This window comes from Hemiscyllium ocellatum, chromosome 48 (assembly GCF_020745735.1).
Source record: "Hemiscyllium ocellatum isolate sHemOce1 chromosome 48, sHemOce1.pat.X.cur, whole genome shotgun sequence".
Taxonomy (NCBI): domain Eukaryota; kingdom Metazoa; phylum Chordata; class Chondrichthyes; order Orectolobiformes; family Hemiscylliidae; genus Hemiscyllium; species Hemiscyllium ocellatum.
This window is the reverse complement of record NC_083448.1, coordinates 7212353-7271643: the sequence shown is the minus strand read 5'-3', so window position 1 is coordinate 7271643 and position 59291 is coordinate 7212353. Positions and strand designations below refer to the sequence as shown.

The window sequence follows — 59291 nt, the reverse complement described above, 5'->3', positions numbered from 1 at the left end:
CCCCCTCCCCCCCCCCTCTCTCTCTCCCTCCCTCCGTCACACGGGTCTGCGAACAGAGCTTTGAAGGACATGTTCAATTCTAATTCACACCAGGAGCTCTCCCCAGAGTTTCGGGTTCATGATTCTATCCCTTTCCTTGAAGTGAGATTGCAGAGGGATGGGCGTGATTAAAAACTGGGGCAAAATCGTGACACTGGGATTGAGGTGGCTTCAAAGTTACGAGGGAAGGGTGTCCTGACCCTGAAGGGAGTTCAAGAATGGTCCCAGCAGCGAAAACATAGGAGGAACGTTTGAGGGTTCTGGGTCGACACTCAATGGAGTTTAGGAAGATGAGGGGGGTGGGGAGGGGAATTAATGACAACATACTGAATGACAGAGTAGACATTGGGAAGATGTTTCCATTGGTCGGAGAGACTAGGATCCAACAGCACATCCTCAGAGTAAAGGGAAGACTTTTTATAACAGAGATAAAGAGAAACTGCTTCAGCTAGAGGGTGGGGAATGTGTGGAATTCACTGCTACAGAACGCTGTGGGAGCCAGGTCATTGAGATAGAGATAGATAGGTTCCTGTTTGCTGAGGGGCTGGATAGTTTAAGGGAGAATGGGGTTGATCGAGAATCGATGGGCGGAATGGCCTAATTTCTGCTCCTTTATGCCTTCCCTGGACAGAGTAGCTGGGGCAAAGATGTTCCCATTGGTCAGAAGTTTGAGAATAGGAAGACATTGCTTTGAATGATTGGCACATGAAGCAGTGGCGACAGGAGGCAGAAATACTGTGACTGAGGGAGTCCCTCGGGTGTGCAACAGGCTGGCCCCAAAGAGGGGGGGTCGGGCTCTGTCGACCGCGGCTTTGAAGAACAGAATTGGTTCAATGTCAGGGGAAAAAAAAACCCCTTGGGCACGGGTGATCAGGACAAGGTCGGGGAGTAACACGAGGCCAACTGTTCCTTCGGAAAGCCAGCACGGACACCGTGGGCTGAAGGGTCGCCTGAGCGAGCATCATTCTGTGACGTTGCTGACACCACAGTCTCAGCGGGAGGTCGCAAGTGAAATAGGATGGCATCTCACTTGATATAATCACGTAAAAGAGCACAATAAGCAGGAGAAGCAAGAGGCCATTCGGCCCCACAAGCTCACTCCAACCTTCTGGAAGACCTGCCCCAGGACTTAGCCTCACATCTCCCCGATATGTGAAACTCTACTGACCTTCCCGAATCACCTGATTTTCTCTCTCTCGGTCAGCTTTCTCATTAGCTGCTAACACTTCCTTAAAGAATTCCCAATCCTTTTGCTGGAAGGTACGCTTTCGTTTTTCCCCTCCATCCCTCTGTTAACCGTGAGTTGTTCGTCCATCTCACCCAGCCCTGAGATTGGGACTTGCTGCCCATTCGGGGCGATGGGTCCTGGCTCGAATGTCCACTTGGGTTGGGCATTTACTTTCAATAAATTGTCCTGGTCCAGAAATGTCAAAGACACCAACCAGCATCCAAGTTCAGTTGGGAACGGGAAAAGCCAAGGGAGTGTTGGCCTTTATTTCGAATGGAATGTAATATGAAAGTGGGCAGGTTTTGCTGATCGACACAAGGCATTAGGTCTACCACAGTTATAGAGTCTTAGAGATGTACACCATGGAAACAGACCTTTTGGTCTGACCCCTCCATGCCGACCAGAAATCTAGTCCCATTTGCCAGCACTTGGCCCCATATCCCTCCAAACCCTTCCTATTCATGTCCCTATCAGATGCCTTTTAAATGTTGCAATTGTACCAGCCTCCACCTCATCCTCTGGCAGCTCATTCCATACACGTACCACCCTCTGTGTGAAGATGTTGCCCCTTCAGTCTCTTTTATATCTTTCCCCTCACCTCTGCCCTCTAGTTCTGTACTCCTCCACTCCAGGGAAAAGACCTTGTCTGTTTCCCCTATCCATGCCCCTCATAAATTTATGAACCTCTATAAGGTCACCCCCTCAGCCTCTGACACTCCAGGGAAAACAGCCCCAGCCTGCTCGGCCTCTCCCTGGAGCTCAAACCCTCCAACCCTGGCAACATCCTTGTAAATCTTTCCTGAACCCTTTCAAGTTTCACAACATCTTTCCGATAGGAAGGAGACCAGAATTGCATGCAATATTCCAACAGTGGTCTAACCAATGTCCTGTACAGCCGCAACATGACGTCCAAACTCCTGTACTCAATACTCTGACCAATAAAGGAAAGCATACCAAGTGCCTTCTTCACTATCCTATCTACCTGCGACTCCACTTTCAAGGAGCTATGAACCTGCACTCCAAGGTCTCCTTGTTCAGCAACACTCCCCAGGACCTTAAGTAGACCCTTCGGTCCATCCTGTCCATGCCGACCAGATATCCGAACACAATCTAGTCCCACCTGCTAACACCCGGCCCATATCCCTCCAAACCCTTCCTATTCATATACCCATCCAAATGCCTCTTAAATGTTGCAATTGTACCAGCCTCCACCACATCCTCTGGCAGCTCATTCCACACACGTACCACCCTCTGTGTGAAAGTGTTGCCCCTTAGGTCTCTTTTATATCTTTCCCCTCTCACCCTAAATCTATGCCCTCTAGCTCTGGGCTCCCCAACCCCAGGGAAAAGACTTTGTGTATTTATCCTATCCATGCCCCTCATAATTTTGTAAACACCGATAAGGTCACCCCTCAGCCTCTGACGCTCCAAGGAAAACAGCCCCAGCCTGTTCAGCTTCTCCCTATAGCTCAGATCCTCCATGATGGGATAGTGTTGGTGGGGGGTGAGGTTAGATTAGTTCACAGGTCGGAACAACATCAAGAGCCGAAGGGCCTGTTCTGCGCTGTATTGTTCTCTGTTCTATCCTGTCCCCTCTGTTACGAGACCTCCCCCCTCCAAACCAGGGGAAACATCCTCCCTCCATCTCATCTGTCCATCTCTGCTGGAACTTTATGCATTTCAATCAAATCCCCTCTCGTCCCTCCATCCTTGTGTGCGTGGGACATTCCTGCCAACCTCAGTGCCAGCTGACTGAACCTCCCTCTGCCCTCTCTCCATGGCAACTTTATCTGTTTTCAGGCGATTCATAATCTTGCAACAAATATCAGGAATTTGGTCAGATCAGAAGCTTTCATTTCAATCAAAATGATGATTACCGTCTCGTTTCTCTCTCCTAGCATGAAAACAGTTTGTAATGCACCACTGACAGATGCAGTCCGATTGATCCCTGGTCTAAGATTGACAAACTGACAGGAAAAGTCCTCAGTGAGTGGCTTTTGCGCTGTCTTATCTCCTTAAAGACGGAAGACATTTTACACGGGACAGGTACTGTTGTTGCATGACTGAATAAAGGAGGCGATGAGGGAAGGAGCCCCCTGAAAACCATTTAGTAACTCCTGAAAATTAAAAATTCGCCTTCCCCCACCAACGACCTTGCCAGAAAACCGCAAAGAATAAAATAAAACTGTTTTGACCTCTGTTCGGGGGTAGTGACCAAGGTGGAAAATCACAGGCTCAGTGACGGCACGGTGGCTCAGTGGTTAGCACTGCTGCCTCACAGCGCCAGGGACCCCGGTTCAATTCCCCCCTCGGGCAACTGACTGTGTGGAGTTTGCACGTTCTCCCTGTGTCTGTGTGGGTTTCCTCCCACGGTCCAAAGATATGCAGGAAATATGGGAAATTGTAGTGTTAGGTGCATTAGTCAGGGGTGAATGTAGGGGAATGGGTCTGGGTGGGTTGCTCTTCGGGGAGAGTCGGTGTGGACTTGTTGGGCCGAAGGGCCTGTTTCCACACCATAGGGAATCGAATCTAAAAACAGTAAGTGCTGGATAAACTCAGCAGGGTCTGTTCCCATCAGTGGACAACGTTAATGTCTTGACTGCGGCACACAGTCACAGACCACAAGACAGGGAGGGAGAGCTTTGCAGGAGAGTGAGAAAAATCACAAAGGAACCATTTTAACAGCGGGCGATTGTGTCACTCTGAGAAAGCGAGGCCTGCAAATGCAGGTGGTCAGGGCTGAAGAGTGGGGTGCTGGAAAAGCATCTGAGGAGCAGGAGAGTCGACGTTTCGGGCATCATCCCTTCATCAGGAATGTTGGGGGGGCTTATGCCCAAAACGGCAACTCTCCTGCTCCTCGGATGCTGCCTGACCAGTTGTGCTTTTCCAGCCCCACACTCTCTCCGACTCTGATGATGACACCGTGACATTTCTGCTGACCTCAAACCGCCTCCTGCACGTTATGCAACATCAGTGATGCTGTTTCATTCCATTGTGCAAGTTCAACACAGCGCGGGAAGTTGTCGAAACACACCTCAGTTTCTCTCACAATTTCCCTGCTCTGGTTTCTGATGGGTGCAAGAACAATATGAGAGAAGTTGGAGGAAGGTTAGACTTGCCTCAGTCAGATCTGCCATCCAGTGAGACCCTGGCTTCACCCTCCAGCAGCATTCCCAAATCCTTCCATTCCAAACATCGGTCACTCTCAGTTTTAAGAGACCACAAGGGATCACCTCTGGACAGACTGAACTTTTAATTCTAACTTCTAAAGTAAACATGAGACAGCCGAAACATGACCTGGACGTTGAAGTAACTCCCCAAAGGCTGGTATCCCATCACCAAGTCACCCTTTATTAACACAAAGAGAGTCCTTCATATTGATCCAGGTCTCAGAGCGAGCAGGACCTCTGACCCTCTTGTTTCTAGCTGTCAGCCAGGGCTCCCTGATTGGACCCGGTTAACGGTCCCAATCAGGGAACTCACCTTGTTACAATCACTGCAGGGGCCAAACATAATATTTCCAAATTTGTGTTGGGAGGGATATGGAAAGTGGCTTCGGGAGGTTTCGGAAAGGCTTAGCGAATGGGCAAGAACATGGTGGATGTGGGAGATCTGAGAGGTTATCCACTCTGATAAGAGGAAGAGATGTGCTGAGTATTTCCACAAACTTGGGAGGTTGGGCAGTGTGCACATACAAAGGGACTTAAAGTGTCGGAGAGTTATAGAACTGTACAGCACGGAAACAGACCCTTCCATCCAACTCTTCCAAGCCGACCAGATATCCTACATTAATCTAGCCCCATTTGCCAGCACTTGGCCCGTATTGTTTTTTTTTCCTGTTCTCGTCCCCATCCCGATGCCTCTTAACACAGGAGTTGGGAGGTCATATTGCGGCTGTACAGGACATCGTTTAGGCCGCTGTTGGAATATTGCGTGCAATTCTGGTCTCCTTCCTATTGGAAAGATGTTGTGAAACTTGAAAGGCTTCAGAAAAGATTTACAAGGATGCTGCCAGGGTTGGAGGATCTGAGCTACAGGGAGAGGCTAAACAGGCTGGGGCTGTTTTCCCTGGAGCGTCGGAGGCTGAGGGGTGACCTTATAGAGATTTACAAAATTATGAAGGGGCATGGATAGGGTAAATAGACAAAGTCTTTTCCCAGGGGTGGGGGAGTCCCAAATTAGAGGGCATAGGTTTAGGGTGAGAGGGACAAGATATAAAAGAGACCTAAGGGGCAACTTTTTCACGCAGAGGGTGGTACGTGTATGGAATGAGCTGCCAGAGGAAGTGGTGGGGGCTGATACAGTTGCAACATTTAAGAGGCATTTGGATGGGTATATGAATAGGAAGAGTTTAGAGGGAGCTGGCAGGTGGGACTAGATTGGGTTGGGATATCTGGTCGGCATGGATGGGTTGGACTGAAGGGTCTGTTTCCGTGCTGTACATCTCTATGACAACAAAGCTTGAAGTTGCAGGGAATGTACTAGCATGGATGGAGGACTGGTTAACCAATAGAAAGCGGAGAATTAGGATAAATGGTTGGAGATCAGCAGTGAGCAGGGAGCTACAGGGGTCAACTTTGGGCCCATAATTATTCATGGCGTGTATCTAAATGATTTGGAAAAGGAGACTGTGTGTAACATCTCCCAGTTTGCCTGATGACACTAAATTGAGTGGAAAAGCACACGATGTGGAAGATCTACAGAGAGATTTAGATGAGTTAAGTGAGGAGGGGAGGGTCTGTCAGATGGAGAACAATCTTGGTCAATGTGACATTACCCACTTTGGAAGGAAAAAATAGTATTGGAATATTGGCTTCCATTGCTAGAGGGATTGAATTTAAGAGCTACAATTGGACAAGGCGTTGGTGAGGCCACACCTGGAGTATTGTGTGCAGTTCTGGTCACCTTACTTGAGGAAGGAGTGGTGGTTTACCAGGTTGATTTCGGAGATGAGGGGGGTTGAGCCGCCTGTACTCGCTAGAATTTAGAAAAATGAGAGGGGATCTAATGGAAACGTATAAAATTAGGAAAGGAATAGATAAGATCGAGAAGGGCAAGTTATATCCACTAGGACGAGGGGACATGGGCTCAAGATGAGGGAGAGTAGATTTGGGACAGAGACGAGGAGGAATTGCTTTTCCCAGAGAGTCGTAAATCTATGGAATTCTCTGCCCAAGGAAGCAGGAGAGGCACTTTCATTAAATATATTCAGGATACAGTTGGATTGGTATTGCGTGGTCAGGGAATTAAGGGTGATGGAGATAATGCAGGTCAGAGGAGCTGAGACAACAGATAGATCAGCCCTAATCTGAATGGAAGAGCAGATTCAATGGGGCCAAATGGCCTCCTCCTGCTCTATTACTGTGATACGATGCAACATCCCTCAGCTACTGACACTCCAGGGATAACAGGTCCAGCCAGTTCAGCTCAAACCCTCCAACCCAGTAAATCTTTTCTGAACCCTGTCAAGTTTCACAACACCTTTCCGATAGGAAGGAGACCACAATTGCACGCAATATTCCAAAAGTGGCCTAACCAATGTCCTGTACAGCCGCAACATGACCTCCCAACTCCTGAACTCAGTACTCTGACCAATAAAGGAAAGCATAGCAAACGCCTTCTTCACTATCCTACCTCCCTGTGACTCTACTTTCAAGGAGCTATGAACCTGCACTCAAGGTCTCTGTTCAGCAACACTCTCTAAGACTTTATCATTAAGTGTATAAGTCCTGCTCTTGTCTGCCTTATCAAAATGTAGCACTTCACATTTATCGAAATTAACCTCGACCCCAAAGGGCTGTGAATGCTCAGTTTTTTGAGCATGTTTCAGGTCGACGTGAATTGATTTCTGATCACTTTTGGTGTAACAGGGTTATGGCGATGGGGTGGGCCATCAGCTGAACAGCAGGAAGAGCTCAATGGGCTGAGTGGCCCTCTTCCTGTTCCTTTCTGGGAGTGTTGTAGGGGCTGGAGGGGATTACAGAGAAAGGGAGGGGAGTTTCTGAGCAAGGGAGGGGAAGATTTGAAAAAAAAAAGAATTGTAAACCCTCATTGAGTCTCAGCTTCCATCGTTTCAATGATTCTCCTGCGCTTTTGTCCTGTCTTGGTGCCAAGATTTTGAGGCAGACAGGGGAATGGACATGGAGGATCTCCTTGCATCTCGCGAAAACCGTGAGTCTACGTCATGCACAAACGTCCTTTGCTTTCCCTCATTCTTGCGGCTATCTCTATCCTTGTAACTTCTGCATCACATCCAGCGTCTTCTGCTGATAATTTTTTTTCTGAAACGCACAGGTCTGTCAACATTTCGAAAGGCGACACCTTCCACTTCAATTGTCATTCTCATTTTCTTCCCCACTCCCGAAGTGTTGCTTCCAAATATCAAATTAACTCCCCCGCCCTCTGACTCCCCAAACTCTGTCCCCCACCACTGACGAGTCACAAGCACGGGATGGAATACTCCCCACTTGCCCTGGATGGGGTGAGGTAGCTCCGACAACACTCGAGAAGCTCGACACCATCCAGGGTCAAAGCAGCCCCCTGCTCGATTGTCCCCACACCCACAAACCCCCCCACTCCCTCCACCCCCCGACGCTCAGCAGCAGCAGTGTGTACCCTCTACACTGCAGCAACTCCCCAAAGGCTCCTCAGACAGCACCTTCCAAACCTTGAACGCTCCTGAAGAAGGGCTGACATTCGAAACGTTGATTCTCCTGCTCCTCAGATGCTGCCTGCCCTGCTGTGCCTTTCCAGCACCACTCTCATCGAGACTCTGATCTCCAGCACTCACTTTCTCAAACCTTGAACGATGCACTATGACAGGCCACTCGAGCCTGTTCCAGCATTGTGCAAGATGGCAGCTCGTCTGAACTTGCGAGTCTTGCCTCTCCCCACCACTGACCCTCACTAATAAATAAGCAGTACGGTGGGTCAGAGCACCAGGGACACGGGGTTGAATCCACCCTTGGGTGACTGTCTGCGCGGCACATTCTGCCCATGTCTGTGTGGGTTTCCCCCCCGCACAGTCCAGAAGGTGTGTGCAGGGTAAAATAAATTGGCCATGGGGAAATTGCACTACGGTGTTTGGGGATTAGCCACGGGAAATGCAGGGTGAGTGGGGTATAGGGTCTTCAGAGGTGCTCTTCAGAGAGTTGGCACGAACCCGACGGGCCGAATGGCCGGCTTCCGCGATGCAGGGATTCTGTGGCAGAGTGGGGGAAGCGACGTCGACTTCCAAACTGCCGGGGACGTGAATGAATGGGAGCGCGGGCGGACAGGCAGCCCCCAAATACATCGTCAACCAGAGCACAGCAGACGCTGTGCGAGGGAGGGAAGTGGATGAGGCAACTGGAAAGCCGGCAGAGCGCTGACCTTTTGAACCGGGCAGCTGAGTCAATGGTGCTGGGCGGAGAGGACTATTGCCACAGTACAGGAAGTATAGTGTCGACAGCTGGCATGGAAACTGCTCCCATTTCCAAAGAAACAAACGTAGGGGTGTGGTGTGCAGGGGAGAGCTTTCCACAGATTGAGCAAACCGTTTGTGTCACTGGCAGCTTCGCAGAAGTCTTTCTTCAGTCAGCCCTGCTCCCTTCGCCGGAGATCCGGGAGGAGGTGTGGGGAGACCGAGAACAGCCCTTATCTTGATGGGACGTGACAACACTCATGGGAGATGGTGTAACTCACGGTGACGTAACTGAATACAGTGCATGACTGAGACATGAGTGAAGGAGAGGACAACAATATGAGCATATTGAAGGGGCCGGGGGAGAGAGAGATATTCTCAGACGTTGCTTTAGAGAGCTGCATTTGGCTACCCGTTGAGTGGAGTTGAAAGTCAAGGAGGGCTACAATCTAACTCCTGAAGTCCAACTGTAAACCGTTGCAGGGAAAATCACCGTCCTTGGGGGTCAGAGTTGGGGGCTCAGCGACTGAGTTTACTGGACAAAGAAATCCTGGAGCTCCGGGGACAGAAAGACACCAACAGGGCAGAGGTCAGCTCTGAGTCTTCTCTTGACCCGGAGCACATGCCTTGACACCTTTATATAATAGGTCAGTCATGAGCTTATCGTCTGTATAACATGGTTTGTTTATTGAAAGTGTTGCAGAATTGTTGATAGTTTCGATGCAGTCATTGCCAGTTCCATGGCAGCTTTTGTTAATTTCAGCGCGGTCCTTGTCAGTTTCAATGCGTTAGTAATGGCTGCTAATCGCTCTTCCTGGAAGGGACAATTCCTGCAACCCTGGCCATTATCACTTCGTATTGAGTCCGGATCAAGCTGTTAACATTTCTATCAAAGGTGTTGGCTGGACCCAGACACTTAGGTGGACAGTGTACGTTCCTCATGTGCATTCTCTCCCCCACCGCCTGAAACTAATCAATGAGGTTGTGAGTGCATTGTGCTGGCATCCTGGTGGCCCCAGGCAGTGTCTGTGTTTGCTCTGCTTTCTCTCTCCAACCGGCGGCCATCTTGTGTGTCAAGTGGGCAACTGTTGGCTCAGCGGCCATCTTAGGTGCCTGGTGTCACCCTGCCCTGTGCCATCTCCCACTTCAAAACCTACATTGTGCTTCCTACAAGGTCAATATATCCTTCCTGAGTGTGGTGCCCAGATCTGCTCCCAGTGCTTCTAGGTGCATTCGAATTAGGATTGCGAGCATCCATAGAGTCCCTGCTTGTACTCTCGCCCTCTCAACTGGCTGACTTGATTATTTTTGTACCTGTTTATGACACTTCAAGATCCTGTGCAGCTGAACCCTCAGTCTCTTTGGACATTTTCAATATCAGCTAGGGCCGTTTTTGTCAACGGAGCATAGGAGGGTGAGGAGTAGCCCGTACGCAGATTTACAAAATCATGAGGGGCATTGATAAGTTGGATGGCAGGTGTCTTTTCCCTTTGATGGGGGGCGTCACGATTCGGGGGGATACTTTTAAGAGAAGAAAAGTTTTTAAAAAGACATGAGGCGCATTTTTTTTGCGTGTTACCCCCGCTCCGCCCCCCCACCTCCCATCGTAATCCTTGGTGTCCCGTCTCCACAAAGTCTTCCCTGAACCGACTTGAGCCCCCCCCACCTCCTCACACAGCCCAGAGTGTGGAGGGATGGACACCCCTCTGCCACAAACCAATTGCCGGGGAGGGGGGGAAACACTTCCCTTTGACCCCACCGATGTCTGTCCAAATCGTCTCCTTCATCCAATCCTGGATGCAGATTCAATCCTGTGGCTTCCGCCCTCTGCGACTTGACCTGACAGGGTCATCCCAAACGTTGGTTGCTTTCGAGCCCAGCGGTTCCCTGGGTGGGCCAACACCCCTTCGGGCCTGTCTCCCAACGGAGCTGCAAACTCCACCCAGGCAGTCGCCCCAGGGCGGAATCGAACCCAGGTAACCTGGCGCTGTGGGGGCAGCAGTGCTAACCCCTGAGCCGCCCTGCCGCCCCAACGCTCAGAGACTTTGAGCCCGACCCTTCTGAGGAAGGGTCACCCCACCCAAAACATGAGCTCGGATGCTGCTCGACCTGCTGAGATTCTGGATTCATTTCTGATTTGCCCGAGACAAGTTTTTTGACAGCGATTGGGAGAGAGTCCCTTGTTGCTCTGCTGTTCAGTGTCAGATATTCTGTCCTCAATTTGCCTGTCAGACGGGATTAAATTTAATCCAACATTTGTTCGGCCTGTTTACACCAGGATTTAGATCGAATCGGTGACCGTGACCTATTTGCGTGCTCTCACATTTAGCAAGCTTCCAAACAGCTCCTGTCGTGACAATTCCACAGAGTCTTCCAGAGGTTTTCTGCTGGCTCAGATGAGTTAGAAAACAGCACGATTCCTTCACTGGCTCAGAGCCACCCCCATTGGTTGGTCAAAGCAGAACGGGCACAGGAAAGGCTGAAATGAGGCCAGAACTGTCTGTGGTGCTGGGTGTGTGTGTGGGGGAAACAGAGTTCACGTTTCAAGATTCTGATTGCCCCTCGGAGCTGGGCTGAAGTAGACAGGCCACAGCTTTGAGGAGGGGGTGTAGGAGGGAACGACAGACAGGAGATACCGAGCGACGGAGACCAGAGAGTGGAGGTTGGGGAAAGTCAATGGCAAAAGGTGCAGTCAGCCGCAGGGACGCTTGTCTGAAAGGGGGAGGAACAAGCCGCTCAGCAAAGGAAACAGACTGAGGGTAGAGATCACACCCCACTCGCGTGAAAATCCGTGTCGAGTCTGAGAGGCGGCTGAGTGAAGGATGATGGAGCTGGCCAATGTCGCTGGGATACTGCAGCAGGCTGACGACAGAGGCATGTCAGTGTGAGAGCAAGGCAGAGACTTCAGACCACAGGCCAAGGAGAGGTCAGAATGGGACAAAACAAGGGAAAGCTCCCTTCAAAGGGGCTCGCGGCCTATCTTTCTCTCACTCAGCTCTGTTTCACCCAAGCCCCAGAGCAGGCAAAGCCTGTCCACGCAGGGGTCAGGAAGTGACAGTGGATTTGAACCATCCCTCGCCAAACATGGACTTCAATGTAGGTCTGCAAAAGCAGTCAAAAAAGGAGCCCTCTCTCTCTCTCTCTGAGGGCAAAACTAACTGTGGAATTCTCAACGTTACCCTCCCCTCCTGCTGACTCTCCACAAACCCAGGTCAGCGGGTCAGACAATCCCTTGTTCAAACAGCAACGCTGCTGAAAGGTGGGGAAATGACCAGTCGAGGTGTGGAAATTATTGACTGGTCCATGAAGCAGCAGCAGCAACGGTATTGATTTGAACTCTGCAGCAAGGTTCGAGTGGAGGCCAGGCGCTGCGATTGGCTGCAAGGTGGTCAGCAGAGCTCAGGCGTTTGGCATTGACAGCTCGGGCTGACCCCCCCACCCCCACCGAGTGGCCCTGAACTCTGACCGAGAGAGGAGGCTTCGTGGTCAGCTGCAGCGCGCCCCAGAGCAGCAGCAGACTGCCGTGAAGAAAAAGGCTGACTTGGACTCACCACTCCTTCACATTCCCCAAGACGGCAGACAATTTAGTGCTCCCAGTCTGAAATATCCCGCACAATGGTGCATGAGGTCTAGCTTCACCCACCCACCCACCCTCTCCTCATGAAGAGACTCCCCCCGCAAGCCGCCATCTCATTCTGAGACTGTTCCCCCACACCCCCACCCCTCAAACTCCAGCCAGGGGTAAACAATTCCTCTCAGTCCACCGCTCCCACCTTTCACTCTGGCGAACATCAAACCCAACTCACCCGGCCTCTCCACGATGACTAAACCCGCGCCCCGCCTCCCGGACACCAGGCATGAGAATCTTTGCTGCTTCCACTTCACGGGCCTGAAAGGGACAAACCTGAAACCTCACGTGGAACACTGCTCAATAAGGAGACAGGACTCCAACTGCAGTCTCACCAAAGCCCCGCACAACTGTCGCGAGACATTTTCATCCATGTGCTCTCGGCATTTTGCAGCAAAGGCCAGCCCTGATTCCGATTTATGACTGCCACATGTCCCGAGCTACAGTGAAAAGTTTTGTTTTGCGTGCAGATCACACTCGACAAAGAAGTGCACGAGGGGAACTGAACCGAGTGAGGAAGACAATGTTACTGCTGCAGAAAAACAGCGCGCTCAACATTCAAGGTAAAATTTGAGGGGTCCTTTCAGAAAGCCTGTCACTCGGCTTCTGAATTGCTCACTCTATCTTTGCTCCTTGCTCGCTCACACCCAAGTCCCTCCCAACACGGTCTTTTATACGTTCCAAAAACGTCCTCACACTTCCCCGTCGGAGACTTGGCACTTTACTGTCTCCTCGCCGAATCTCGGAGAAAGCGAGGGCTGCAGATGCTGAGGATCAGAGTCGAGAGAGTGGTGCTGGAAAAGCACAGCCGGTCAGGCAGCATCCGAGGAGCAGGAGAATCGACGGTGATGAAGAGCTTTTGCCTGAAACATGGACTTTCCTGCTTCTTGGATGCCGCCTGACCGGCTGTGCTTTTCCAGCACCACTCTCTCGACTCTCACGGAATCTGTCACGATCACTTTACAGTGTCCTGATGACTTACATATCGATCAAGCTTTGTTCCATCTACAATCCATTACTCTCAGCTTCAGTATCAAGAGCTAAGGGCCTCTCGCACTGCTGTCCACTAGTTCCAGCCTGCCAATGTGAAAGGACCCCATTTATGCCTCCTACTGGTTTCCTGTCCATGAACCAAAGCTGTATCCATGTTCATACCTCACTCCCCAACTGTCAGCTTGCACATTACTCCATTACAGAGTCTCACAGCACAGAAACACACCCTTCGGAGCACGTTAATCACGATCCCAAACTGAACTAGTCCCACCTGCCTGCTCCTGGCCCACATCCCTCCGAACATTCCTCATTCGCAGACTTATCCAAACGTCTATTCCATGTTCCAACTGTACCCACATCCAGCAGCTCCTCAGCCAGTCGATTCACACGTGAGCTAAATAAGTCGTGCCCCCTTGTCTTGTTAAAATCACTCTCCTCTTCCCTTCAAAATATGCCCCTTAGTCTTGAAATCCCCCACCCGAGGAAAAAGACACCCACGACTCATCATATTGATGCCCCCTCACGATTTCATTAACTCGACCAAGTCACCTCACAACCCCCGCTGCTCGAGTGAAACAGACCCCAGCTGAACCAGCCTCTCCTTGTAACTCAAACCCTTATGCGTGGCACCTTATCAAATCCAAAGATACGCTGGGTCCCCCTCCCTTTTATCTGCCCTGCTTAGGGATAACACCCACAAGCTGTGACACAATCTCCCCGATCACATTATGACTTCCCAGATGAAGAGCCGAAATTTCCTCCACAACAAATCGATTCGTTCACGTCGTTACTGGGAACGAAGTGTGCTGTTATTTTAACCAGCCTGGCCAAAACAGAGTGAACGTGGTTGATTCTGAAACCGATGGCTGGCACAGTTGGCTCACTGGTGAGCACTGCTGCCTCACAGCACCAGGGTCCCAGGTTCGATTCCAGCCTCGGGGATGACTCTCTGAGTGCCGTTTGCATGTTCTCTGCGTGGGGTTCCCTCTGGGTGCTCCAGTTTCCTCCCACAGTCCAAAGACCTGCAGGTCAGGGTGAATTGGCCGTGCTTAAATTGCCCGTAGTGTTAGATGCACTAGTCAGAGGGAAATGGGTCTGGGGTGGGTTATTCTCTGGAGTGTGGACTTGTTGGGCCAAAGGGCCTGTTTCCACACTGTCGGGGAATCTAATCTCAATCTACATCCCTCAGTTCAAGGGGCAGCTCTCAAGTCAGGACAACTGGCCCACAGCACCCCTTCCTCCTTCCTTCCATTGCGTTGTCACACTGACCAATTCCCAAACTTATTATTCTGGAATCTGGGGAATGCTGGAAAAAGGCAACCAAACCCGTCTGCAATTAGCTCTTTGACCCAGGTTAAGACTGAGGTCATCTGATTTGTGGAATTTCAGTCTCGCAGCTGATTATTGTAACCTCGATTTCCTCACTCCTTTTTAGCAGGAGAGGATGATGTTCCAGTTCTGGTCTGTCCCTTTGCGAATCACTCCGAAAGCTGGTCAGAAAAGTGACAATTAACTTTTATTAGCTTCTGCTGTAATAAACCCGACGCACTCACTAACAGGACACGTGAGTTTTGGGACCACATGGGGGTTCACAAATCCTGGACGTGCACACAGATGACAGATTCTGAAAAGGAATTTTCAAAAAAATCATTAGCTTCTCCTGTTTTTTTTACCGAGTGTAAACCACCTTGTCCATTCCTGTTGCTCTCAATTTAGATTTAGTTTCCCTGTGGTATGGAAACAGGCCCTTCGGCCCAACTCGTCCATACCGCCCCTCCGAAGAGTAATCCACCCAGTCCCATTTCCCTCTGACTAATGCACCGAACACCACGGGCAATTTAGCACGGCCAATCCACCCGAACCTGCACATCTCTAGACTGTGGGAGGAAACCCACGCAGACACGGGGAGAATGTGCAAACACCACACACACACACACACACACACAGTCACCTGAGGCTGGACTCCAAACTGGGACCCTGGTGCTGTGAGGCAGCAGTGCTCACCATTTAGCATGTTCTCCCCATCTCAACCCTGTACCCACCAAACCGTGGCATCTCACAGCAATACAAACAAGAAATTCGACCCACGGTTAATCAACGAGGAAGTCACGGAAGGCAGCCAGAACTTAAAGAAACTGGTGGGGTCCTGGAGAATGGGAGCGTATTGGAGTTGGGAGGTCATGTTGTGGCTGTACTGGACATTGGTTCGACCACTACTGGAATACTGCGTACAATTCTGATCTCCCTGCTAGAGGAAGGATGTTGTGAAACTTGAAAAGGGTGCAGGAAAGATTTACAAGGATGTTGCCAGGGTTGGAGGGTTTGAGTTACAGGGAGAGGCTGAACAGGCTGGGGCTGTTTTCCCTGGAGCGTCGGAGGCTGAGGGGTGACCTTATAGAGGTTAACAAAATTATGAGGGACATGGATAGGATAAATAGGCAACGTCTTTTCCCTGGGGTGGGTGAGTCCAGAACTAGAGGGCGTAGATTGAAGGTGAGAGGGGAAAGATATAAAAGAGACCTCAGAGGCTCGAAGGAGGAACTGAGAGCCGTCGGCCACCCTCAGCATTTCAAATCCATCTGATTTTACCTTTCCTCAGCTCTGGTTAGATGAGCTGGACTGCTCCACTGGCCACAAGGGGAGCGATGGTCTTGTATCTCATTAAGTGTTGGGTGCCTTCCTCTAGATCAACAGTGTACTCCCTGTGGGGATGCAAGCAAAGAAATGTACAGAGGGGCTCGGAGACGACAGGGCGCCACGACACGACCTCTCGACGCGGGGGACTTTCCCTTTCACAGCTTGAAACCCGAGGGTCAAACCTGTTCATCTCCAGCGACTTCAGCCCCCACCCGTCTCATCCCCACACTCCCGCACATCTTGGGTCAGGGTCAGGAGCGGGGAGACACTGGTGCAGCGGGAACGCCTCACCAGAGGCCTGGCTGTGCGGTCTGGGGACATTGACTGAGTGGGAACCGTGAGCTCCCCTCCCAGCGACAGCGACCGAGAAACTGCTGCCAATTGTTCTCAGAATTGCCCCACCTCACGGCAGTCCTTTTGAGAAGGAAATCTGCCGTCCTCACGTGGTCTGGCCTCGAACTATTCAATTCCAAGAGACAGGCAACAAAAGCCCACGCTGGCTGAGGTGCAAAGGACAGACCCATCCTTGCTCTCCAGTTTCTGCTCGGAATCATTGAATCCCTACAGTGTGGAAACAGGCCCTTCGGCCCAACAAGTCCACACCGACCCTCCGAACATGAACCTACCCAGGCCCATTCCCTTTATTATCCTACATTTACCCCTGACTAATGGACCTAACCTACACATCCCTGAGCACTATGGGGTAATTTAGCACGGCCAATCCACCCTAACCTGCACATCCCTGAGCACTATGGGGTAATTTAGCACGGCCAATCCACCCTAACCTGCACATCCCTGAGCACTATGGGGTAATTTAGCACGGCCAATCCACCCTAACCTGCACATCCCTGAGCACTATGGGTAATTGAGTACGGCCAATCCACCCTAACCCGCACATCTCTGAGCACTATGGGTAATTTAGCATGGCCAATCCACCCGAACCTGCACATCCCTGAGCACTATGGGTAATTTAGCATGGCCAATCCACCCTAACCTGCACATCCCTGAGCACTATGGGTAATTTAGCATGGCCAATCCACCCTAACCTGCACATCCCTGAACACTATGGGTAATTTAGCATGGCCAATCCACCCTAACCTGCACATCCCTGAGCACAATGGGTAATTTAGCATGGCCAATCCACCCTAACCTGTACATCCCTGAACACTATGGATAATTTAGCATGGCCAATCCACCCTAACCTTCACATCCCTGAGCACTATGGGTAATTTAGCATGGCCAATCCACCCTAACCTGCACATCTATGGACTGTGGGAGGAAACCGGAACACCCAGAGGAAACCCACGCAGACACGGGGAGAACTGTGCAAACTCCACACAGACAGTCGCCCGAGGCTGGAATCGAACCCAGGTCCCTGGCGCTGTGAGGCACCGTGCTAACCACTGAGCCACCAGGTGACACCGGGTGAGTGGACAGCAACAGCCCCAGGGATGAATCTCCACACCCCGCCCCCCACCCTCGGTCTGATTCACCGACAGGCTGGGCCAGGAGCATACTGCGCCTTTGATTGGTGTGACATGGTGCATTCTGGGAGGACGGGCAAGACAAGGGAGTGCAGGATGGACAGCTGGACTGCAGCAGAGGGGATCGGAGCGGGCTGGATGCAGATGGCCACAGGTCATTGCAGGACTGGTGGTGGACAAGATGCTTGCCTTTGTTGGTTGAGCTGTTAAAACGATCGAGCAGGGGCTGTACATCACGTTAGGGAGGCCGCTTGGTGCAGTGCTGGGCCACGACAACATCGGATAACTGCATCAGACCGGAGATTCACCAGGGTGTAGCCTGGACTGGGAACAACTCAGTGATGGAGAGAGACTAGGACGGTTCTCCTCAGAACTGAAGGGTTTGCCTGATCAGGGTGTCCAAAGTGACAAAGGGTATACAGAGACGGAGGGGGGGGGGGTTGGAGAATGCATTTAACCTTTGTGGAAGAGTAAATGAGCAAGGACTGTAGGTTGGTGGCAGGAGGTTTAGTGGGGCTTTTTCTTCATCCGGACGGGAATCCAGAACCCCCCATCCTGGGGAGGGTGGGAGAGTCAAGAAAGTGTCAGAACGTGGAAGGAATATTTCGAGGTCAACTCGATAGGTCCCAAGGCTGTGGGCCAGGTGCCGGGAAATGGGATGAGGAGGAATGGAGGTTTAATGAGCGGTGCAGTGGATCGTTTCTGCGCTGTCTGACACGATGGGACCGTGCTGCCCGGCACTGAGCAACCACCGTCCAGCTGGTATGGAGGGTGTCTCGGGCAGAGAAAGAGCAGGAGGGCACAACCAACACCACTCGCCCTACCTCTGGTCCTCAGTCTCCGGTTCCACCAGGATGTTTTCCTGCCTCTCCTTGACCCGCAGAAAGACAAAGGAATCCAGGTTGGGCCTGGGAACTAAGGAGAGAGACACCGTCGGATGATAAAGTCGCCGTGGGGGGACTCAAAAACCTCGCCGCGCTTTCCGTTCTTCGCAACGTTAACCCAACGGGGTGGGAAGTGAAGCCTTCAGCGTCAACACGAGAAAAGGCCATCAATCCTGGCTGAACTGGGGCCCTCAACTGCACAACCATCCCACAGGGGACCAGAATCCCACCCAAGGACACAGAGTGACCCACAACCCTCTGGGGGGGGAAGAGAACTCCTCAGGTTCAAAGGTCTCCGAGCAAGGACCTCTCTCCTCAGCTCGGTCCCACTCAACGATCCGCCCGTTGATCCCGGGACTGTGCTCCCCGCCCCGTCCTCGATTTCCCCAGCACCCCCTGCCCCCGGATGAACACCCAACCTCTCAGTGTTCACCCACACACGCAGTCCCTTCACCAGCTTGTCCATTTCGATGAGATCTCCACCTCAACCCCAGTGATGACTGGCTCCGACTTACTCAACCTCAACCCCTCTGGTCTTGAGGACCGACTCGGTCCAATCTCCGCTGGATCACCCCTTCCCACAGCTGGGATACGCTTCCTGACATCCGGACAGCTAAAGCTTCAATAGCTTCTCCTACACAGCGCTCACCGCCGGGAGACGGGAGAGGCGTGGGAAGAGAAGCTGTCTTCCCTCGTTCGAAGAGGGATGCTATGGATTCAGGGACTGGCCAGAGGAACACACTCACCGGCTTTGGAGATGTCCAACGCCTGCAGGTTGGGAGGCATGTGTTTCAGGGCCAAGCCCTTCAGGTAGGTCTCGCAGTTGGCCGCGTACCTGTGGAGCAGATCAGTTCAGTGAGGAAGGAGCAGCCTTCAAGACTCCCGTCCGCCCTCCTGCTCCTCTATCTGCAGCCCAGTGCTGGGACATGGTTTGCTACCAGCAGCCTGACTGTCTCCGAGTGTGATCCCCGACACAGCGACTTCCTTCCCTCTCCCCGCACGTTCAATCATTCCCTTCTCCGGATAAGTATCCCCTTCTGAAAGCAGATGTCGTTCCGCACCTCCCCTCTTTGTTGCTTTTCTGTTCAACTTCAGCGACAGGCTCAAAAACCTGACCACCGAAGCCCTCTCCAACTCGCAGCTCCCGGTTTCGGTCACCTCGGCGATTTCCTGATGAGGCACCCCAGCGAAGAGGGCCACCATTTTCCAAATAAAAAAGGCAGTTCCTCCCCAGAGGAACCTCGGGCAGTCACATGGATTTGGAGCAATTCGGAAACGAGAACAAACATGGATGCTCCCGTCCCGTGGCAGGAAGCAGGGAGAAGTCGGCACGTTCAGCCCAGAGTGGGAACGACTACGGATTTTCCCATCGACACGTGCTGACCCAGAATGGGAAGGAGCAGGGATTTTCGTGCAGAAAGTAGGGAGCAATCAGCACGTTCTGACTGCTCAGTGGCCACAGTTATGAAGGCGTGTACTGTACCTTTAAGAGAGAGTGAATGCTCTTCTGAACTGAGAGCTGAGAAGTACCTGTGTGACATGACTGGATGGCGGTCCCAGAGTGGACTGGAAAACTGAAAACATGTCGCATTTGGCTGAGAAATGGATACCCGAGCTTCGGTTGCTGTTTTGACAACAATTCCAACCAAACCAGTCGGTTTAAAATATGTCCCAGGATACTAAAACCCAATCGAGTTTGAATTTATCGTTTTGCCCACAGCGAACCAATGAGATGATCCGATGTCGGGGATATGAAAATGCGGACATTGTGAAAACTGGAGCGAGAGCAAATGCCGTTCAGACAGGGAGAGCCAACATCTTGTTCCCCAACAAATTAGGAAACACTGTCTCTCAAAGGTACCTTTTCATATGAAACAAATTGCAGTAAAAAAAAAGACGACGACCCAGGGAGATCTTCAGTTGGAAGAGGGAAGACTCAGAAAACGACAGCAGTTGTGTGGTTTTGAAAGATGATGTAATTTGAATAAGTGTTTTACTGGAACAGCAAATTGTCAGAGAGTTGGAGGCGTGTAATAAGCAGTAAAGAGAAAGGGGCAGCTTAGAGTTGTGATTCGTTGTTTAATGTTAACTTTTAGGGTGAAAAAATAAATTGATGTTGTTGTCTTTAAATAGTGGAATTTGGGTGTTCTCTGTCACTCACATTTTAACAGATTACAGGGCGAGGTGAGCTTTTCTGGATGTTTGGGGTGAGGGAACAGAGATTCACCAGTGTGTCATCACACCACAGACTGGAGAAAACAAACCCCTGGTGAAACTCCAGAGAAGGCCAGATACCTTGTTCGAGCTGGGGTCGAAAGGACTGAGATTGAGTTCATTGCTGACCATTGCTCCTGCACCCAACCCCAAACCGATCAACCTCAGTGTCGATCGCTCCAACCCAAGATCCCACAGCTGTCGGCCTGTCCTTTCGTCCCATCTCTCTCTTGCTCTCCACGCACTCACTCTTTGGCAAAGGTGTATTCTTGTGGGGACAAATAGCCAGGCTCTGCCTCAAGACGGGATTTCTCCTTCTCCAGGATGTGAGGGAAAAACTTCTCGATCTGAGAATTACAAGAATGGGAAAAAAACACCCAGCTTACTTCCTCTGAACGTTTTAAAAATAAGAAGCAAACTTTCAGGCAAACGATCCAGGTCCGAATCGAGGGACAGTGGTGTTGGTCCTGGATCGCAATCTGGTGAATCCTCCGGAAGTTTAACTGCAATCCCACACAGCGGTGGGGAGGATTCATAACTTTATCAGAAGTGGAACGCAGGTCCCTTTCGGCTGTGGTAAAAACAGGTCCTCTCTTGTGCATCAGGGAGGCCATCTTGACCTGGTCTGGCCGAGCTGTGACTCCAGATCCACTTCAATCTGGTCAGCTCTCCAGGGCTGTCTGAAATAGCCAAGTGAGCTGCTCTAGTGTGCCCAACTGCTGCACTGTGTGGGGGCCCCTCCACACAAACACACACACACACACACACATACACACACACACACACACACACAGACACACATACACGCGCACACACACTCACAGACACATATACATACACACACACACATACACACACACACACACACAGGCACACACACACACTCACAGACACACATACACACACACACACAGGCACACACATATACACACACACACACACACACACTCACAGACACACACACACACTCAGACACACACACACACATACATACACACTCACAGACACACACACACTCACAGACACACACACACACACACATATACACACACACACTCTCAGACACACACACACACACAGGCACACACATATACACACACACACTCTCAGACACACACACACACACACACATACATACACACACACAGGCACACACATATACACACACACATATACACACACGCACACACATACATACACACACACAGACACACATACACACGCAGATACACACCAATACACACACACACTCACAGACGCACACACACACACTCACAGACACACATACACACACACACACACGCAGATACACACACATACACACACTCACAGACACACACACACACACACATACACAGGCACTCACATAGACACACACACACATACACAGGCACTCACAGACACAGACACACACACACACACAGACACACTCACAGACACACACTCACAGACACACATACACACACACTCACAGACTCACATACACACACACATATACACACACACAGACACACATATATACACACGCAGATACACACCAATACACACACACACACACGCACACACATGCACTCACTGACACACATACATACACATGCAGATACACACTCACAGACACACATACATACATTCACACACACACAAACACACTCACACACACAGATTCGCATACACACTCACAGGCACACACAAACACTCAGACACACACACACTGGCACACACAATCACAGACACACACACACTCACAGACACACACATATACACACACACTCACAGACACACATACATAGATACACACGCACTCAATGACACACACTCACAGACACACAAACATACACACGCAGATACACACTCACAGACACACACACACATAGATTCACATATACACTCACAGGCACACACATACACTCACACACACACTGACACACATACTCACAGATACACACATACAGACCCACACACAAACGAAACAACAAACACCATTCACCCTTTCACATAGATGCTCAAGTGTACAGCAGAAGTTCTGATGAAGGGCTTTTGCCCAAAACCTCGATTTTCCTGCTCCTTGGATGCTGCCTGGCCTGCTGTGCTTTTCCAGCCCCACTCTGATCTAGACTCTGGTTTCCAGCATCTGCGGTCCTCACGTTTGCCCACTGTTCGGTGGGCACACTAACCCCCAGCATATCCAGTCACGTCCCCCAGCACGCACCTCAACAAAGGCAAAATGGTGGCCTTAACGGATTGTGCACGGACTCACTGAGCTTGCTCCCTCACAGCTGGAGGAATGACTCCTGGGTACCTTCTGCAGGCGTGACCGCAGGTAACTGCTCAGGACGTAGCGAATCCTCTCGGTCTCCATTCGGTGGATGGTGACTTTCAGATCGCCCTTCCTTGCTCGCTGCAGGTTCTGTTCCTGTGAAGAGGATTGAAAAGGGTGAACCATCAGACCCTCAGTTTAAGGCACATCAAGGTCAGTTTGAGCCTTCCCCACCTCCCCCCCACCCCAACTTCGGATGGATCAGTTGGCCAACGGCGGCCAAAAATGCGCCGAGCTCAACACTTGGCACCACCGCCTCACAGCACCAGCGACCCAGGTTCGATTCCAGCCTCTGGCAACTGACTGTGTGGAGTTTGCACGTTCTCCCCGTGTCTGCGTGGGTTTCCTCCGGGTGCTCCGGTTTCCTCCCACAGTCCAAAGATGTGCGGGTCAGGGTGAATTGGCCAGGCTAAATTGCCTGCAGTGTTAGTCAGGGGTGACTATCGGGGAATGGGTCTGGGTGGGATGCTCTTTGGAGGGTCGGTGTGAACTTGTTGGGCTGAAGGGCCAGTTTCCACACTGCAGGGAATCTAATCTCAACTTGGGCCAAGGGCACTGTTCTGCGGATCTCCACAGTCTGGATATCCTGTGGACACAGTCCCAGTCTGTCCTGTTCATCCAGCTGAACATAGTCAAATGACTGCAAGGTCCATCGAGGTTCACACAACCCTGAGTAATGCTTTACCCTGCATTGCGTTACCCTCCCCACCTCCTCTGACTTTTTCAATGCGTCCGTGAATTTTTTGAAACGTGGATCCTGGTCAACACTCTCACAAGGGTGGGATTTCCTTCCCCCCCGCTGCGTGTTTTGCGTTCCACGTCTCAGCGTTGTTCCAGTCCTCCGGCGTACATCCACTGCCAGACACAACCAGCACACAATGCTGCCATTCAGCCCACTCATTGATCCTGCCTCTGTGGGAGAAGCTCTTCAGTTGAGTCTCACGCCACCCTCTTCCCCTAAAGCCCTGCAGATCGCTCCTTCTCCGTTTCGGAAGGAACGCAAGGCAAAAACCTGGGAACGACAGACCTGCGAGTCGGACTTCGGGGGTGTTGGAGGTGATTCTGAAGGTTAGGAGTTGGACAGGCAAGAAGTGATTTGGGACAGTCAGTATGGTTTTGCGCGAGGGAAATGGTGTCTCGCTAACTTGAGTTTGTTGAGGCAGGAACTGAGGAGATTGAAGAGGGCAGAGCAGTAGATGTTGTTTGTTTGGACTTTGGTCAAGCCTTTGACAAGGTTCCACGTGGTACACTCATTGGTCAAGTTAGATCACATGGGCTTCAGGGTGAGCCTGCCAATTGGATCCAGAGTTGGCTTGACAGGAGGAGACAGAAGGTGGTGGCGGAGGCTTAGAGCAAAGAAAATTTACAGGCCAGGAACAGGCCTTTCGGCCCTCCAAGCCTGAGCCAAACCAAACATATTGTCTCAACCTGTTGGTCAATTCCTAAGCTTCTTTATCCCACTGCTCCCCACCTACTCATACATCTGTCCAGACGCGTCTTAAATGAATCTCCCGTTCAAAGTTTGGGAGAAGATTTGTAGCTCGGGTGATCATTGTTGTGGTTCTGTTCGCCGAGCTGGGAATTTGTGTTGCAGACGTTTCGTCCCCTGTCTAGGTGACATCCTCAGTGCGAGGAAGCCTCCTGTGAAGCGCTTCTGTGATATTTCCTCCGGCATTTATAGTGATTTGTACCTGCCGCTTCTGCTAGTCAGTTCCAGCTGTCCGCTGCAGTGGCCGGTACATTGGGTCCAGGTCGATGTGCTTATTGATGGAATCTGTGGATGAGTGCCAATCCTCGAGGAATTGCCTGGCTGTTCTCTGTTTGGCTTGTCCGATAATAGTAGTGCTGTCCCAGTCGAAAGTGGCAGATTCAAACCACTACAAATGCCGGAGGAAAGATCACAGAAGCGCTTCACAGGAGGCTCCTAAGCACTGAGGATGTCACCTAGACAGGGGACGAAACGTCTGCAACACGAATCTACCATGCCTGCCTCTCCCACCTCTGCTGGCAACACGTTCCAGACACCCACCACCCTCTGTGTGAAGTACTTACCGCGTGTATCCCCCTTAAACTTCCCACCTCTCACCTTGAAAGCGTGACCTCTCATTATTGAATCCTTCACCCTGGGAAAAAGCTTGTCTCTATCCACCTTGTCTATACCCTTGATAATGTTGTAAACCTCAATCAGGTCCCCCCTCAATCTCCTTTCTTTGAATGAAAACAAACCTAAACTACTCAACCTCTCTTCATAGCTAGCACCTTCCATACCAGGCAACGTCCTCGTAAACCCTCTCTGTACCCTCTCCAAAGCGTCCACATCCTTTTGGTAATGTGGCGACCAGAACCGTACACAATATTCTAAATGCGGCCGAACCAGTGTCTTGTACAATTTGAACATGACTTGCCAGCTCTTATACTCAATACCCCGTCCAATGAAGACAAACATACTATATGCCTTCTTGACCACACTATCCACCTGTGCAGCAACCTTCAGGGTACAATGGACCTGCACTCCCAGATCTCTCTGCCCATCAACTTTTCCCAAGGTTTTTCCATTCATTGTATAATTTGCTCTAGAATTAGACTTGCCAAAATGCATCACCTCACATTTGTCTGGATTGAAAGCCGTCTGCCACTCTTCCGCCCAACTCTCCAGTCTATCTATATTCTCCTGGATTCTCTGACAGTCCCTTATGCTTTCTGCTACTCCACCAATCTTCGTGTCATCTGCAAACTTGCTGATCATACCGACAGTGCCCTCTTCCAGATCATTTGTGTACATTACAAACAACAGTGGCCCCAGCACTGACCCCTGTGGAACACCCACTGGTCACCTTTCTCCATTTCGAGCAACTCCCTTCAACTACTATTCTCTGTCTCCTGTTGTTCAACCAGTTCTTTATCCACCGAGCTAGAACACCCTGCACACCATGTGACTCCACTTTCTCCATTAGTCTACCATGGGGAACCTTATCAAATGCCTTACTGAAGTCCATGTATATGACATCAACAGCTCTTCCTTCATCTAGCAACTTGGTATCTTCCTCGAAGAACTCTATCAAGTTAAGAAGGCACGATCTCCCCGGCACAAAACCATGTTGCCCATCAACGATAAGCTCATTCCTTTCCAAATATGAATAGATCCTTGTTTCCATCCTGGAGGTCTATGACTAGTGGTGCCATGTGGGGAATCAGTACTGAGTCCACTTTTGCTTCTCATTTTTGTGAATGAGTTACGAGAAGGCATGTAAACTAAGTTGGCAGATGACACCAAGAGTGGACAGCGCAGGCTATCCAAGATTGTAAAGAGATCCTGATCTGGGTCAAAGGGCTGAAGAGTGGCAGATGGAGTTACATTTGGATAAATGCGAGATATTGCGTCTTTGGGCAGGATTTGGACAATTAATAGGGCCATGGGTAGTGTTGTAGAACAGTTACCTCGGGGTTCAGGTACATTATTCTTTGAAGCTTGTGTCACGTGTTGATAAAGTGATGAAAAAGAGGTTTACACCAAGAATTGGTGGTATATTGGAAAGTGAAGACGGTTATCTCAGCTTACAATTAGGGCAGGACTTACATAATTAAATGTCGGGCCTTGGGCACTGCTGTAGAACAGAGAGACCTAGGGGTTCAGGTACATCATTGTGGGTGGCACGGTGGTTAGCACTGCTGCCTCACAGCGCCAGAGACCTGGGTTGAATTCCCACCTCAGGCAACTGTCTGTGTGGAGTTTGCACATTCTCCCCCGGGTCTGTGTGGGTTTACTCCCACAGTCCAAAAATGTGCAGGTTAGGTGAATTGGCCATGCTAAATTGCCCGTAGTGTTAGATAAAGGGGTAAATATAGGGGAATGGGTCTGGGTACATTGCTGTTTGGAGGGTTGGTGTGGACTTGTTGGGTGGAAGGGCCTGTTTCCACACTGTCAGTAATCTAATCTAATCATTCGCACGCTTGCCTTCACCACTCAGTCCTTTGAGTATTGGGACGTCATGTTGAGGTTGTACAGGACATTGGTGAGGCCTCGTCTGGAGCACTGTGTCCAGTTCGGGTCACCCTAGGAAGGATATTATTAAGTGAGAGAGGGGCTCAGAAACGATTTACCAGCATGTTGCCGGGAAAAGAGGGTTTGGGTTATCATGAAAGGCTGGATACGCTGGGACTTCTTTCACTGGTTGAGGGGTGAGCTGTGAGTGCAAAGTTGCGACGACTGTGAACCAGCTTGTCCTCAAAGTGATTGGAACAAGGTCAGCTCGGTGGATCTTTTCGAAGATGAGCTGGCTGACGGGTTTAAACAGGAGCGTTCGGGATTCTGCACAATCTCAGAGCCAGCTCTGAGTTAGCTGGATCAGTATCATGTACCTATGCACATGTTAATAAAGGGTGACTGGGTGACAGGATACTGGCCTTCTTGAATTTCAGTGTGCAACCCAGGATATTGGAGAGACCCTCTTGCTCCCCTTTGCTTTCGCCATGACAGCATCTTAGCCAGTCAGAGTTGACATGCCAACTCATCAACTCCCTTTTCTCCCCATCAAATAAATCATTCCGACTGTTCGAAATGCGCCTTTCTGGCATTTGCCCTGATGACTCGGGAAACTCGACTAAAATCAAGTTCCGCACTGCCAGGTGAATGGTCGGACAGCAGATCCTTATCAGTACATCGGGCAGGGAAATCCGGGGCAGGCTGAGTCTGTCAACCGCAAACTCTACGGTGCATTGAACAAGTGCTCAGCCCCAACAAAAGGTCCAAAACCGTTACCATGTGATCCAGCTGTTCCATTACACACTCCACAATCTCGGCTTTGTGTTCGAGAAGGTCAGGGGAAAATTTCTCGTTCAGCCACGCCTGTATAGAGAGATGAGAGACAGCCACAGTTAGTAACGATAAGAGGAGGAGACCGAATTCCAAACTGAATATCAAGCAAAACCCGCACTGCAGACAGCTGTGACGTGACAGTTTTACAATGCAGGGACATCAATTTGATTTACTATTGTCACAGGGACTAACTGACAACGATAAATATTGTTTTATGTGCGAACCAGACAAATCATTCCTCACATATGTACATCAAGGTAACAGAATATAGTCCATGACCATCTTCCCAAGGGCGCTGCAAAGTCAAAGTGCACGAAGAAACCTCACCATCCAACCCTGGGATCAACGTGGGACATACAATTAAGTCTAGGAATTCCTGAGATGAAACTGACAGAGAAAGCTCTCGGAAAGCCCTGTATAACAGGGAGAGACAGGTCTCACCAGCAAGAAACAGCCAGAACAGGGGAGCAGCAACGAGACCGCACACCCGCTTTCCAGCGAAGGGAATGTGTTTGAAACAAAAATAACTCACTGGGTGGGGGGGTGTCACTGGCGCAGTCAACATTGACGCACATCCCGAACCTCCCCCTTGAGCAGGTGGGGGTGGGGCTGAGCTGCCTTCTTGAACCCTGCGGTGGCGTAGGGACCCCCACCCCCAACACCCACAGTGCCCTGAGGGAGGGAGTCCCTGGATTCTGACCCAACGGCCGATATATTTCCGAGTCGCGGACGGTGAGGGGCTGGGAGGGGAACTTGCCAAGGGTGGGGGGGTGGTGTTCCCATGTACCTGCTGCCCCCTTGTCCTTCCCGATGGAAGTGGCCGTGGCGTTTGGAAGGTGCTGCCTGACGGAGCCTGGGGGAGTTCCTGCAGTGCGTCTTGTAGATGGTACCCACTGCTGCTCCTGAGCGTCGGGGGGGGGTGGAGGGAGTGGGGGGTTTGTGGGTGTGGGGACAATCGAGGGGGGGGCTGCTCTGTCCCTGGATGGTGTGGAGCTTCTCGAGTGTTGTCGGAGCTGCCCCCCCATCCAGGGGGAGTATTCCCTCACACACCCTCCTGACCATGACCTTGTATATGGGCTCTGGGGGGGGGGGGGAAAGGCGCATGCTCAGTGTGGGATCTTGCTGTGCACACCCCCTCCCCCCTCCACCCAGGGGTTGACCCCTCACCTCCTCCAGTTTCCCAATGAGCTCAGCCGGGGTCAGGATCATCTCCTCCTCCTCCTCCTCCTGGGGGTCCCCTCCACCCACCATCGCCGGTTCCCCTGCCTCCTCTTCGGCCATGCTGACTACCCGAGCCCCGGGGCTCCCGACTGGAAACTCCCGCCTCGGCCGCGGCGTCTGACGTCACCGCGCACAAACCACGCCCCTCCCCTCCCCGACACACACACACACCCCCCCCTAACGTCGACGCGAGTGGCGTCACCGCGCACCCGACCCGCCGGACGGCACGCGCGGTCCGTCGGACGTCATCGCGCACCTCCTCCCCTCACCGCGTCAGAGGGCCATGCGCGGCTCTTGGGATGTCATGGCGCAGACTGGCATCGCCCCGTCACCAACGCCCCTGTGACCAGTGCAAGGGTGGCCATCTTTCTTCCAGGCGGAACGAGCCGCCCCAGCCTGACCCACTCCATCTGCCCTGAGGGTGGTCAAAGCTCACCCCTTCCGTGTTATGTTTCCTTGTCTCTCCTCCGATTTGTTACAGCCCGGAACGTGACCGAATTGTAATTTAAAAACAAATAGAAAATTGAACTGGACATTGATTTTTTTTCCCTCACTAAAACATGAATGGGAAGGTCCTGGGAAAGCAGACACCTCTTATCGCCCCCTTGACCATGACCCCACCTCCCACCACCAAACCATCATCTCCCAGACCATCCCTAACCTCATCACCTCAGGGGATCTCCCATCCACCGTCTCCAACCTCATAGTCCCACAACCCCGCACCGCCCGTTTCTACCTCCTGCCCAAAATCCACAAACCTGAATGCCCCGGCCGACCCATTGTCTCAGCCTGCTCCTGCCCCACCGAACTCATCTCCGCGTACCTCGACACGGTCCTGTCCCCTTTAGTCCAAGAACTCCCCACCTACGTTCGGGACACCACCCACGCCCTCCACCTCCTCCAGGATGTTCGCTTCCCCAGTCCCCAACGCCTTATTTTCCCGATGGACATCCAGTCCCTGTACACCTCCATCCCCCATCACGAAGGACTCAAAGCCCTCCGCTTCTTCCTTTCCCGCCGCACCATCCAGTACCCTTCCACCGACACCCTCCTTCGACTGACTGAACTGGTCCTCACCCTGAATAACTTGTCTTTCCAATCCTCCCACTTCCTCCAAACTAAAGGAGTTGCCATGGGCACCCGCATGGGCCCCAGCTATGCCTGTCTCTTCGTAGGATATGTGGAACAGTCCATCTTCCGCAACTACACTGGCACCACCACCCCACCTTTTCCTCCGCTACATCGATGACTGTATCGGCGCTGCCTCGTGCTCCCACGAGGAGGTTGAACAGTTCATCAACTTTACCAACACCTTCCATCCCGACCTCAAATTCACCTGGACTGTCTCAGACTCCTCCCTCCCCTTCCTAGACCTTTCCATTTTTATCTCAGGCGACCGACTCAACACAGACATCTACTATAAACCGACTGACTCCCACAGCTACCTGGACTACACCTCCTCCCACCCTGCCCCCTGTAAAAATGCCATCCCATATTCCTAATTCCTTCGTCTCCGCCGCATCTGCTCCCAGGAGGACCAGTTCCAACACCGCACAGCCCAGATGGCCTCCTTCTTCAAGGACCAGAGATTCCCCCCAGACGTGATCGACGATGCCCTCCACCGCATCTCCTCCACTTCCCGCTCCTCCGCCCTTGAGCCCCGCTCCTCCAACCACCACCAAGACAGAACCCCACTGGTTCTCACCTACCACCCCACCAACCTCCGTATACAACGTATCATCCGCCGTCATTTCCGCCACCTCCAAACGGACCCCACCACCAGGGATATATTTCCCTCCCCTCCCCTATCAGCGTTCCGCAAAGACCACTCCCTTCGTGACTCCCTCGTCAGGTCCACACCCCCCACCAACCCAACCTCCACTCCCGGCCCCTTCCCCTGCAACCGCAGGAAATGTAAAACTTGCGCCCACACCTCCTCCCTCACTTCCCTCCAAGGCCCCAAGGGATCCTTCCATATCCGCCACAAGTTCACCTGTACCTCCACACACATCATCTATTGCATCCGCTGCACCCGATGTGGCCTCCTCTACGTTGGGGAGACGGGCCGCTTACTTGCGGAACGCTTCAGAGAACACCTCAGGGACGCCCGGACCAACCAACCCAACCACCCCGTGGCTCAACACTTTAACTCTCCCTCCCACTCCACCAAAGACATGCAGGTCCTTGGACTCCTCCACCGGCAAAACATAACAACGCGACGGTTGGAGGAAGAACGCCTCATCTTCCGCCTGGGAACCCTCCAACCACAAGGGATGAACTCAGATTTCTCCAGTTTCCTCATTTCCCCTCCCCCCACCTTGTCTCAGTCGGTTCCCTCAACTCAGCACCGCCCTCCTAACCTGCAATCTTCTTCCTAACCTCTCCACCCCCACCCCACTCCGGCCTAGCACCCTCACCTTGACCTCCTTCCACCTATCACATATCCATCGCCCCTCCCCCAAGTCCCTCCTCCCTACCTTTTATCTTAGCCTGCCTGGCACACTCTCCTCATTCCTGATGAAGGGCTTATGCCCGAAACATCGAATTTCCTATTCCTTGGATGCTGCCTGACCTGCTGTATTTTAACCAGCAACACATTTTCAACAAGGTCCTAGGGAGTGTTGCTGAACAAAGAGACCTTGGGATGCAGCTTTATATTTATTTGGAAGTGGAGTAGACTGCAGACAGTGAAAAAAGGTGTTGTGGAGGCTTGGTCGGAATTAAAAACCACGCAAAACAAAGTTACAGTCCTACAGGTTTACTTGGAAGCATTACTCCATAATCTGGTAGCTGTGGAACTTGACCATAACACACAGAACTTATAACCAAGGATTACAGTGTCATCTCACTGAAATGATGCACTGACCAAACCTGTGAAGTCTTTCATCTTGTAGAATGGGTTGCAGGTTTCGGTTCCTTAACAGGTAAAGTCCAGCCCCACAGCTGACCCCATCGCACTACATACTCTCATAAACACTACACGTAAATCCGAAAACACTCATGCAGATCCAATCTGTAAAGAACACATACTCTCTCCCCGCCACCCCTAACACATACAGTCACAGGCTTAAACTCCATCACACACACACAGTCACTATCTCTCTATCTCTCATGCACACATACACCGCTATAAGTCTGTGGGGTGAATTTACACCTGCCGACGTATATTAGCAGATACATTTTATTTTGTTCAGAAAGCACACGCTTTAGAGGCAGTCAATCCATCTAACATTTTTTCAATTCCACTTTGGAAACGGAACCAGTCTGACTCTAACCTCACACCTTTCACGCATTGTCTGAGCTGAGATATCAACTGAAGTTTTATAGAAAAAAAGGTATCTTGAGAACGTGACGCAAAAAGCAGTTCTAGGATTTTCATACAAATGAAACCTGCAACCGAGGGCAGGGTAATTATGAGAATCTTTCTTCCTCAAACAATCTGCCAACCTGCAAGTAACTGCCACTCATTAAATGTGTCCACATTTGACATTATTCCATAACATAAATGGAGCAGTTAAAAGAATTACAGCAGAAAGTGCAGGCTGCAAGTGATGACTGTATTCTTAAAGATTACAGAGAAGGTTCTTTTGATCCTTAAGATGTCTACTAATGCATGTACACATCCTGTATGTATTCATGTAATTCCCCTCTTCAATGTTTTAACACATCCACTTGCATTAAGACCTGATCCAAGTGGTTACACACAAATTCCCAAGGGGAATGTTGGATATGGGCTGACTGCCTCAGGCCAGGAGCAAGAAACATGGGACAGAAATTGAGATGGGCAACTTCAAACGCAGAACATAGACAAGCATAAAACAGAAGAGGCCTTTCGGCCCACAATGTTGTGCCGAGATTTAATCATAATGTAAAACATAGTAACCTATCCTATGCACCCCTCAACTCATTGTTATCCATGTGCATGTTCACCAGTCACTTAAATGTGCCCAATGACTCTGCTTCCATCACCATAGCTAGCCACGCATTCCATGCATTCGCAACCTCTCTGCATAAAACCTGGAAGATTGAGTGTACTGTCTCTGGCACTATGTTAAAAAACATGATTTCCGTACAGTCACATTGATATTTCACCATTTTTTCTTAGCTCTAACCCGTCCACTGTTACTGCAATAGTCAATATGAAACTTGGAAATAAACCACAGAAAAGTAAAAGTCCGAACATGTCCAGTCTCAACATGTGAAAAACCCCCGGCACTGAAAATTAACACATTCAGGGATGGAATCGCTCAAGTTAGAATGGTCTTGCTGAAGACTTGCCAACGGCAAAATTGAAAAATAAATTCCTCATTTCTACCTCTCCCTGTTCCCAACATTTACCCCATCTTAGTTAGGGTCAAGGAGGGTGGTGCTGGAAAAGCACAGTCAGGCAGGCAGCATCCGAGCAGCAGGAGAGACGATGTTTCGAGCAGAATCACTTCAGCAGGAATTCTCATCTCGAGCTTGTGCCCGAAAGGTGATTTTCTTGTTCCTCGGATGCTGCCTGACCTGCTGCGCTTTTCCAGCGCTGATCTTCAGCATCTGCGGTCCTCGCTTTCTCCCCAATGTTCATTCGGCTCAAGGTGGCTTTTAAATGCAAATTAAAATATTATTTGGGAACAAAAAGAGTTAATCTTTATCTCGCTTTGGCTGGATTACAAAGCAACAATTTTGCATAAGTCCCTGGCATTGTGGTCATGGATAAAGTGATTATCATGCTTGCATGACCAGCTACCTCGTGCGTATTATCAATTCAACAGATTCTTTTGTCAAGTATGGATTGAATGCTTATATCTCTTCTGATAGCCTCTCCTCCTCCCTCACTCGCCTTTGAACAGCACTTCACTGCTGCTTCAGCCTGTCTTTGCAAGATTGGGCAAGGACTGTTTCCCCACCAGGGGTTGTCAGCAAACGTTATCCTTCCTGTCCAATCAGGGATCAGTTTCTCAAGCATTTGCCTCATGGAATGTCTCCAGCGGGGAAGCACAGTCTTTATCGTGTCCAGTCTACACTGATCCTCCCAAGAGCAACCCAACTGGACCTTCCCTTACCATCACCCTGCATTTCCCATGGCACAGCCACCCAGCCCACACAGCCCTGGGCACTATGGGTAATTTAGCATGGCCAACCCACCCTAACCTGCACATCCATGGGCACTATGGGTAATTTAGCATGGCCAATCCACCCTAACCTGCACATCCCTGGGCACTATGGGTAATTGAGCATGGCCAATCCACCCTAACCTACACATCTCTGGGCACTATGGGTAATTTAGCATGGCCAATCCACCCAGCCTGCCCATCCCTGGGCACTAGGGGTAATTGAGCATGGCCAATCCACCCTAATCTTTGGATTGTGGGAGGAAACCCATGCAGCCATGGGTGAAAAGGTGTGGACTCCACACACAGTCACCAGAGACTGGAATCGAACCTGGTGCCATGAAGCAGCAGTGCTAGCTGCTGAGCCACTCGTGAGCGCCTTCCTCCCGGTTGACAGATTCGCAATGATCAAGGATTCTGTCGCTCAAACACTTTCAACAAGTCTCATTCTTTCTCAGCGCCACTTCAAAAATACTTGCTCTCGTTTTCAATCTTTTGAGTCAGTGAGGAAGGGGAACGTGCCCAGTCCAGTGGCCCCTCACGTAAAACCTCATGGAACTTCGACCACTGTCTGTCTCCTTTCTCCTCCCCTCCACTTGGGAACTGAATCCTTCACCTGCAATCACTAGTTGGTTTTTTTTGACAAGTAATAGGACTTCAGACGAACAGCTAAAAACAGCCAGTGTATTCACACTCCCCCTTCCCACTCCACCAAGGACATGCAAGTCCTTGGCCTCCTCCATCGCCAGACCATAGCAACACGACGGCTGGAGGAAGAGCGCCTCATCTTCCCGCCTAGGAACCCTCCAACCACAAGGGATGAACTCAGATTTCTCCAGGTTCCTCATTTCCCCTCCCCCCCCACCCCACCTTGTCTCAGTCCCAACCCTCGAACTCAGCACCGCCTTCCCAACCTACAATCTTCTTCCTGACCTCTCCGCTCCCCACCCCCACTCCAGCCTATCATGTTAACCTCCTGAGACCTGTTGCCTTTCCCCCAAGTCCCTCCTCCCTTTTATCTTCGCCCGCTTGGCACACTCTCCTCATTCCTGAAGAAGGGCTCTTGCCCGAAACGTCGATTCCCTCGCTCCTTGGATGCTGCCTGACCTGCTGCGCTTTTCCAGCAGCGCATTCCCTGCCCAGGAGGTGGACAAAGCAAGACCGACATCATTCGAAGTTACAAAAAGGTCCATTCATTGGTCTGATAACTGTACTTGGCGAAGCCATTTACCTGTGTGTTCAAGCCTCTGTATCTCCTGCCTCGACAGAAGAGGTTGGAAGAAATGATAACTGGGGTGGGAGGGGTCGTGGACGAAGTTGGCTGCCTTCACGTGACAACGAGAAGGGTAGATGGGAAGGTGGCTGCCATGATGGTCTGGGCTGTGGACACAACTCCCTGTCGTTCCTACTGGGCCTGGGCCTAACAGTCGGCGTACCAGGCTGTGCTGCATTGGAGAGAAATCTCTCTCTGGTGCATCTATAAACGTTGGAGAGGGTCCTTATCAACATGGCGAATGTCTGAAAGGTCCTGAAGCAACAGGCGATGTCCTTCTGCCTTCTTGATCGTTGCAGTTACTCGCCAAGTCCAAGGACAGCACGTTGGGTAACCATGGTTGCCATCAAACAAAATCTTCCAACCAGCTTAAACAGCTGAATTGACATTACGACTTAGCTTGAGGTGGGGAGGTTAGATTGTTTGTCAGCAGGACGTTGGCTTTTTTTTTTGGGGGGAGGGGGAGGAGTGGTGTTAGACTCTGGAAGTGACATGACCAGCCTTGTGAACTTCCTCCTTGATAGAACTCCAACCAGTACGTTCTGAAGCAAGTTGCCCCCCAACAAAGTGCTCGAATCACCACACACACAAGCCAGGAACAGCACAAAACAGACCCAACTTCATTCGTAACCAAGTGACAACGATCTTTAATGCACTCTCTGATCCTATTTACCCCCGAAATCTCTGCATATTTATCAGTCACTTTCTCTCTCTCCGCTGGTCTCGGCCTTTTGTCAGGCTTGACTCCTTGGAACACCTCCAGAAGATTCTAAGAGAGGGATCTGCTGGCGAACCCTGATTCAGATGGTTTTCTGGAACTTTCTGCTCAATCAGGGAGACATGTTTAATTGTTAGAAACTTGGCCAATCATTTCCATGGCTTGCTAGTGTTAGTTTCTTTGAGGGCCTTTCAATCTTGGCCCTCCTTTCTTTAGTTGTTTGGGGGTGGAAAGGGGAGGGGGGTATGTCTAACTGTTGCCTTTTACATGACCTTTAGCAGCTCGCTGTTGTGTTAGCGCTGTGTCTGTCTGGTGTGTGGGTTTTGTGAAGTCAAGAGTTTTCGTTGGCCAGTCTACCCAGCATCCCTTGCTGTCTGGCCAAGTTGGCACACCGTGTTTTCACAGCTGCATCACTATCCCTCCCTAAAACAGCCGAGGGGAGATCAACCAGCCCCCTTCCCTGGGGTGCTGATCAAACCCAAGATCCTGAGCCGTGCGGTCATCAACCTCTGCTCCCCAACCCAGCTCCATCCAGTGTCCCCCAGAGATCAGGAGGCTGGGGCCAAAGTGCATGCTGAGGAACAGCAGCAGGTTGTATTTGAAATAACTAAGCAGGGAGCTTTGAACCGACAAACCTCTGCCTCAAGTAGGGGGAGAATAAAGGCCCGGTGCTTCCCAGATCATGTTACCGATCACTCACCTCCCCCACTGACTGGACGTGTCACAAACTCGTGACAAGCATGGGTTCAGGAGAGAGCAGACGGAGTTTTACATATCCAAAAAAGTTTTATTTCTGATTCGAGAAAACCGAAAGGCTTGTGAATACTTTACGACACAGAGTTCTTCGACAAAACGCATTCGACAGAAACAGACCACCACACGTGTCACGGAGAAGGGAGTCTAGCAGCAACAGAAGAACAAATGGGGTGCAGCGGGAAGTGGTACTTGCTGGCTGGTCTCCGTGGAGTTCAGACAAAATAAACAACACCAAGACCACACAGGGTACAGAGGACAGAACCGACGACTCGATCGATGCACGGTTCTGTCCTGATAATGCTCTCGAAAGGCTCAGAGCGGACAGACTCTCAGTCTTCCAATCACCACTGGCTCTTGGCAGGGTCACTGTCCACACAGGTCGCTGACCAGGTATCGACAAGGGGACACCACGTCCCTGGTCATCATGATCTGAAGCTTCCTGGGTCAGTTCAGAGCTGCCACCTCCTGGTCACACCCGGCACCTCCCTGATGGCCAACATCAAAGTCCCACCAGCGCCGGGCGAATGTTTGTCCTCAGAGAGCCAGGACTGAATAAAAACACGACTTGGTACTGTCCTTCCCAAAGGAGAGAAAAAAAATGCAGAATCCTCTCAGACCACCCATTTCCCAAACGTATTCAGAGAGCAGTGTGTTCGCCATGATGGTCTCCCTTCGGCTTGCCCCCCATGAGGTGAAAGCGAGAGCGAGCGCGAGAGCGAGCGCGAGCGCGGGAGAGCGAGCGAGAGAGCGAGAGAGTGCGAGTGAGAGAGCGCGAGCGAGAGAGCGAGAGAGCGCGAGTGCGAGAGAGCGAGAGCGAGAGAGCGAGCGCGAGAGAGCGAGCGCGAGAGAGCGAAAGAGAGAGCAAGTGCGAGAGAGCGAGAGTGCGAGAGAGCGAGTGCGAGAGAGCGGGAGTGCGAGAGAGCGGGAGAGCGAGCGCGAGAGAGCGAAAGAGAGAGCAAGTGCGAGAGAGCGGGAGTGCGAGAGAGCGAGAGAGCGCGAGAGCGAGTGCGAGAGAGCGAAAGAGAGAGCGAGCGAGAGAGCGAGTGCGAGAGAGCGGGAGTGCGAGAGAGCGGGAGTGCGAGAGAGCGGGAGAGCGAGCGCGGGAGAGCGAGCGCGGGAGAGCGAGCGCGGGAGAGGGAGCGCGGGAGAGCGAGCGCGGGAGAGCGAGCGCGGGAGAGCGAGCGCGGGAGAGCGAGCGCGGGAGAGAGCGCGGGAGCGAGAGAGCGAGAGCGAGAGAGCGAGAGAGCGAGTGAGCGAGTGAGCGAGAGAGCGGGAGAGCGGGAGAGCGAGAGAGCGGGAGAGCGAGAGAGCGAGAGAGCGAGAGAGCGGGAGAGCGAGAGAGCGAGAGAGCGGGAGAGCGAGAGAGCGGGAGAGCGAGAGAGCGGGAGAGCGAGAGAGCGGGAGAGCGAGAGCGGGAGAGCGAGAGAGCGGGAGAGCGAGAGAGCGGGAGAGCGAGCGCGGGAGAGAGCGAGCGCGAGAGCGAGCGCGAGAGAGCGAGAGAGCGGGAGAGCGAGCGCGGGAGAGAGCGAGCGCGAGAGAGCGAGCGCGAGAGAGCGAGCGCGAGAGAGCGAGCGCGAGAGAGCGAGCGCGAGAGAGCGAGCGCGAGAGAGCGAGCGCGAGAGCGCGAGAGCGCGAGAGCGAGAGAGCGAGAGAGCGAGCGAGCGAGAGAGCGAGAGAGCGAGAGCGAGCGAGAGAGAGCGAGAGAGCGAGAGAGCGAGAGAGAGCGAGAGAGAGCGAGAGAGAGCGAGAGAGAGCGAGAGAGAGCGAGAGAGAGCGAGAGAGAGCGAGAGAGAGCGAGAGAGAGCGAGAGCGAGAGCGAGAGAGCGAGAGCGAGAGCGAGAGCGAGAGAGCGAGAGAGCGAGAGAGCGAGAGAGCGAGAGCGAGAGCGAGAGCGAGAGAGCGAGAGAGCGAGTGCGAGAAAGCGAGAGCGAGAAAGCGAGAGCGAGAGAGCGAGAGCGAGAAAGCGAGAGCGAGAGAGCGAGTGCGAGAAAGCGAGAGCGAGAGAGCGAGCGCGAGAGAGAGCGAGCGCGAGAGAGAGCGAGCGCGAGAGAGAGCGAGCGCGAGAGAGAGCGAGCGCGAGAGAGAGCGAGCGCGAGAGAGAGCGAGCGCGAGAGAGAGCGAGCGAGCGAGAGAGCGAGCGAGAGAGAGAGCGAGAGCGAGAGAGCGAGAGAGCGAGAGAGAGCGAGAGAGAGCGAGAGAGAGCGAGAGAGAGCGAGAGAGAGCGAGAGAGAGCGAGAGAGAGCGAGAGAGAGCGAGAGAGAGCGAGAGAGAGCGAGAGAGCGCGAGAGAGAGCGCGAGAGAGAGTGCGAGAGAGAGAGCGCGAGAGCGAGCGCGAGAGCGAGCGCGAGAGAGAGAGCGAGCGCGAGAGAGAGAGCGAGCGCGAGAAAGAGAGCGAGAGCGAGCGCGAGAAAGAGAGCGAGAGCGAGCGCGAGAAAGAGAGCGAGCGCGAGAAAGAGAGCGAGCGCGAGAAAGAGAGCGAGCGCGAGAAAGAGAGCGAGCGCGAGAAAGAGAGCGAGCGCGAGAAAGAGAGCGAGCGCGAGAGAGAGAGCGAGCGCGAGAGAGAGCGAGAGAGCGAGCGAGAGAGCGAGCGCGAGAGAGAGCGAGAGAGAGAGCGAGAGAGAGAGAGCGAGAGAGCGAGCGAGAGCGAGAGAGAGCGAGAGAGAGCGAGAGAGAGCGAGAGAGAGCGAGAGAGAGAGCGAGAGAGAGCGAGAGAGAGCGAGAGAGAGCGAGAGAGAGCGAGAGAGAGAGAGCGCGAGAGCGAGCGCGAGAGCGAGCGAGAGAGCGAGCGAGAGAGCGAGCGAGAGAGCGAGCGAGAGAGCGAGCGCGAGAGAGAGAGCGAGCGCGAGAGAGAGAGCGAGCGCGAGAGAGAGAGCGAGCGCGAGAGAGAGAGCGAGCGCGAGAGAGAGAGCGAGCGCGAGAGAGAGAGCGAGCGCGAGAGAGAGAGCGAGCGCGAGAGAGAGAGCGAGCGCGAGAGAGAGAGCGAGCGCGAGAGAGAGAGCGAGCGCGAGAGAGAGCGAGCGCGAGAAAGAGAGCGAGCGCGAGAGAGAGAGCGAGCGCGAGAGAGAGAGCGAGCGCGAGAGAGAGAGCGAGCGCGAGAGAGAGAGCGAGAGAGCGAGCGAGCGAGCGAGAGAGCGAGAGCGCGAGAGAGCGAGAGAGCGAGTGAGAGCGAGAGCGCGAGAGAGCGAGAGAGCGAGAGCGCGAGAGCGCGAGAGAGCGAGAGAGCGAGAGAGCGAGAGAGCGAGAGAGCGCGAGAGCGCGAGAGCGAGTGCGAGAGAGCAAGTGCGAGCGAGTGAGAGTGCGAGCGAGCGAGCGCGAGAGAGCGAGAGCGAGAGTGCGAGAGAGCGAGTGCGAGAGAGCGAGTGCGAGAGAGCGAGTGCGAGAGAGCGAGTGCGAGAGAGCGAGTGCGAGAGAGCGAGTGCGAGAGAGCGAGTGCGAGAGAGCGAGTGCGAGAGAGCGAGAGCGCAAGCGAGAGCGAGAGAGCGAGTGCGAGAGAGCGAGAGCGAGAGAGCGAGAGAGCGAGAGCGAGAGCGAGTGCGAGAGCGAGTGCGAGAGCGAGTGAGAGAGCGAGTGAGAGAGCGAGTGAGAGAGCAAGCGAGTGCAAGCGAGAACGCGAGAGAGCGAGTGCGAGAGAGCGCCAGAGCGAGTGCGAGAGAGCGAGTGCGAGAGAGCGAGTGAGTGCACGCGAGAGCACGAGAGAGTGCGAGAGAGCGAGGGCGAGAGAGCGAGTGCGAGAGAGCGCGAGAGTGCACGTGAGAGAGAGCGCGAGAGAGCGAGAGCGCGCGAGAGCGAGAGAGCGAGTGCGAGAGAGCGAGTGCGAGAGAGCGAGTGCGAGAGAGCGAGTGCGAGAGAGCGAGTGCGAGAGAGCGAGCGAGTGCAAGCGTGAGAGCGAGCGAGTGCAAGCGAGAGAGCGCAAGCGAGAGAGCGAGAGCACGAGAGAGCGAGAGAGAGAGCGAGCGAGAGCAAGAGAGCGTGCGAGAGAGCGAGCGCGAGAGAGCGAGAGAGCGAGAGCGCGAGAGAGCGAGAGCGCGAGAGAGCGAGAGCGCGAGATAGAGAGAATGCGAGGCAGAGCGCGAGGGAGCGAGAGAGCGAAGGAGAGAGCGCGCGAGAAAGCGCCAGAGAGAGAGCAAGCGCGCCAGAGAGAGAGCAAGCGCGCCAGAGAGACAGCAAGCGCGCCAGAGAGACAGCAAGCGCGCCAGAGAGACAGCAAGCGCGCCAGAGAGACAGCAAGCGCGCCAGAGAGACAGCAAGCGCGCCAGAGAGACAGCAAGCGCGCCAGAGAGACAGCAAGCGCGCCAGAGAGACAGCAAGCGCGCCAGAGAGACAGCAAGCGCGCCAGAGAGACAGCAAGCGCGCCAGAGAGACAGCAAGCGCGCCAGAGAGACAGCAAGCGCGCCAGAGAGACAGCAAGCGCGCCAGAGAGACAGCAAGCGCGCCAGAGAGAGAGCAAGCGCGCCAGAGAGAGAGCAAGCGCGCCAGAGAGAGAGCAAGCGCGCCAGAGAGAGAGCAAGCGCGCCAGAGAGAGAGCAAGCGCGCCAGAGAGAGAGCAAGCGCGCCAGAGAGAGAGCAAGCGCGCCAGAGAGAGAGCGAATTCGATGATCCTCACCATTCGTCTCAGTGCAGGTCCTCACTGGGCAGGCTGGAGCAAGGCTGATCCTCTCGGAGATGCAGCACCACCTCCCAGACCTGAACCAGAGAGACAGAGAGGATGTTCATCTACCTTGTAGGTGGTCAGGCGATGGGTCTTACAGTGAGTGGGGGGGGATTGGGAGACATCAGTAACCAGGCCTGCTCCCCCTCTGCTGATGTCTGTCACCAGCTCCCAATCACTGAGACCTACTGGTTTCTGTACATCTGAAAACATCAGTGAGAGGGCAAGGGGACACACAGGCAGTCAGCACAGGACAGGACTGTGTGTGTGTGTGTGTGTGTGTGTGTGTGTGTGTGTCAATTTGCTGATCTGTCCACCCATGTAGCTGTGTGTGCACCTGAGTGTGTGCAGCATGTACAGTATATGCTTATATCTGCATGTTAGCGTGTTGTGTATACTTGTGCACCTGTAAACTATATATCAATGTGCTCTGCAGGAGAGTGAGTGCGTGAGTGCGTCTGTGCAAGTGAGTGCGAGAGACAGACAGACATGGGGAGTGCATTGGGGGTGGGGCGATGTTGGGGGTTGGGGGAGCGCGCACGAGAGAGAGAGAGAGCACGCGCGCGAGACAATGCGCGCGAGAATCTGTTCACATATGATAGAGAGAGAGAACGTTTTGTCTGCAGCGCCTCAGCTTGCGGTGTGTCTGGCTTGTGCAGGCAATCTCTGCCCAGGGAGAGACGAGCCCCTCCCGGGTCCATCCACACCCTGCTGGGTCAGCTGACTTACCGGAACCAGAAAGCGAGAGCTTACTGAGTGCAGCGTCCAGTTGCCCGTCCATCACCTCGGGCTTGGCTTGTGCCAGTTTAACGGCAGGTGACATGGGCAGCTCCGGCACGTCGGGGAGCAGAATCGTCTCATCAGCCACCCCCTCCAGAAGGGCATTCAACTCAGCTTCCAGTTCATCAGGATCCACAGCTACTGGGCACAAGAGACAAAAGCAGCGGTGACACACTGAGCAGGCACAGGGAGCCATTCAGCCCTTCCAGTCTAGACTCAATCTCGACAAGCTCATGCTGTTTCCGGTCTCGTCCCTTGTACCCTCCCTATTCAAATGAAACATCTTACTCCGTCTGGGATAAAGACGAAGAACCCAGCCGCCATTGCCTGGAGGAGAGAATTTCATCGCAGCAAGTCCACAACCCACTGCACCCCACCTCATCCATCCAAGGCCCCAAGGGATCCTTCCACATCCGTCAGAAATTTACCTCTCCCTCGACCGATGTCACCAGCTGCACCCGGTGTGGTCTCCTCTACAGTGGGGAGAGGGGGCGCCTCCTTGCGGATCGTTTCAGAGAACACCTCTGGGACACCCGCAGCCACCAATCCCACCGCCCCGTGGCTGAACACTTCAACTCCCCCCATCCCACTCCGTCAAGGACATGCAGGTCCTGGGCCTCCTCCATCGCCAGACCCTAACCACCCGACACCTGGAGGAAGAGCGCCTCATATTCCGCCTTGGGACGCTGCAACCACATGGGAAAAACGTGGATTTCAACAGCTTCCTCATTTCCCCTCCCCCCACACAATGTCCTCGTCCCAAGCCTCCAACTCAGCACCGCCCTCCAGACCTGTCCAGCCCTCCCCCTCTCCGACCTATCACCTTCTCCCTCACCTTCATCCACCCTCTCGCTTTCTCGGCTCTGCCCCATTTATCGCTCAGCAGCCCCGGCCCAGATTCCTGATGGAGGGCTTCTGCCCGACACGTCGATTCCCCCTGCTCCTCAGCTGCTGCCCGACCTGCTGCGCTTTTCCAGCACCACACTCGCCACTCCGATCTCCAGCATCTGCCGTCCTCCCTTTCTCCCGGAGGGAATTTCACCAACAATTTATGATAACGATCCCCTCTCACGTCAGTTTGTAAAGGAAACCTCTTCTTCTTAGTACGTGTCCCCTGTTAAACATGGCACCCCACCGCCCCATCACACAGGATATGTTATAGTATAATCAAACTCAACTGAATGTAGACACACTGTCCAACTTTCAGTTCATTCTCAGAACGACTCAAGTTAACGTTTTCTCATCCAATTCATACCACACCCAGTCCTGCAGATGTTGAGGTTGGACAGGACATTGGTCAGGCTAGGAAGGATGTTACTAAACTTGAGGGGGTTCAGAAGAGATTTACCCAGGATGTTGCTGGGAACGGAGGGTTTGGGTCCTGAGGTGGTACAGGGCCTTTCTTCACTCGAGTGGAGGCGGCTGAGGGGTGACCCTATCGAAGTTTACGACGATGAGGGGTCGAGATGAAATGAAGGGCAGGTGTCTTTTCCAGAGGGTGGGAGATTTTAAGACGAGGGGACATAGTTTTAAGGTGAGAGGAGAGTTTTAAAAAAGATTATGGGGCTTTTTTTTAAAAAAAAAACAGTGATTCATGCGTGGAATGAACTTCCTGAGGAAGTGGTGGCTGTGGGTGCAGTGTTATGAAGTTGAAGGCATGTACTGCACCTTGAACAGAGAGTGAATACTGTTTTGGACTGAGACCTGACAAGCCCCTGTGTGATATGACTAATGGCAGCCCCAGAGAATACTGGAAAATTGAAAGTATGTGACATTTGGCTGTGAAATGGACACCCGAGTTGGTTGCTGTTTTGATGACAATTCAAATTTAACCAGTTTAAATTATGCCCCAGCATACTAAAACCCAGTCGAGTTTGAACTTATTGTTTTGCGAACATCAAACTAACGAAATGATGCGATTTGGGAATATATAAATGCAGGCATTTTGAGAATCAGGCAGAGCAATTGCCATCAACACAGAACCAAGAAATTAGGTCGCACTCTCTATCAAAAGTTACTTTTTCATTTGAAACATATCCACAGTAAAACGAAAGATGACGACCGAAGAAGATCTTCAGCTGAAAGAAGACAGACACCAAAGACGACAGTGGCCATGTGGTTTTGAAATGAAGTTGAGATAATTTTAATAAGTGTTTTACTGAGACAGCACATTGTTCGAGAGTTGGAGGCAGATAGTGAGCAGTTAAGAGAAAGGGGATGCTTAGAGTTGTGAGTAGTTGTTGTTTAATGTTCACTTTTAGAGTTAGAGTTAAAGAATAAATAAGTATTATTTTCTTGAAATAGTGGCATTTGGGAGTTCTCGGGCACTCATTTCAACAGATTACGAGGCCAGGTGAAGTTTACTGAGTGTTTGGTTAAATTCAGAACGGTTCACCACTATGTCGTGACAATAGTTACAACATATAAAAGACATTTGGATCAGTCTATGAACGTGTGGGGGGGGATATGGGCCAGGAGCAAAAAGGTGGGATTAGTTTAGTTGGGGATTCTGGTTTGGTTGGGCTGAAGGGTCTGTTTCCATGCTCGATAACTCTGATCTGACAATGTCCCATCCAGCTGCAGTAAAACCTTGTGAATCTGTGCTCCTTTCCCGTTTCTCTCCGCAGTCACTTGCTGCAGCTGCAGACAAACGTGCATTTCCTGGAGCAGGGCATCTGTGTCCCTCTGTCCTGCACTGTTGTGCAGCCTCTCACCATTCAATACCAAACATCGCTTTTCAATTCCTCCACAGGAATTGCCAAGCAACCCTTCCTCACATTATCCGGCCATCACTTGGACAAACCCTCTGCCTCCTCTCCACAGCTCATTTTCCTGTGTGCGCGCTTTGGGAGTCGTCGGTAACTCTCACTCCTGCCCGTCTTCATCCAAGGCAGTGAGACAGCTTGTAAATACAGGGAGGGTCTCAGCACAGAACCTTCTGACAGTCGTCCCATGCCAAACTGTGCAGTTATCCCTGTCCAAGGATTCCTTTTTGCTTGTATTTATATCCTCACCCACGACACACTGTATGCCCAGTGGCCTTAACCACATTATTCCAAACTGAGTGTGTCGTGCTGGAGAGTGAAGATTGACAGTTCACTGCTCTTTCTGCCTCTCTGTTCCCAAGATGGGCTCAAGTCCCACCCTCTGGAGTTAATACTTAGTCTCCTGCGCTCCGAACCCTGGACGGTTCAAGACCAAAGCCCCTCACAATTTGTCTGACTGCACGACCAAGGAACACATGAAACATGAGCCCACTCCCCCTTTCACACCAACTCTGCCTGATCCCACTATGATTTTGCGCACACCGTTCCGTTAGCGATGGGGTCTTGCCTCTGCTATGGAGGAGACCACAATGGTGGACCTATTGAACTCAGACAGCCAATGGCTTCTGTTGTCAGACATCTTTGGTGGAACGTGTTAGAAAAAAAACTCAAACCAACAAAGCAGCAACATTCCCAATCCTAAGGTGGGAATGTGTCCTCAACGTCGGATGAACGTGGGATAAAACGACCAGCTACCCAAATGCCAACTCCCCCTGGGACAAGGCAAACTAGGGTGCTCAGTAACATCCTGGCACTGGAGCGTGTCCAGCGGAGATTCACACGGATGATCCCTGGAATGGTTGGTCTTACCTATGAGGAACGGCTGAGGATCCTGGGATTGTATTCATTGGAGTTTAGAAGATTAAGGGGAGACTTAATAGTGACGTACAAGATAATACATGGCTTGGAAAGGGTGGACGCTAGGAAATTGTTTCCGTTAGGCGAGGAGACTAGGACCCGTGGACACAGCCTTAGAATTAGAGGGGGTCAATTCAGAACAGAAATGCGGAGACATTTCTTCAGCCAGAGTGTGGTGGGCCTGTGGAATTCATTGCCGCAGAGTGCAGTGGAGGCCGGGACGCTAAATGTCTTCAAGGCAGAGATTGATAGATTCTTGATGTCCCAAGGAATTAAGGGCTACGGAGAGAACGCGGGTAAGTGGAGTTGAAATGCCCATCAGCCATGATTGAATGGCGGAGTGGACTCGATGGGCCGAATGGCCTTTCTTCCACTCCTATGTCTTATGGCCTTATCAGGGTGTGGGGAGTTACAGTCTCCTGTTCAGGACAGATGGGGAGAACGCCGTATCAGAGACATCACGATCTAACACAATCGGTGTGTACTCTTGTCCGAGTCGCTCAATTCCCAAAGGATGAGGTGGAAAGGCGCGCAGGAGTGACCAAAAAAATCAGTCGACAAGACAGACACATTTCTTCCATAATAACATGGCAGACAGCCCCACAACTCACCTGCAACATCCAGGTTTTCACCAGCGAGGGTCTGGTTGATGTCATCCTGCATATCGCAGAACTGAGGAAGAGGGAGGGAGGGAGGGAGAGATAGAGCGAGAGAGAGAGCAAGAGAGAGAGAGAAGGTTAAATGCCATCAACTCAGATGACTACAAGATCCAGTCAGATCCCTCGCGGCCCGACCAATGACACAAGGCGGGACTCTGCGTGGCCGACCAATCAGACAATGGGCCCCGTTGCGTCCCCCCTCTCAGTACACTCAGGGCTGAGCCTGGTTTCCCAGCCTTTGAGGACTCAGTGGCTGAGACACTGACAGCACCCTGGGATCTCCACCTCCCAGCTACTGAGCCGCTCTGAGCTCCTCTGGGCGTCCCTTCCCCAACGTTGTCCAACCGTGAATCTGCCTTTCTCCAGCGAATGAGTTCACCGTGAGCAGCACTGGGACTGCGGCCTTCCTTCGCCATCGTTGTCCCATTTTGTGACGCCTTCCTGCACACCCCCCCGCCAACCCTTCCAACCCCTGGGGTCTGGGGGCCTTACCTGTTCAATCTGATCCATCAGCTTGTCCACCTTCATCACACTCACATCCCTCATGGACTCTCTCAAAGCTCCAAGCCCAGCTTGATAGGCCTCCACAACCTGCCAGCAAAAAGACGGAGCTACGTAAATGCAATTTGGCTGGGGGGGGGGGGGGGGGGGGGGAGGATGCAGAGCCCCAGCCTGACTGACTGAGGCACGGACAGCAGATCGGACAGCACGCCGAGGAGCAGGAGAATCGACGGTTCGGGCCAGTCGTCATTCCCGAAACGTCGATTTCCCTGCTCCTCGGATGCTGCCCGACCTGCCGTGCTTTTTCCCAGCTCTCGGACTCCGATCTCCAGTCCTCGCAGTGTCCTGAACTGACGGACAGGCAGCACGACGCAATTGCCTCTCCACAGAGGCGAGGGCGATTGACGTCGCGCTGTCCATCACCAGCAAGCTCAAACCCGGGGAGGGAAGGGGAGAGAGCAGGAGAGAGACTGAGAGACAACAAGAGATGGATGCCCAGCGTTAAAGGAGGACAGAAGCTCTCCGTACCGTCTTGTCTGTCTGGGAGGAGTAAATCCGATCAAGGATGACCTGAATGGTATTGAGTTTGGCTTCGATATTCTCCAGCCGTTTCTCTGTTCGCCTTTTCACTCGAAGAGACGCGAGTGCCTGCATCACAAACAGAGGGGAAACAGTTATCTCTGTACCTTCCTGCAGGGACCAGCTCCCCTCAACGCGGTGACTGGAAGGACCCAGCCTGAGGTGCATCCACGCACAGCAATATCCCAGGCAGGCACACAGCTACAACGCTCTCTGCAATGGGCGACTGGTGGACCCGTCCTTTCCAGGGGACCCTGGGATGCCAACAGCACAGCGACAAGGGCAGCAGCTTCAGTCCACGGGAGAGAGAGAGAGACAGAGCGAAACCCAAACGGGAACATGCGGCACTCACCAAGTGCTTTTTGCCGGCTTTGAGGTGGGTTCTGGCGTCCTCGTTGGATCTAGGGAAAGGAAAGAGTTGTTTGAGTGAACGTCCCTTCCCCGCCCCTCACTCTCCTCCCTCCCCCACCTCCTCCAGAGATTCTCCATCCCCGAACCCACCGAATGGGGAGGATCGTCCATGTATTGGGTTCCCCAACTCCAGTCGCCAAGGCTGGAGACTCCATCCCCACACCCTCCCAGTCACCAAGGCTGGAGACACACTCAGTCCCACTCCCACCCCATTCAACCACAGTACCAATGGAACCAAAGACAGCTCAGCAGACCCCCAAACCTGCCCCGAACTGGTTTCATTTCTTCCAAACTCCCTTTGCTCACACCCCCATCCCTCTCACTACACACCCCCCCACACCCCCCATCATTCCCCATATCCCACCATTCTCTTCACATCCAGAAATCCACCAATCCCAGCATCAAACGACTATCCCCAGCTCTTCCAGGATGATGGAATTCCACATGTTCTCAGTCAAAAGGAATCCCACCTCAGGCTCTGAAACTGCTCGTGTTGTCTGTGACTGTGGTCCCAATTCCAAGGCTCCGATAAGTGCCAACTCAGAACCTTTTGCAACCAAGACCAACGTGGTGGCTCAGTGGTTAGCATCGCTGCCTCACAGCACCAGGGACCCGGGTTCAATTCCACCCTCAGCCAACTGTGAGGGAGTTTGCACATTCTCCCCCGTGTCTGCGCGGGTTTCCTCCGGGTGCTCCGGTTTCGTCCCAACGATGTGCAGGTTCAGTGGACTGGCCACGCTAAATTGCCCAGAGTGCAGAGAGACAGATAGGTTAGGTAGGAAATGCAGGGTCACAGGAACTGGGTGGGATGCTCTTCAGAGGGTCGCTGAGGACCCGATGGGCCGAATGGCCCGCCTCCATGCTGCGGGGGTTCGACATAAAGACAAACCTGACTCCCTTCAGTCTCCAACTCAGTCTGGCATTTGGTTGGATCTAGGTTTAACACATCCACCAGCTCCCCCTCATCTACCCTGCTCGATGCAAACACCAAGCGTGAACATCCACTTCAGTGCACCGTGAGAAACAGCTCCCCCAGAGCTCCAAGCGAGACAGCAAACGGACGCGGGTGGGTTAAACACGGACTGAGCCATGCAAATTCCGCTTTTGTGTCATGTCAGAGGTTCAGGGTGGATAAAGTACCATTTCCGGCGGCTCCAGTGAGCTCTCACTGACCTTTCGACCTCCTGCGAGAGGGTGTCCACTTTCTGGGACAACATTTTCTCACACTTGACCAGCTGGTAGACGCCGACATCGATCTCCGTCACTGCTGCGGCACTGTTTGTCGGAGAGGGGCTGAACTTGACGACCTGGAAGGACAGGGTCAGAGCGAGCAGTCAGTCTGCACCTCAGTCCCGCAGCTTCACATGGACAAGGCAGCTGTGTTCACCAGTCACTCGGGTGGGCTGGGGAAGGTGGGGAAGACACTGGGAACACGTTAAATATCACAGGAAGACTGACAGCAATTACTGGGACAGTATGAAGGGAGCTTCACTCTGTATCTAACCCTGCGCTGTCCCTGTCTTGGGAGTGTTTGATGGGGGACAGTGTAGAGAGAGCTTTACTCTGTATCTAACCCTGCGCTGTCCGTGTCCTGGGAGTGTTTGATGGGGACAGTGTAGAGAGAGCTTTACTCTGTATCTAACCCTGCGCTGACCCTGTCCTGGGAGTGTTTGATGGGGGAACAGTGTAGAGAGAGCTTTACTCTGTATCTAACCCTGTGCTGTTTCTGTCCTGGGAATATATTCACGAACACTGCTCTCCCAGTGACGATACAAGTATTTGTAGTGTCGTATTTTTTCCTGGTATTTTTTTAAATGAAGAGAGAGATTCAGCCAGAGGAGACAAGCAGTTTGCCCCGAGCTAATTACCTAAACAGCTTGGGAACTCGTAGAACATTTAAAAAAAAAATAAACCTAACAATAGAAGCAGCCTGGATGGGTGGGGTCAACCTCCCACAGATCCAGGATTCCAGTTTAACTTTCGGTTATTGTCGGGGTTTGGAAGCTGCTATCCATCTGTCCCTATTACAGGAAGTTTGAGTTCTCTCTCCGAGTTTTTTTTTCACATTCCTTCCTCCTGGACAGGAGAACCGCACGCCAGACAATCCATGTTACTGAATTTGCTTTTGCCAACGGTGTGTTTCTGGGATGCTACTATCTTGGAACAGCTAATCAGTGGTAGTTTACATATATACTATCTTAAGTTAGCGAGTTTTGAGAAGACCTGCAGCTCAGGTTGAGGTTCTGGATGTAGATTTGCTCGCTGAACTGGAAGGTTCACTTTCAGACGTTTCGTCACCATGCTCGGTAACATCTTCAGTGAGCCTCCAGATGAAATACTGGCGGTGTAGCCCGCTTTCTATTTATGTTTGGGTTTCCTTGGGTTGGTGATGTCATTTCATGTGACGACACCATTTCCTGTTTTTTCTCAGGGGGTGGGAAATGGGATCCAAGTCACTGTTTGTTGATAGAGTTCCGGTTGGAATGCCATGCTTCTCGGAATTCTCGTGCATGTCTCAGTTTGGCTTGTCTCAGGACGGATGTCTTGTCCCAGTCGAAGTGGTGACCTTCCTCATCCGTATGTAAGGATACGAGTGAGAGGAACTAACATAACCAACCCAAGGAAACGCAAACATATAAAGAGAAAGCGGGCTACACCAGCACTACTTCATCCAGAGACTCGCTGAAGATGTTAGCTAGTATGGTGACGAAACATCTGAAAGTGAATCTTCTAGCTCAGCGAGCAAACCTAAATCCAGAACTATCTACAGCAGGAATGCAGCAAGCTGGTCCGGTTTATACTCACACATACATATCAAGTTGAAGGTGTACCTTTAACAGAGAGTGAATGCTTTTCTGAACTGAGAGCTTACAAGTACCTGTGTGATATGACTAGATGGCAGTCTCAGAGTGTACTGGAAAATTGAAAGTATGTCACATTTGGCTGTGAAATATTTACCTGAGTTTTGCTTACTGTTTTGACAATTTGAATTTAACCAACCAGTTTAAATTATGCCCCAGGATACTAAAACGCAGTAGAGTTTGAATATATTTGTTTTGCCAACATCGAACCAATGAGATGATCTGATGTTGGGAGTATAAACAAGGCAAGCATTTTGAAAATTAGAGACAGAGCAACTGCTATCAACACAGACCCAAGAAATTAGGAAACACTCTCTATCAAAGGTATCTTTTCACGCGAAACACAACCGCAGTAAAAAGAAAGATGACGACCCAGGGAGATCCTCAGCCGGAAGAGGGAAGACACAGAAGACGACAGCGAATGTGCTGTTTTGAAATTAAGTCAGATGTAATTTTAATAAGTGTTTTACCGGAACAGCATATTGTGACATAGTTGGAGGCAGGTATGAAGCAGTTAAGAGAAAGGGGGGCTTAGAATTGTGAACAGTTGTTTAGTGTTTAAGAGTTAACAAATAACTTGACATTACTTTCTTTAAACAGTGGAACTTGGGAGTTCTCGGTCACCTCATATTTTAGCAGATTAGGAGGAAAGGTGAGCTTTTCTGGGTGTTTAGTTTAATGAGCAGAGGGGATCACCGCCATGTCAGAACAGCACAGACACACACACACAGATTAAGAAGGTTCAGACAGCAACACAGAGAGCTGTAGACAAGTGTACAGTAAGAGGATGGTGGGGACAGTGTATTTGGACAGATTGAACATTGGTTAACGGATCAGGACCAAAGACCAGGAACAAACAGGTCTTTTTTCTGCACAACAGGCAGTAACAAGCGGGGTTCCCACAGCGATCAGTACTCGGAGCCCAGTTGATCACAATATAAATTAATTATTTAGACCAGGGAACAAAAGGTCAGCTCGCAAAATTGGCAGATAAAAATAGAATAGAATCCCGACAGTGTGGAAACCGGCCCTTCGGCCTAACCGACCCTTTGAAGAGGAACCCACCAAGACCCATTCCTCTACCCTACATTTAGCCCTGACTGGAGCACCTAACCCACACATCCCTCAACACTGCGGGCAATTTAGCACGGCCAATCCACCTGAACCTGCACATCTTTGGACGGTGGGAGGAAACCGGAGCACCCGGAGGAAACCCACGCAGACACGGGGGAGAATGTGCAAACTCCACACAGACAGTTGCCCGAGGCGGGAATTGAACCGGGTCTCTGGTGCTGTGAGGCAGCAGTGCTAACCACTGAGCCACCGTGCTGCGAAGCTGGTCGGGGTGGGAGGGGGGGGGGTGAACTGTGACGAGGATTCAGAAACGGCGCTGTGGGGTTCGGACAGGCTCAGTGAGTGGGCAAATGCATGGCCGATGCAGTTTAATGTGGATCAATGAGAGGTTGTCTTCTTTGGAAGCAGGAAGAAAGGCAGATGATGACCTCAATGGCGATGAAGTAGGGTAACAGGAGGTGCGGCGATGAGTCCTGGGTGGCCCTCCTCCCCTACTGGCTGAGAGTCAGCCTTGTCGGAGTAGTGGGCAGTGAGGTGGGGCCAATGGGATGTTGTGCCTTCCGTGGTCAGAGGATTGAAGTACCGGTTCAGGGATGCACAGGCCGAGACCAGACCCTGGGCTGTTGCGTGCGGCTTGGGGTCTCCTTATCTGAAAAAGGATGTCCTTGCGAACAGAGTGAGTGCAACGCAAGTTGACCAGATTGATTCCCGGCAGGGGAAAGACCAACAAGTGAGGAGAGATCGAGTGGGTTAGGATTCGGTTCGCTGGAGGTTTCGAGACTGGGGGGGGGGGGGGGGGGGGGCGAGGGAAATCTCATCGAAAACTAGAAAATCCACAAAGGAACCGCAAACGTTCCTGACGGTGGGCTGGGGGTCACAGTTTAACGATCAGGAATAAACCTTTTTCAGACAGAGGAGAAATGTCTTGACCCAGAGAGTGGGGAGTCTGTGGAATCCCCTGCCGCACAAACAGTGTGGCGGAGGCCAAAACATTGAGGAGGGAAGTCGATGTCGCTCGGAAACCACAACAAGAGGTCGCTGGGGAAACGCGGCAGGTCTGGCAGCAGCTGTGGGGGGGTCGATGGACTGGAAACGTCAACCCGGCCCTCTCCTCACAGAGGCAGGGTTTCTTCAGCAAGCATCTGCTCGGGTTTCAGAGTTACAGCATCCGCAGTTCGGTGGTTTATTGTCAATCTAGCTCAGGTGGCTGAAGGGAAACACACATGCGGTTCTGGGGTGTGGGGGGGTGAGGGGCGTCGAAGAGCGCAGGTACTGAGCTGAACGATCAGATGAAGCAGGACCTGGGGGCTGACTGGCTTGCTCCTATCTGTGACCCTGTCGCAGCAGCTGATACCAGTGTGTGCACAACACCCCGCTCCCATCCAGCCCCCCGACAGCGAGACACACACACTCACCTTATCACCGTCAATCTCGCCCACTGTGACCCTCTTCTCCCTCTGCAGCTGCAACAGACACAGGTAGAACGTCTTCTCGTCCCTGCACATGGTCTGGCACATCTCCTGTAACTGTGTGAAGGAAACCACTGGGTGCGCAGTCTGCAGGTGACTCTGACAGAGCCGATAAACCTCAGCTGCCTTCTCCTGCGGAAGTTGGGGGAGGGGGGGCCAAGTCTGACAGTCAGTGCCTGTTCACTGTGGTCGCAGAGTACAGATCAGAAACCATGCAGGCAAACAAGATAAAAATCACGCCAGATAGGGCACGTCGCTGAATTCACTGCCTCCATCTTCCCCGAGCAGCCTGCTCCCTCCTCACTGCTATTTCAGAGAGAGCGCCGAACGTGCGTGGAAACGCACCCCAAATGTCTGCACCGGGCAGTCCGGTCACAGCGTCCAGATGTGAGCGTGGTGCTGGAAAAGCACAGCCAGTCAGGCAACATCCCAGGAGCAGGCAAATCGACGTTTCCAGCACAAGATTCCCCACCAAGGGATTTCACCCGAAACGTCGATTCCCCTGCTGCTCGGATGCTGCCTGACCTGCTGGGCTTTTCCAGCACCACTCTCGCCTCGACTCTCATCTCCAGCATCTGCAGTGCCTACTTTCGCCTCGTCCCGTCACAGAGCCTTCAGTCCAACCCCAATCCCAAACTCAGCTCGTCCCACCTGCCCCACTCCTGGCCCATATCCTTCCAAACCCTTCCCTGTTCATGCATTGATCCAAATGCCTTTTAAATGTTCTAACTGTACCTACCTCGGGCAACTGACTGTGTGGAGTTTGCACATTCTCCCCAGTGTCTGCGTGGGTTTCCTCTGGGTGGTCCGGTTTCCTCCCACAGTCCAAAGATGTGCAGGTCAGGTGAATTGGCCGTGCTAAATTACCCATAGTGCTCAGGGATGTGCAGGTTAGGGTGGATTGGCCGTGCTAAATTACCCATAGTGCTCAGGGATGTGCAGGTTAGAGTGGATTGGCCGTGCTAAATTACCCATAGTGCTCAGGGATGTGCAGGTTAGGGTGGATTGGTCATGCTAAATTACCCATAGTGCTCAGGGATGTGCAGGTTAGGGTGGATTGGCCGTGCTAAATTACCCATAGTGCTCAGGGATGTGCAGGTTAGGGTGGATTGGCCGTGCTAAATTACCCATGGTGCTCAGGGATGTGCAGGTTAGGGTGGATTGGCCATGCTAAATTACCCATAGTGCTCAGGGATGTGCAGGTTAGGGTGGATTGGCCGTGCTAAATTACCCATAGTGCTCAGGGATGTGCAGGTTAGGGTGGATTGGCCGTGCTAAAATACCCATAGTGCTCAGGGATGTGCAGGTTAGGGTGGATTGGCCGTGCTAAATTACCCATAGTGCTCAGGGATGTGCAGGTTAGGGTGGATTGGCCGTGCTAAAATACCCATAGTGCTCAGGGATGTGCAGGTTAGGGTGGATTGGCCGTGCTAAATTACTCATAGTGTGAGTTACATTAGTCAGATGGAAATGGGTCTGGGTGGGTTACTCTTCGGAGGGTCGGTGTGGACTGGTCGGGCTGAAGGGCCTGTTTCCACACTGTGAGCAATCTAACCTAACCTAATCACATCCACCTCTGGAAGTTCATCCCGCACACAGTCCCACCCTCAGTGTAAAAACAAAACAAAACTGCCCCTCATATCTTGCTAAAATCTTTCTCCTCTCAGCCGAAAGAAATGCCCCTTCGTCTTGAAATCCCACACCCTCGGTCAAAAACACCTGCCATTCACCCCATCTATACCCCTCATGATTTTGTCAACCTCTATAAAGGTCACCCCTCAACCTCTAAAGGTCGAGGGAGGACACGTCCCAGCCTATCCTGCATCTCTTTTTAACTCAAACCCTCCATTTCCAGCAACATCCTGGTAAATCTCTACTGAACCCCCTCCAGTTTAATAATATCCTTCCAATAACAGGGCGACCAGAACTGGACAGAGTACTCCAGAGGAGGTCTCACCAACATGTACATTGCGTCAGAGTCAGAGAGATGGACAGCACGGAAACAGACCCTTCGGTCCATGCTGACCCAGATATCCCAACCCAATCTAGTCCCACCTGCCAGCACCCGGCCCATATCCCTCCAAACCCTTCCTATTCATGTCTCCATCCAGATGCCTTTTAAATGTTGTAATTGTACCAGCCTCCACCTCATCCTATACACGCACCACCCTCCGTGTGGAAAAGTTGCCCCTGAGGTCTCTTTTATATCTTTCCCCTCTCACCCAAAACCTATGCCCCTCTAGTTCTGGACTCCCCCATCCCAGGGAAAAGACTTTGCCTATTTATCATGTCCACGCCCCCCCCTCATAATTTTGTCAACTTTTTTAAGGTCACCCCTCAGCCTCTGACGCTCCAGGGAAAACAGCCCCAGCCTGTTCAGCCTCTCCCTGTAGCTCAGATCCTCCAACCCTGGCAGCATCCTTGTAAATCTTTTCTGAACCCTTTCAAGTTTCACAACACCTTTCCGATAGGAAGACGACCAGAATTGCACGTAATATTCCAACAGTGGCCTAACCAATGTCCTGTACAGCCGCAACATGACCTCCCAACCCCTGTACACAAAAGACTGAGCAGTGAAGGCAAGCGTATGGAATGCCTCCTTCACCTCCCTGTCCATCGGTGGAATTATGTACCTGAACCCCTAGGTCCCTCTGTTCTACAACACTACCCAAGGACGTCCTTTCAATTGTACAAGTCGTGCCTTTGTTTATCACCTTAAGTAACCTTCTTCACTGTCCAATAAACTACCAACCTTGCAAAGTGCAAACTTGATCAGCGTGCCTGCATTATTCGACTGAACGGACCTTTCAAATCTCATACTCATCTTGCTTTGTTCAAACCACCCTCTGATCTGTACGCCCTTGTGTGGTCTGATCTTCCTGTTCTGCACGCAAAACAAAACTTGTCACTGTACCTGGTTACATGTGACAACAACAAATCAAATCAAATTCCCCGTGCTCAGCTGAAACGATAAACCAAACAGGACCCAGCACGGATCCCAGTCGGCTGTTCAACTCCCCGACTCGAACTGGCAAAGATCTTTCGCTCTCTGCCCGAGTGGGCTATCACGTGCAGCTTGGCGTCCCAATGCTCCTGGGTGGTGGGGCCGGGGGACAGTTGGCCAACTTGACTCAAATCTTTAAGTTGGTCCACCGTGAGAACCGACAAAGCCCGGGACGTAACGGTGGTGGAAAATGTGGCCCACTGCAATACCCTTGCAACCTCACAGCACAGTAGAGACCCTTCTGCCCATCGATACCACACTGACAAAATCAACTCTGCTTCCCATGAATGCTCAACCAAGGACTTTTTGTTAACCTATGGTGCCAGGTTTAAGAATTGGTGCAGTTACAAGAGGTATTAATGATTAGATTAGATAACTTACAGTGTGGAAACAGGCCCTTCAGCCCAACAAGTCCACACCGACCCTTCGAAGAGCAACCCACCCAGACCCATTCCTGTACACTTAGCCCGTCACCTAACACTATGGGTAATTTAGGATGGCCAATCCACCCTAACCTGCACATCCCTGAGCACTATGGGTAATTTAGCATGGCCAATCCACCCTAACCTGCACATCCCTGAGCACTATGGGTAATTTAGCATGGCCAATCCACCCTAACCTGCACATCCCTGAGCACTATGGGTAATTTAGCACGGCCAATCCACCCTAACCTGCACGTCCCTGAGCACTATGGGTAATTTAGCATGGCCAATTCACCCTAACCTGCACATCCCTGAGCACTATGGGTAATTTAGCATGGCCAATCCACCCTAACCTGCACATCCCTGAGCACTATGGGTAATTTAGCATGGCCAATCCACCCTAACCTGCACATCTTTGGATTGTGGGAGGAAACCAGAGCAAACCCACACAGACACGGGGAGAATGTGCAAACTCCACACAGACAATCGCCCGAGGCAGGAATTGAACCTGGGTCTCTCGCGCTGTGAGGCAGGTAAAAGGGCACGTCAAATCAAGGACGGGCTCTCACCTGAACGCGTTCGACGATAACGTAGGCTTCATCGGGGGAAACGCTGCTGTTCCCCAGCAGAGAGGTCAGAGTCCACTTCAGCGGCTTAATCAGAAACAAGCCCACCCCCCAGGCCAGCCAGCCGGCATCAACACTCGCTGCAAAGCACGACTCCTTCTGGATCAGCCCTCGCCTGGCCAGGGGGTACAGAGAGAGGGGGGGCAACACAGGGTTAAACACACGCACACGCACACACACACACACACACACACACACACACACACACGCGCGCACACACGCGCGCACACACGCGCGCACACACACACCCCGCGACGGCTGAGACCGAAATCATTCCCAAACAACACAGACTGGCAAGTGCTGCTTGTTGAGTGGGGACAGAGGGGCTTGGTGAGGGGGAAGGGGTGGGCACTGAGGGTTCTCGGGGGAGGTCAGGCCAGTGGTGGAAGGGTGGGGGGGGGAAAAGGGCTGGGGGGGCGGGTGGGTGAGGGTGAGAAATGGGGATGGGGGGTGGACAGTGTCATGGTGAAGGTGGACAGGTTGGAGGGGGGGCCTCACACAGCCCAGGGGTAGGGGGCTAATGTACCACAGGGGGCCTCACACAGCCCGGGGTAGGGGGCTATTGAACCACAGGGGGCCTCACACAGCCCAGGGGTAGGGGGCTATTGTACCACAGGGGGCCTCACCCAGCCCAGGGGTAGAGGGTTATTGAACCACAGGGGGCCTCACACAGCCCGGGGTAGGGGGCTATTGAACCACAGGGGGCCTCACACAGCCCGGGGGTAGGGGGTTATTGAACCACAGGGGGCCTCACCCAGCCCAGGGGTAGGGGGCTATTGAACCACAGGGGGCCTCACGCAGCCCGGGGTAGGGGGCTATTGAACCACAGGGGGCCTCACGCAGCCCGGGGTAGGGGGCCTCACACAGCCCAGGGGTAGGGGGCTATTGAACCACAGGGGGCCTGACACAGCCCGGGGTAGGGGGCTATTGAACCACAGGGGGCCTCACCCAGCCCAGGGGTAGGGGGCTATTGAACCACAGGGGGCCTGACACAGCCCGGGGTAGGGGGCCTCACACAGCCCGGGGTAGGGGGCTATTGAACCACAGGAGGCCTCACACAGCCCGGGGTAGGGGGCCTCACACAGCCCAGGATAGGGGGCTATTGTACCACAGGAGGCCTCACACACCCCCTGGGGTAGGGGGCTATTGTACCACAGGGGGCCTCACACACCCCCTGGGGTAGGGGGCTATTGAACCACAGGGGGCCTCACGCAGCCCAGGGGTAGGGGGCCATTGAACCACACCCCACCCTCTGTGCCCCCACTCTCGCCCCCCCACTCACCGGGCCAGGTCGTGCAGCACCGTGTCCAGCCCCAGGGGGACAGCCCCCTTCCTGCGGAACCAGGAGGCCCCCTCCCGGGCGGTCAGGGTGAGCCTCTGTCGGCGGGCGGCCTCCCGCAGCAGCGCGGGGCCCCAGAACGACAGCTTGGCGTCCCAGTCCGAGCTGTTCACATCCCGGCTCCGCTTGAACGCCGAGAACAGGAAGGCCATCCGCTGGTCGTCCGCCCAATCCGGGCACGGACACAGCGGCTCCGGCTCGGCACCCGCCTCCGCCATCTCCCTGCCGCTCGGCCCGCCCCCCACCTCCTATCACTCAGGGTGACTGACACCCACCGTCCACCCAACCACCAGAACCGCCCGCCGGCCAATCAGATCTGTTGGCCCCGCCCACCACCTTGTCCGTGCCCCTCCCCCACACTGACCGAGCCCACCCCTCGTTCCCCGCCTACCGACCAATCACAACAGCGCCATCCCATGGACCTACCAATCACATCTGCTGGAGTTCCCCGCCATCGACCAGTCACAACCGTCCCGCCAATCATATCTGTCGTCCCCGCCCAACGGCCAATCAAACCCGCTGACCGATC

General features: G+C 52.6%; 2 protein-coding genes across 5 annotated transcripts; both read right to left on the bottom strand.

The window, feature by feature from the left end:
• Positions 1–14789: 14789 nt before the first annotated feature.
• Positions 14790–28995, bottom strand: gins4 (GINS complex subunit 4 (Sld5 homolog)). Its single transcript, XM_060856414.1, has 8 exons — positions 28810–28995; positions 27586–27672; positions 22809–22922; positions 20759–20856; positions 19042–19130; positions 18236–18326; positions 15880–15992; positions 14790–14914 (listed from the first exon to the last, which is right to left on the bottom strand). Exons 1-7 carry the CDS (start codon positions 28921–28923, stop codon positions 15896–15898), a joined length of 690 nt encoding a protein of 229 aa, XP_060712397.1. The 5' UTR covers positions 28924–28995; the 3' UTR covers positions 14790–14914; positions 15880–15895.
• Positions 28996–36716: 7721 nt separating this feature from the next.
• On the bottom strand, positions 36717–59006 carry chmp7 (charged multivesicular body protein 7). Of its 4 annotated transcripts, none has more exons than XM_060856392.1 (11): positions 58706–59006; positions 57367–57538; positions 53318–53503; positions 49141–49274; positions 47909–47957; positions 47506–47625; positions 46969–47067; positions 46429–46489; positions 42084–42275; positions 41310–41389; positions 36717–37282 (listed from the first exon to the last, which is right to left on the bottom strand). In XM_060856392.1, the coding sequence occupies exons 1-10, from the start codon at positions 58978–58980 to the stop codon at positions 41331–41333; spliced, it is 1347 nt and encodes a 448-aa protein (XP_060712375.1). In that variant the 5' UTR covers positions 58981–59006; the 3' UTR covers positions 36717–37282; positions 41310–41330. The 4 variants fall into 4 exon arrangements, with proteins under 4 accessions (XP_060712375.1, XP_060712376.1, XP_060712378.1 ...); XM_060856393.1 differs by having other exon boundaries at positions 36717–37277; XM_060856395.1 differs by having other exon boundaries at positions 42108–42275.
• Positions 59007–59291: the final 285 nt, after the last annotated feature.

Coding starts and splice junctions, on each gene's coding strand:
- gins4 (XM_060856414.1), bottom strand. CDS start 28,923: ATGGCCGAAGAGGAGGCAGGGGAACCGGCGATGGTGGGTGGAGGGGAC. Junction 27,673..28,809: donor TCATTGGGAAACTGGAGGAG/GTGAGGGGTCAA, acceptor CTCTCTATACAG/GCGTGGCTGAACGAGAAATT. Junction 18,327..19,041: donor GTTGGACATCTCCAAAGCCG/GTGAGTGTGTTC, acceptor CTCTCTCCTTAG/TTCCCAGGCCCAACCTGGAT.
- chmp7 (XM_060856392.1), bottom strand. CDS start 58,980: ATGGCGGAGGCGGGTGCCGAGCCGGAGCCGCTGTGTCCGTGCCCGGAT. Junction 49,275..53,317: donor GCGAGATTGACGGTGATAAG/GTGAGTGTGTGT, acceptor CTGTCCTTCCAG/GTCGTCAAGTTCAGCCCCTC. Junction 47,626..47,908: donor AAGCCGGCAAAAAGCACTTG/GTGAGTGCCGCA, acceptor TTTGTGATGCAG/GCACTCGCGTCTCTTCGAGT.